The sequence below is a fragment of the Parasteatoda tepidariorum genome, chromosome X2 (genome assembly GCF_043381705.1).
Source record: "Parasteatoda tepidariorum isolate YZ-2023 chromosome X2, CAS_Ptep_4.0, whole genome shotgun sequence".
Lineage (NCBI taxonomy): Eukaryota > Metazoa > Arthropoda > Arachnida > Araneae > Theridiidae > Parasteatoda > Parasteatoda tepidariorum.
In genome coordinates this window covers 15375943-15448031 of record NC_092215.1, presented here as the reverse complement: position 1 = coordinate 15448031, position 72089 = coordinate 15375943, and the positions used below count along the sequence as shown (strand labels likewise).

Here is a 72089-nt window from a genome sequence, read left to right as displayed (position 1 = left end):
AATGTTTATTTCTGTCACCAATACTTTAAAAGGCTGTAAATAGATTTTAATGCTATGTTTTTATATATAATTTTTATTTAGTGTAGGTAATTCATGTATTGTAATGTGGTACTTTGTTTTTATTAAAAACAAATTACTAATGTGTATAACCACAGAAGTCAATTTTAATGTTCAACAAAAAGATATTTAAACTTTACCATCGAAATAGTATAATCAAACAATAAATATAACTTTTTAATCAATTATATGAAATGAAAATCCCACTTTGAATCTCAACTTTTTGAGATATTTCTGCTGGAAGTTTCCATTTTCTCTATAGCATGTGTTCCTCTAATGTTTTTATTTTTAAATGTTAATTATTCGTTAAGTATATGTTTTCTTTTCTAGACCCTAAATTTTGATCCCTGCTTGGATGATACCATTACATTTGCCAAGAGATTGACGGAGTTGAATCGTCCAGTGGAAGTAGATGTGTTAGATGGTCTACCTCATGGATTTTTGAACTTTTTGCCATTTAGTAAAGAGGCCCATGATGGTTCTGATCAATGTGTTCGGCGTTTAAAAGAAGCCTTACTGATATCATAACTATAAAATATTTTATTTAGAAACATCTAAAAACTTCATCTGTTTGTTTTTTTTGAGACTTAGCAAGTCAAAGTTGACTAAGTTTATACTAAGGAATTTTTTTAAAAAATCATGAAAATGTTTCCACTTTTAGTGCAAGGAAAAAATTTCATAGGTTATTTAAATATTTATAATTTATTGAGAGGCTCTGAGTAATAGTGTTGGAGCATGTAAAAGTGACTTTAGCTACATTTTTTTTTAAAATTTAACTAATTTTTTTCAGCTTGGCCATTTTTATAACAGTGCCTCATTTAAAATATGCCTCATTCATCGAATGTAATCACTCAGGGTATATGGTCTAGTCTGTATATATCAAACATGTTGAACTCTATTTTTTAATGTATTTTATATATATTTTTAAATAAAAGTATGAAGTTCCTAACTGATTTATCTATCATTTTAAGAGCTATGTAGTTGTATTTCAAAAATGTTATAACAAGACCTTTAGCAATGGTCCTTATATCCCCCCCCCCTTTATCTTTGTTTCGTACTTGTTTTTTTTAGCATTAGACATTTAAATTCCTGTTTTCAAACAAATTTGTCATTTAATTTCATTTATTGTAAACTTTTTCTCATTTTTGAAGATTTTCACTAAATAGTACTAAGAGTTTTTCTCTTAATTTTTGGATTTTCCCCTAGCAACACTGATAATAACACTAACACTTATAAACAAGCTATAGATGTCTGGCATTACTTATAGCTGTTTTCGTGTAGTTTGTTATGCTGATTTTAAATGTGAAGACTGTTTTGCTCCATCATATCATATTTTTAAGATATCTACAAAAATTAATTTTCTTGAAATACTGTCTAATTTTCATAGATTACTGTTTCAATTTTAGTAATTTCAATGGAATATTATTTAAATTTTAATAATTTAAATGAAACAATGTTTAAATTTTATTAATTTTAATGACATTGTTTAAATTTAACTCATTTTAATGGAATTTGCTTGCATTGTGTTCAACAACTACACATTGTTGCCACAGACAGTTTGATTTTGTAAATTTCTTTGCAATGAGTGACACTTTTTATTAGAATCACAGAAAAAAACTTGAGGGAATAAAAGTTCTTGAAGAAAAAGAGAATTGGAAAAAAGCACTACTTTAACAATTTCATGAACTTAAGGACAGATTTAAGGCAGGCATTTAAAAATGAATTCAATAAATGCATATTATTAATTCGAATGTAAATAGATACTTTTTTGAAAGCTGTTTGATAGGTACACGTTAATTTAAAGCTGATGGATAAAAACTTTTAATGCATATTCTGATTTTTCTTAAATGAGCATAATACAATAATATAATATACTTAATACTATTATTACATATTATACAAACTGTATCAATTAACAATAATTTCTCGAGGTAATAAATTTGTGATAAGCTAAAAATATTAAGAAAATTTATGAAATATTTCATTTTAGTAAAAAATTTTAAACCACCTGTTGATAAAGCCTTATCACTTCACAATTAACGCAATTATTAGAATTCAGAAAAATTATATAGCTGCTTAAAAGTCCTAAAAATTTTATTAAATAGTATAGGAGCATTAAATTCCTTCCATGAATTTTTACTCTTTGTATTCAGTTAATTTTTTTTAAAAAATATCTAATTTCATTAGAATAAATATTTTATTACTTATATCATATTAACTTGCTCAACTGCCCAATCAAATTGGAGGTAAACTCAAATAATTGTTAGAGTGATGTTTCTCTTGGTTTTTTCTTTGTTTTTGTTTGATACTCTTTTTTTCTGTTTATTATTTGCTTCCCTGACATTCAAGATAAGTACAGCATTAATTATACCTTAAATTAAGGATGCATTTTCAATTTGTGTGGATAATATGGGTGAGTATTTTGAATTTGATATTTCTATGCAGTATCTATGCATTGTGATTTAATGTTTTTTTTTAAGTATATTTTCATAAGTACTCATGTAACATTTTATGGTTCTAGTGAAATATAAATGGGTGAAGAAGTTTACCTAAAAAATAGTGGGTGATAGAGGCAAATAATTTGCAGATTTTGAATTGGCACATCTTAATAGTCTTAGAAAATTTATGGAATACTGAGATATCTGGAACTTTTTAAAATTTGTTTATCAGCGTACTTCAGAAATTACCCTGCTTATAAGGAAAGTTATAGTTTTTCCTTCCAAGGAATCTTTTCCCACTTTTAATGATTATACTATAACTTTTGAGATTTCCCCTAGGTACAGAAAAGAGCGCCTGAAGATAAGGATTTCAACTCACTTCATCTGGTTTGTTATATTTAGGCTTTTATGAATGTTGGGATAAAATTGTTAAACATTTCATCAAAGTGGTTCCTATGTCATTGCAGACTAAAACGAGTAATTTTCAACCGATTGCCAAACTCTTAAAAGACATGACATAAAGTTTTTAAAAAAATTTCTTTTTATTAAAAGAGTCTGCTCTCCCTCACATTTTTGAGTGTTTTGCTAAGCACAGATGGCGCTAGCGGTTAAAAGTCGTCGTAAAACTTCTGGGTTTTTTACTTCCGATTAAATTTTACGCCTAAACTTGAAAAAAAAAAAAAACGTGGCATCCAATAATATTATACTAATAGTGTTTACAATACAACGCGTTCTTTCAATTTAAATTTCAGCGAAACAAACAACAACATCTGAAGGCAACTCAGTGTCAGTTGTGACTATTTTACACAAATGTAACCAACTAAGGGATAATACTTAAAACATGGCAAACCTTATCCTTTATTTATGTTTTGATATTATTATCATTATGTATATTATTATCATGAATTTTTTAAAATTTGTTTTAGGTTCACAACCCGATAAAATTTTTTAATTAGAGGAAATTTTTATGAATGGTAAAAGTACGCATAAATTTGATCACAAATTACAATAATAAAACTTGACTATTAAGCCTGTTCACACATCGCTTCGTGAGCATAACATAAGCGGAAGAATTTACTGGAAGTTTTCTAGATTTCTTCCGGTTTTAAGAAGCTTGTTATTGTTTACATTTAATCAACCTCCCATTACGTAGCAAAATCAATGTATGTTTGAGAAAGGAAAAATTTCGCATGTTTCAGAACGGGCTTATGTTTATGTTGCAGCATTAAGAAGAAAATATTTACGTTTTGGCTTGAAGCTGGTTGACACTTAACTTAGCTACGTCACAAAATTAAAATTTGACTAGTTGTCCATTAACGTTAAAAGAATCTTTTAGCGTCATCCAACCCGATTTTCACCAGTGTAAATTGTAATAAAATAAGATTGTAAGGAATCTAGAAACTGAGTTTTATATTACTTACTCATAACCTCAAATCATTCCATCGCTTTATTTTGAAGAAAAATTCTAATTCATACAAGTTCTAAAAATTATTAAAAGCTATTTCTCCTAATCTGATAAAACGACCTCTTTATTTTCTACTTTTTTAAATGTGTTGTGCTGTTTTATAATACAATATCATCAAAAGTTTAAATGCGAAAAAAATATGTATCAAGAAAATACAAATTAAAAATTCAATTTGAAATCTGAAATGGCATGGGTAGAGGCCTCTTTCCTCTCGACTGAATACAACTGAAGATGGAGGAAATAAATTCTTTGTGTGCTTTCAAATCATCTTCATTTTATTTTCATAAATAAACTGATAGTGGATAAATTTTGCATTATTTTTCGAAACATGTAAAACAAAATAGTCGCCTTTTTAGAATTTAAGAGATATATAGCGTGCGGTTTTATAGATTTTTTATTGAATTTTTCTGACAAAATTATAACAATACAATTCTGCAATCAGTATTTTTTGAAAGGTACAGTTTCGTATTATAAATTTTTTTTGTTTTCAAATTTTGGCATTTGTTTCGTTTTTGCACAATTTACATTAGAATAAATTTTTAGAATCATCAAAATTCTTTTTCCATCAGTTTAAGCTAAAATAAAATTAAATCTAAAAACAACTGACAAATGTGAAGTTTTAAATTATATTCTAAAAAATTAAAACCACAAACCATGTAATTTTATTACTTTACTTTTTTGAGAAAAATTACATAAAAGTTCTCATTGTCTATTCAGGTGACAACTTTATTTGCCATTTTGTTAGAAAAGTATAGTATTGTGAGACTGTATCTCCAAACATTTGTTATTACCGAGAAAAAGAAAATCAAAAATTTAACCTATAATACAAGACGACGGGGAAGAATCCTCTAAAGCAGTGCTTCTTAACCTTTTTGATGTAATGGACCCCTTTTAAAATTTTTTAAGAAGTCACGGACCACACCCCTGTGAAAATAAATAATTTCAAAAAACATCAATTATTAGAAAACATTTAATTTTATTATTTTAATAGTATACACAAATTTTAAAATTTTTAATGTGAAGGTTGCTGCTGCTTTTCCTTAATTAATAAATTTAATTGGGGGATGGTTTTCGACAAAGCAACGTGTATATCATGTTCAACATTCAATCGATTTCGATGTTATATTTTTATTGTCGCAAGTGTGGAAAATTCCGCTTCGCAAAGATACTTTGTAGCAAACGGAATTATAGCTGCAATGGTTCGATTTACAAGCAATGGGTGGGCTTCCAAATGTTTTAAAAATTAGGAGTAGTCAGTGGACCCCCAAAATTCAACTCATGGACCCCTTAGGGGTTCATGAACCACAGGTTAAGAAACCCTTCTCTAAAGCAGGGGTGTCCAACTGGCGGCCCGCGGAGCTTTTTTTTTTGTGGCCCGCGAACTAAAATATATTAGTTGTTATTTTTTGCGGACAATTTTCGTAAAAAACCTATATGGGTTTAAAATACTTTTCTCGTTAATTAAAACCTAATTTCTTCGTTTCAGTGGACATACCAACGGTGCAAAAAATTTATTTCTCAGGTTTTGCAACCAAGAAAATATTTATTCAAATACAAAAATAATTGTGTATGTTGCTCTTTTTTATTTCATATTTTTGTATTTTGTGAACATAATATAGCATGTGCGTATCAGAAATTTTCTCGAAGAAATACTCCGATTTAACTTTTTGAAACCACTCATTTAGGACGAAAATATTTACACACACATTTGTAAATTTTAAATGTAAATATCTATTCTCTGGTGGTTGCTGCAGACAAACCTCAATTTTCTCATTGAACATTTTGCGTGCTACTATGTAAGTTTTAATACCAACCTTTTTAAAGTTTTATATCTTAACAATTAGATGTCTGTTGCACATTAATTGTTTAATACATAGGTGCACATTAAAGTTATTGTAGCCCGAATTTTTATTATTTATTTANATTATTATACCTTAAATTAAGGATGCATTTTCAATTTGTGTGGATAATATGTGTGAGTATTTTGAATTTGATATTTCTATGCAGTATCTATGCATTGTGATTTAATGTTTTTTTTTAAGTATATTTTCATAAGTACTCATGTAACATTTTATGGTTCTAGTGAAATATAAATGGGTGAAGAAGTTTACCTAAAAAATAGTGGGTGATAGAGGCAAATAATTTGCAGATTTTGAATTGGCACATCTTAATAGTCTTAGAAAATTTATGGAATACTGAGATATCTGGAACTTTTTAAAATTTGTTTATCAGCGTACTTTAGAAATTACCTTGCTTATTAGGAAAGTTATAGTTTTTCCTTCGCAAGGAATCTTTTCCCACGTTTAATGATTATACTATAACTTTTGAGATTTTCCCTAGGTACAGAAAAGAACACCTGAGGAAATGATTTCAACTCACTTCATCTCGTTTGTTTCATTTAGGCTTTATGAATGATGGGATACAATTGTTAAACATTTCATCAAAGTGGTTCCTATGTATCGCAGACTAAAACGAGTAATTTCCAACCGATTGCCAAACTCTTAAAAGACATGACATAAAGTTTAAATTAGTTTTTTTTTATTATTATTATTAAGAGAGCCTACTCCCCCTCATATTTTTTAGGGTTTTGCTAAGCACAGTCATCTTAAGACTTCTGGGTTTTTTCTTCCGATTTATTTTTACACCTAAACTTGAAGAAAAAGTGTGCCATCCAATATTATTATACTAATAGAATCCACAATACAACGCGTTCTTTCAATTTAAATTTCAATGAAACAAACAACAAAGGAATTCTGAAGGCAATTCAAGCAATATTAAATGGTACTATTTTACACAAATATAGCCAAATAATGGATAATACTCAAAACATGACAAACCTTTTACTTTATTTATGTTTTGAGATTAATTTCCTTAAAATTGTTTTAGATCTACAACCAGATAGAATTTTTAAATTGGAGGAAATTTTTATGAATGGTAAAAGTACGCTTAAATTTGATCAGAAACTACAATAATAAAACTTCCTTGAATATTAAGCCTGTTCACATATCAACTAGTTAGCATAACATAAGCGGAAGAATATACTGGAAGTTTTCTAAATTTGTTCCTGTTTTAGGAAGCTTGTTATTGTTTACTTACATTTAGTCAACCATCCATTATATGTAACAAACTCATCTTAATATATGTTTGAGAAAAGAAAAACCTTGCGTGCTTTAGAACCGGTTTATGTTCAAAGCAATGATGAAGCAACATTAAGAAGAAAATATTTACATTTTGGCTTGAAACTAGTTGACACTCAACTTAGCTACTTCACAAAATGAAAATTTGACTAGTTGTCCATTAACGTTAAAAGAATCTTTTAGCGTTATCCAACTCGGTTTTCACAAGTGTAAATTGTAATAAAATAAGATTGTAAGGAATCTAAAAACTGAAAAACGTGTAATTTGAGATTACTTACTCATAACCTCAAAGCATTCCATCGCTTTATTTGAAGAAAAATTCTAATTCATACAAGTTCTGAAAATTGTTAATAAGAGCTATTTCTCCTAATCTGATAAAACGACCCTTTATTTTCCACTTTTTTAAATGTGTTGTGCTATCTAATAATAATATCATCAAAAGTTTAAATACGAAAAAAATATGTATCAAGAAAATACAAATTAAAAATGTAATTTGAAATCCAAAATGGCGAGGGTAGAGGCCTCTTTCCTCTCGACTGAAGATGGAGGAAAGAAATTCTGTGTGTGCTTTTAAATCATCTTTATTTTATTTTCATAAATAAACTGATGGAGGATAGATTTTGCATTATTTTTCGAAACATGTAAAACAAAATAGTCGCCTTATTAGAATTTAAACGATATATAGCGTGCGGTTTTATAGAATTTTTCTTTCAAAATTATAACAATACAACTCTGCAATCAGTATTTTTTGAAAGGTATAGTTTCGTATGATAAATATTTTTTTTGTTTTCAAATTTTGGCATTTGTTTCGTTTTTGCACAATTTGCATTAAAATAAATATTTAGCATCATCAAAATTCTTTTTCCATCAGTTTAAGCAAAAATAAAATTAAATCTAAAAGCAACTGACAAATGTGCAGTTTAAAATTATATTCTGAAAAGTTAACACCCCAAACCCCGTAATTTTATTACTTTACTTTTTTGATAAAAATTTCATGAAAGTTCTCATTGTCTATTCAGGTGACAACTTTATTTGCCATTTTGTTTGAAAAGTATAGTATTGTGAGACTGTATCTCCAAACATTTGTTAATACCGAAAAAAAGAAAATCAAATATTTAATCTATAATACAAGACAACGGGGAAAGAATCCTCTGAAGTATTGCTCAACAATTAAAACGCGTACTGTTCTAATTATAATTACCCTGAATTTCCAGATTCCGTTCTCTCTTTCTATTCGTTGGTTGCATTTTATTGCACAAATAAGTGCGAAATTCAAATTCAGTCCGACATCGATATCACGAAATAGATAGGAGACTCTAAAAATTTTGGATATCGAGTATTTTAGATATGAAATATATATCAAAAATCGAGTATTTCAATCGAATATTTTTAACAATTTGGTCAGATTCATAACCTTATTGACATTTCATAAGTTGTATAACATGAATTTACTACAAAAAAGCTGCAAATAAAAAATTAGAAAGTGTTTTGTGTGAAACAAATTATAAATAATTTTTAAAAAAAAATACCTGAAATTTAAGCTAGAAAAACGTGTATGTAGGAAATGTGTATCCATAGAATATTATCAACCTTTCAATTAAAAAAAAGTCCATGCGTGATTTTTTTAAATTTCATAAGTGAAATCAAATCCTGATGTTTGATTTTTAAATCCTTTGAATACAAACCCGATGTGAAATTTTTAAATTCCGCACCAATAAATTGCGATGTTTAATTTTTAATCGCACAAATATGAATCGTGATTTTAAATCGCGTGAATACGAATTTCGATGTGTGGTTTTTAATTCCCGTGTATATGAATCCCGATGGAAAATTTTTAAATCAAGTGAATATGCATTGCGATGCGTAATTTTAAATCAAGTGAATGCAGATCACGATGTGTAATTTTAAATCTCGTTTACATAGAGCATAAAAAATTAATCTTTTTTTTTCTTCAGGAATTCAGTAAATTGGAACTTCCTTTGAGAAGGCGGAATTCTTCTTTATGTTAAATTGGAAGAAAAAAATTGGAATTCAGCTAAAAAATGGAGGGGGGGAAAACTCATCCTTGTTCTTCATTTGCATTTAGTTTTGCTGAAATTCTTCTGTTTTGACATCTTCCTTATCTAATATGTCTCCTGATGCTATAACCTCTTTTAATATTTCAGATTCTTAATATCATCATAAATTACAAGTTTATTATAGTAACCAGGGCCGTCTTGATAGCTTGTTTAGCCCCCGGGCACGTGAATGTTTTGGGCCTCTATAACATATCATTGAATCGAACTAAAAACCTTACTCACATGTAATAAAGCTTTAATATATGCAATAATTTTAACAAACTTAAACGCATTTTGATTATCCCCAAAACTAAATGAACTTAAGATGAAGCACTTTTAAAATATGCATAATTTTTTTTAAAAAAATTTATATTCTTGCCAGTTGCAATCCTCAAATAATGAAATAATTTTCAAATCCATGGGAAATAATTAAATTTGTAAAAATGTAACAAATCAAGAAAAATTTTGTCAAACTTAGCAGTTATTAAAACATCTTTCAATGCACATCAGCTATAACCAGTTTAAAAGTTGTTGTACCATAGTGCTGTGTAATTCTAAACTCTTTCAATTATTACTTTATTTAACTAATTTTAAATGCTAAACAGAGTTGGTGGTGGTCAGGCATTTTGAGCGTTAGTATGACTTTACATAAACCTTGCTCACATTAATTTATTTCTCAGGTGCGTATGAACCTTGCAGGCGCCAATTGAACAGTAAACTCATTGGAACGTAGAAAAATATATGTCAGTTGCTTTTTTAAGTTTTCTTGTTATAAACTATTCAAATTATTGATGTTTGCATGATAATCAATCACTATTTGTTGAAAGAGAAACGAAATACAGACTTGATACAATAGTATATATTTATTTTAGAACATTTAAGACAATGTTGTTTATTGTAAGTTTTTATTACAATTCGTAAAAAGTAAGATTCTGAAGGGCACTCTGAGTGCCTGGGGCCTACGGGCACTGGCCGTGTGTGCCCATGCGTTAAGACAGTACTGATTGTAACTAATTAGCGTTAGTATCTATTTCTTTTGGATTCATTAAATGAACAAGCTCTTTTAAATCTTATGGATGGTTATTCTCATTTGTGCACAGATATCTTACAAATCTTTTTTTAGGAATGGGACACAGCTTCTCTTTATTTACTCCAAATTGAAAGATGTTGACATTGTGGAGATACTTTCTATAATTTTTAGTCTTTTGGGATCTATTTCCTTAGGAATGGATGATGAATGGGAAAGCATGTCCTTATTTGCTCCAAATAAGAAAATGTTGACACTGAAGATATTTTTTAGTCTTTTCGGTATCTCTTTCTTTAGGAGTGGATGATGAATGGGAAAGCATCTCCTTATTGGCTCCAAATAAGAAAATGTAGACACTGGAGATAATTTTTAGTCTTTTTGGTATCTATTTCTTTAGAAATGGGTTATGAATAGGACAGCATCTCTGTTTGCTGTCCTATTTATAGATGTTGACAGATACTTTCAGATACAAATAAGTACAGGTATAAATTAAAAGATGTCGACAGATACTTTCCTTTTTGGCATTTCGCCTTTATATTGGACAGAAAAACACAAAGCTGGGCTATGATTCGTCCAGGTAGGGCGTAGGACAAAAAGGGACCGTTTAACTATTACGTAGTCACCTAACGAGCGGATTATCTTATTTTTGCTGACAAAGGAGTGCATGAGCATTGTTTATGTGTGACATGAAATTCTCCTTATTCTCAGCTTTTCATTCAAAAAATGTTTAAAAGAAAGTGTAACATAAAATTAAAATTGTAAAAAAAATTAAAATTGGAAGTAAATTCGGGGAAAGAAAGAAATAGACAAATTTCTTCGGAGAGTTCAGAGGTCAAGAGTTTTGATCTCAGATGGAAGACAAACGATTCCTGAAAAATTTTCTATTTACAATTTTTATAAAATGCTCGAAAACCTAAATTTTGTTTTGTGCAAAGTTACATCTTTTATTTGTATTTAATCCAGAAAATGGATTACTACAAAAAAAATTCAGTGTTGGGAAGGAGGAAACTAGGGCTCATGAAATGCCACCACAAGATCAATAAATTTTGATTGGTGACTATATTTTTAATTACGATCTGACATTTTTTTTATATATATTTTAATATTTATATAAGAAAAGCAGGTCTTAGAATTAAGTTCGAACGATATTTTTAATAATAACCGAAAAAATAATCTTATTTTTTTATCATCTTCGCACTAATGCTTATATCTCAAATTTCTGATTCCGCGTTTTGTAGTAAAAAAGTGTTAAAAAAATCGGAATTTAAAAATCCATATGATGAATGTGATCGAAAACCACATGGATTTACGGGGAAATCGAACTAGCGTTGTCGAAAATCGAGAGGTAATTACTCATTTGCGATTCGAGATTCAATACTAGTAATAATATTAATCAACGCAATATAGTTCCGTTAAAAAAATTACGAGAATTTTTTAAATTATTTAGAAATCCAGTGGTATAATTCTCGAAAAAGTTATCAAAAAACACGTGAGGGTTAACGACGTAAATCGAACACTTTCTCCAAAAAAGTTTTTATTCAAATGCACGATTCGAAATTCATCTATAAATAATATCCGATTAAATGTATTGGGATTTTCAGAAACCTCATTTAAAATTTGTGTTAAAAACCCATATGGTGTTATGGTGAAATTGATGCAAAATCGAACAAACGTGGTCGAAAGTCTATGTGTGATTACTCATAGTTTCTTTTTTAAAATATCGGGATTTGAAAATTAAGTAGAAGTTCTTGAATATGACCGTCGAAAAACAATGTGAATTCACAATGAAGTCAGTGATTTTTTTCAAAAATACAAAATACTCCCTAGTCTCTTTATACATTGATAAATAAAGTTAATTTTTTCTCTTGTAGCGTAAAGAGATAGAATATTAATATTGTTCATCTTTTAGATCAGTGCTTACCAACTGGAGGCCCGCGGAGCCATATTTTGTGACCCATGAACCAAAATATATTAGTTGTCATTTTTTGCGGGCGTAGAAAATGTATATGGATTTTAAATACTTTTAAGTTTTATACCTTAACAATTTGATATCGGTTACACATTAATTGTTTAATACATAGGTGCACATTAAAGTTATTGTTGCCAGAATTTTTTAATATGCAATTAAATATTTTTAAGAATCTACTTCTTATTTTAATTTGTAATTCAATACTTTTGTTTTGTACAACTTGATAAAAATCTGACAGTAATATTTAATGTTCCTTTAAGCATAAAAGAGTTCTATATAAAATTTTGATAAAGTTGCGGTCCGCCATTTGACTGGTGTTTTTAATTGTGGCCCCCGGCCTCATGTAAGTTGGAAACCCCTGTTTTAGATAGACTTAGTTGAAGATTCTTGCAAGAAAATCAAATCCTTAAAAGAAAAGTAATCCAAAATGTTTTTTTCTTCCTAATATACAGACCATACACCAGCCTCCCTATACACGGAAAAATAAATTGAACTTTTTCTTTGTGGCGTGATTGCGAACTCAAGAAAAAGAGCGAGAGAGAGTTAAAAAATTAACCTCATTTTATTCAGAAGCACTTTTCCCAACGATAAGGTATCCGGTTCGCTGTACGCTCTTTTTCTAAATGAAGCCACAGATTTCATTTTCATTCTTAAGTATCAGGAGGCAACAAAAAGGTAACAAAAATAAGAAGGTCAGACGAAGAGAAAAAAGTGACGCGCTTCTTAAATTGTAATCGAACTTGGACGAAATCTGGGTTGATCGTCACCTTTAAGTCCCTCACTGTTTTCACGGTCACTGCCATTGAAATCGGTTTCATTGTTCGCATTGGTTGATGCTTTTTTTCCTGATCACAGTGTGTTAGTGGATTATCAAAACTCACTTGCGATTTTCTTTTCTTTCGGATATTTAGCTTCGTACCTGCACCAAAGTTTTGAATGACGGTAAGTCACAAGTATTTTTGCTTTCACTTTTAGTGACAGGGCCTATTACGCAAAATTAATGGTCTCCATAGGTCACAGGGCGACTAATGATTTGTCTGTTAATCGCCACTTTTTCGCCAAAAATGTACCCATAGACTCTTTTCAATTACTTGTATATCTATTATACGGGAAAGTAGTAAATATCCCCTGCAGGGCCTTATTTATCATAAGGCTAAGAGGCCCGGGCCCGCATATGACGGGCACCCTGAAAATGGAAATGTTTAAATATGTATGTTTTTTCCATAAGAATTGTCTATTAGAACTACGAGTAAACGAAAATTGAAATAAATATACGCTCAAATTTACTATTGTATCATAATTTACTTATGTTGTAAAATGTTTTAAGGCATTTTCTAATGAAAAACATGTAAATTTAAGGACCAATGGGGCTCCAACAGTTTTGTGCCTGTGGTCTCCGGATTTCTAAATTAAACCCTGATCCCCAGAACATGCAGGTAATTTTTACGCTGGCTCAAAATTTTAGGGGGACAGAATAAAGGTTTCATTTATATTACTTATATTAATTTCATATTACTTTTTCTTTTAATTAATGAGTGATAACATTTCAAAGTAAACTAATTAATATAATTTCATTATAATAATTACTATTGTTTCAGACTTGTTTTACAACGAATAAATTTCATGTTTGATAATAAACATAAATTTTATGTTGCATTATCGGTTTAAGAACTCAAACCCTAAATTGTATTAGTTGAATTATTATTTTTTATTATTTTATTTAATTAATATCAAAAATATGCTGACTTGTTAAGTATACAGTTTATTATTTCGCTCTTAACTATGTTATTTTAAACGAGAAAATACAAAATTTAAGCAAAATCTGCTAAAAGCGGAAATTTAAAAAAAGTTGTAATTTTCATTTCTCAAGAACTGATCTACTGATTCTGTTGAAATTCTGAATTATGTGCAATTGGAAATTAGTGTTTTTGAAAAATTGTTTATAACCAAGTCAAAACGTATTAAAATCAACTACAATGCGTAGTTTAAAGAATAACAATACAAACTAATAAATAACTTCCGAATTGTACAGCCATTCAGTAGTAGCAAAATTTTTCTGTAATCTATAAATCTTAAAAATAAAAATTTTAAAAAAAGGTTTGACCAACTTGAAAAATCAACAATACAAACATTTTCATATAACTAATATTTAAACTGTTTTAAGTGTTGAATACGTAGCATAATGTTTTCCGAAATTCTTTTAACGTCAATTCTCATTTTGCTTCTGCTTTGTACAATTTTTTCAAACGACCGTACAAGTTAGTATCGAAGCAAAAAAACAACGTAAGTAGATGCTTTATTTACTTCGCACTAGAGCTGCTCAATGGGCTATTGGTGACGGTTTGGAAAACATCTTTGAGGATAATCTGAAGACATGCCATCACAATTTTGATCCTCTGTTGAGGGGATATGAGTCTCCCGCTTTGGTAACCCGACGACCTGCGCACGAATTCGAGCGATTTAAGGTAGAACAGTTTAACGAGGACCAATACCGCACATCCTCGGTCCCTAAGCAGGCTAATAAAAAAGGTCACCCACCCGGTTACTGACCGCAACCGGTGATGCTTGACTTCTATATTCTAATGGGAACCGTGTCTTTTACGATTAGTCCACTGCGGGACACAAAAAATAAGTAATTAAAATATTCACCATCAATTTGTCACGTTATGAGTGAAAACTTTTGAATTAAAAAGTCCGAAAATTGCACAAAATCACGCAATTTTTAAATCTAGAAAGGAATCACCACTGACTGGTTGAGAAAAAAGGAAAATATTATAATGAACGAGAAAATTTCACTTTCGTTTTAAACAGAAGTTGCTCTAAAAATAAACACTGAATTCAATTATTTAAAAGCAGTCAAGCGAAATGATTGCTTAAAAAACGTTTCTAAAACTACTCAAGCGGATATTTTTTTAAAAAAATTCTCCGTCTATATGAAGATTATTTTGAAAATGTAAACTTGCTTGCATTTTGCAATTATAGGTCAAAACTCATGAAGTTCCTCTTGAAAATGTCACAGAAGCAAAACGTTTAAGCATAATTTTGTAGTTTATATCATGGAAATTACTACCACTAACAGTTTATTTCTATTTTTACTTTCAATCAAAATTATGAACAATTTATCATTTTTTTAGAAACTTAGAAAATTTTTTAATTAATTTAATTTTTCAATAGAATTTTATAAACTAGAAATTGGTGAATTGGGAAAGAAAAATTTTCCAAAGAAATATATATAAACAGAGCCCGCGCTAAGAATTTCATATTATTAGCCAAATATCAAAAGTATTCGCCAATTTTCGAAAGTCTTCGCAAAATGCAAATCTTAAAAAAAAAAAAAAAAAAAATTATGGTTAATTTTTTCTCATAGAAATATATATTGGGGATTGATCTGTATTTTATGGTAGTTTGCTTCAGACTTATATTATTTGGACACAATTCTAATTGGTTAAGCGGCGCATCTACCGAAAATTACTGTAATCGAATAAAAAATACTGATTTGTATAGAAAAAAATATTTTAACGTAATTTTGACGATCGAGTTAAATATCGCATTTGGTAAGGTAGCGAATGCTTAGCGCGGGCCCTGTATATATAATTACAACATTAACTATATGTACCGGTAAAATAATGCAAAACAAGATTTTGAACTTCGCCAACTTTATAGTATAAATACCGAAAGTTGTTAGGTAGTGGAAAATACTAGATTCTCTCCTGAAAATCATAGGAGTATGATATAGAGATGTAGGGAGAAAAAGAACTTTTTATATATTTCTCCCACATGGAATGTTGTACACCATCAAGTCAAGGGTAATTGTCTCTTAAAATGGAAATAAACTAATATCATACTTGGCATGCTATGAAGACTTTGGCTTTCATTTTGTTACATATTTTGTTCCTATGGCATATAACAAAATTTCTGAATTTGAAATTTCTTCAATACTCTTTTAGATAAATGCTGTTAACTACAATTTTTTTTTTTTAAAAAATACAAAAATTTTAGGACATTTATTGAAATTTTTAATAATTAAAGACATTTTAATTTTATTAAGGAATTTAAGGACAACGTTTAGCCCTGTCAGAAAGATATTTGACTTCGTTATATAAATTGGTAGGAAAAATAGACGGTGCGTCGTTTTCAGAGCAAACTAAACTCATGTTTGTGAAAATTGCAACACCATGAAGGAATCGTCATAATTAAATGAAATTTAATACACAGTTGAGTGGTAGTAGTATAAATAAATGATTAAACTTTCAAAGGAAACAAACAATAACAAGAGATCGAAATCAGTATTTTGTGTAGCCACCATGAGCCGCAATAAGTGCTGCCACACGACGTGGCATGGAGTCAAGCAAATTTTGAGGAAGAGCATTCCATATTGTTTGTATGCGTACCCAAAGTTCGTCTGTAGAAGCAACAGGACGAGGATCCCGAGCGAGACGCCGACCAACGAAATCCCACACATATTCAATCGGCGACATATCCGGGGAATACGCAGGCCAAGGAAGAAGCTGTACTTGCTGCGATGCAAAGAAGGATTGAACAGTCCTTGCAATATGAGGGTGGGCATTGCCCTGTTGAAATGCAAGGCAAGGCTTGAAGAAAGGGAACAGCTAGGGGCTGTAGAACTTCCCTGATGTACCGGTTTCTGTTCAGATTACCCACAATTCGTAGCAATTGAGATCGTTCATGATATGCTATGGCACCCCAGACCATAACTCCGGATGTTCGTTCACTGTGGTGTTCGATAATGCACTCCGGAAGGTGGCGTTCACCAGCATAGCGTCTGACACGAATGTGGCCAGCATGGTACCACAAATTAAAGCGGGATTCATCAGAAAACACGAAACGCTGCCAATCAGCATGCCAGTACCTATGCTGATTGGCCCATTGTAGCCGCAGGCGGCGATAGTTTAGCGTGAGGGGGATCTGTATAAAGAAGTCCTTGCTCGCAGTTCACGCTGCAGCAGACGTCTACGAATTGATGAAGCACACAATGAAACACCTGTAGCCAGGGGCGGATCTACTTAAGGGCTTTTTGGGCTGCAGCCCAGGGCCCCGTGAATACAAAGGGCCTCAGTCCTTACTGGAAACCATGGGTGATACTTTGAATTAAAAAAATATCTAATATTATAAAAAAATATATTATAAGGTTGGCAACCCTGAGATCAATCAACCCATGCATGTGCGCTTCTATCGAACGAAACGGGGAATTACCCGACGTAATTTTTTTTCGTACTTCTGTTCTGGGTCGTCAAAGTGACAAACTTGTTTAGTTTACTAATAACTGTCTTGACTACCAGAAACCCTCTGATCCCACTGAAAACTATATTGGTGTTCAGAGGAGGTAAGAGGAGGTTCAAGAGGACGGTAATACCGAGGCGGAAAGAAATTTAGAGAATTTTAAGTTTGAGAAATATGTTGACATGGTCTTGTGGCCAGAATTGCTAAATAATGAATTTATTAATGACATACTCTCACATAAAATGGCTGACTTTCAAAATAAAGATCCAAAAAATATATATTCAGCTTCAATAAAGAAATACAAAGAACAAAACAGAACATTTTCAAATAGGTATTTCATTAGGAAAATGAAAAATGGTCAATCACTGGAAAGATCTTGGTTATTTTATTCAACCAGGGTTGGTGCTATTTTTTGCTTGACTTGCAAACTTTTTTCTAAAATTCCTTCTCAATACACAACCGGATTTTCTGATTGGAAACACATAGGAACTTGTTTAGAAAATCATGAAAATTCTAATGAACATAAGAAATCAATGTTAGTGTGGTTGACACGTGAAGGCAACAAGTTATTTGTGAAGGCAACAAATTAATTGTATCATTAAAAGACCTCGTGAAAAACATAAGGCACCAATCAGATCAGAAGCTAAAGGAATACGGAGAGAAAGCTAAAGAATTAAGTACTAGTGTGGGAATAGACTACAATGACATAAACAAGAGACGCATTACTCCAAAATTTTCAGATAAGTCTACAGATAAATTCTCAGTATACGGAGCAGAAAAATTTAAAAGAGACACTTTAAACGTTGCGTTGGATAAGCTGATTATGGATTTAAATAAAAGGAGTCAAGTCTATGAGATGTATAACAAGAAATTCAAATTTTTAATGGATTTGCAAGACAAAAATATGGAAATCTGGAAAGTGTACGTAATAATGTTGATTATTATCCAGATGACGTAGACGAGCATTTAGTGAATGAGTGCATTCAGTTAAAATCTTATTTACTTCAGTCTAAGCCAGAGTCTTACACCTCTTGCAGTGAAATTTTTATGCTAATTTATGAAAAGAAACTTGTTGATGTTTTCCCAAATTGCTATACTATCCTAAAGATTTTTTTAACTTTGCCAATCACTAGCTGTGAAGCGGAGCGCTCTTTCTCCAGGATGTCATATATAGAAAACAAGTATAGGACAGCAATGTCAAACCATCGACTAAATCACTTATCAGTCCTTTCCATAAATTGTGATTTAACGAAGGACTTACAATGTGATGAGCAAATGAAGGAATTTGCAACACCAAAATGCAGAAAGGTTGCTTTATAATTTATATAACATAACTACACATAACCTGTCAATTTCTTTTGCAATAATGTTGTATAGTTGCTGTTCGTAGACAAATAAAAATAAATAAATGAAAAAATAAATTAAATTATTTTATTGTACTATTTTTTTCTATATACTTATGTACATCAATATAGAAAACAGTTTTTTGACAAAATGGCTATTAGGGCCCCAAAGTAGTTTCAGCCCAGGGCCCCACAAATTCACGATCCGCACATGCCTGTAGCTATTGATCACTGTGTTGCCAGTTGTCTAGAGGGAGCCGTACGGTCCGTCCCCGCCATGCGGCCTAGGCGTCTATCATCGTCAGCTGACGTGACATTTCGGGGTCCACTCCCGGATTTCCGAGTTGTCCGACACTCGTCCGTCCACTGCTTCCAAGCACGTATCACTGTGCTTATATTAAGCTGCACACGAGCGGTTACTGCACGATAAGACAATCCAGCTTCACGAAGGCCGATGATTCTCCCCTGTTCAAACTCCGTAAGTTGTTGAAATTTTGCTCTCTTTCGTCGAAGAGGCATAAGTAACGACTGAGCTAACATTTACCTCTAGCAGATAACCACCAATAACCATACACGCCTAGCTACAGTCGTCTATTTATTCCGATCCATCCGCCGTTCAGACGGCGCTGCTCAGCATGCGCATGTGCTACGAGTGTGAAATTCTAATCATTTGCATATCATGCTCTACTTTGTATTTCCTGAAAATTTCAGCTCACTCGCGTTAGTCCTTCATGGTGTTGTAATTTTCACAAACATGAGTTTACAAAAGACGAGAATGTACTTATGAGTGTAAATACTGCAATGTGAATTTATACGTCGACTCTTGTTTTGAAATTTAACATACTGAATTAATAAAACATTTTTGAATTATCCTAAATGGTATTTCTACCTATACTTTTTATAAACATCGTTGAACAGCCAACCACCTTATGAATTTTCGACTACCAATATTCATCTCCGTAGTTAATTTTGAACCTAATTCAGAAGACAAGAGAACTCCTGGAACAAGTATCGGGAGAAGCTTGCCTTCGTGGAGGACTTTTTAATGGAATTAACCCGCATTTGCGTTTCACGGAGAGGAAAACCTCCTACAGTTAGCCTGACGGCAAGGGGACTCTAACCCATGATCCGTCTACCACTGAGGATATTTTACGTCAGCATTGTAGTTGGAGCGAGCTGGATGCGGAATTCGTATTGACCAGCCATCGCTGGGATTCGAACCCGGGTCACCTTATTGGGAGGTGAGTTCTCTATCCCCTAATCCACCACAGCTTTACTTATAATATTTGACTCCAATTACATAAAGATGTATCACTTAAATAAAAACATAACATCAGCTTACTACATGTAATGTCCACACTTCGCGCTGCGCACCGTCCAGTGGCGTCACTTCAGCTGAACGAATTGTCGTAACGAAAGGGTTAACATTTCTGAACAGAGAAAACAAAGTTGCTTCCAAATTCAATCGAATTGCTAGTACGATTGTTTTATGAAACTGAACTGTTTCTAATTTGGGTCATTTTTCAGTTTCCTCCAGCAATCAAAGACCGCTTTCTTTTCTCAGAAGTGATTTCATTAGATTTCAATAACTTTTTGTTTTTCTTGATTAAATATAAATTAGGGATCTCTAATATGTAACCCTTTTATGGCACGATAATTCACTGTGGATCTTGACTTGCTGAACAAGTTGTAAATTTCGATTGCTTTTCTTTTCCTTCCTCGCTTATATAAATTTGATATCCCTTTTTACTTCACCCCCACATCAGAGGGGGCCCTCCAAATCGAATTAAAAGTTTATTTTTGGTTTCCTTCTTTAATGAACTTTTTTAGACAAAATATCAGTAAAGTGTAAAATCCGTCTGTTTTATAATAGCTTCTTCCTTAATCTATCGTATGAACACAAAAAGTCTATATTTCGAAAATCCGTGACTTTTCAGTGCGGAATTCAGCTGAGTTTTTGCAATTACGATGGACAAATTTGGCCAATCAAAAGCCTGTATTTTTACATATCGCAAAAAGCGATATTTTACAAAAATACAGGCTTCTGATTGGCTTAAGTGAGCCATCGTAATTGCGAAAATTTAGCTGAATTCCGCCCTAATGTCAGCAAGGATACGAAATTTTCGCAGCTAGATGACAAAGTTAACAATCAGAAAACTGCATTCGGCATGATGGACATAGAATTGTCAGAAAATCAATAAAATGGACAGAATGATACCATTAGAGGGGGGGGGGACTTTATAGCTATTTTAAGGTTCTAGTCAATTTACTTGTTATATATATATATATATGCTACGGTGAAACACCGAAATTTGGAGAATGTCGACATTCACCGGTGAATGCTAACATTCACGTAGTCGCTTGGTGTATGTCCGAAATATTTGCTAAATACCCTTATTTCTGACTCTCACCGGTGAATGTCAACAATCACATAGTCGCTTTGGTGAATGTCCGAAATATTTGTTATATCGAATTTTATATTATTTTTTCCTTAATATTATTATATTTATTTGATATATTTATATTTATTCTATATTTTAATACTTGCTGACGATAGATTAGAAGAAACATCAGTGTTTGGAGTATCGGGCAAATATATACCGGGCAATGGCATTTGACCTTAAATAAACATCAGTGTAGGGTATACCGGGCAGTGGCACTTAACCTTAAAAAACATCAGTGTAGGTTATACCGAGCAGTGGCACTTAACCTTAAAAAAAACATCAGTGTAGGATTAAAATATCGAATAAATGAAATTATATCCACGAATAAATTCATATCAAATCGAATGTAATAAATATTTCGGACATTCACCAAAGCATATCTGTGATTGTCGACATACACCGGTGAGGGTCCGAATGTACAAGAATGTAATGAAATATTCGATCTTTAATCGACGTATTTGGTGTTTGTCGACATTCACCGGTGAAAGTCAACAACCACCGATTTCGGTCTTTCGCCATGATATATATATTATGAGGTGAAAAATTTAAATACCTCCATATAGTTCAGAGGGGGCCCCCAAAAGCAGTTTTTGTCACTGGCCCCAGTTAGGCTAAGTCGGGCCCAGCTTTCTATAAGCATTGACCTCCAAAACAATGTTGTTTCAAACCAAGTTCTTAGATTCGGACAACTATACTAAAAATACATATCAAAGGCGATTATTACGAAACCGCTTCAATATATTCTTTACCAAACAACCCCATTGCACCAAAACATTAACAAATTACAATAACAATGATAACTGAAATTGTCAAAATAATGGCTTTCAGTAATTAATGAAGACAGTAGCCACAGGCAAGACTTTTCCAGTGGATGAGAAGAAATCAATACTCTCTACTTTATAAATCAAATAAATGCACGGATAAATAGTATGCAACAAAGTTGGTAGCTTTTACCCAGCAATCAGATAAAATAAATAAAATTTAAAAACAAATAATTTACTTATCACGTTACTGAGTGCATCACTGAGTTAAAATGTTTTAACGCAAATATTATGCACTAGGTCCTTTAGATATTATAACCGTCGTTGAACAGCCTACTAAATTTTTTGGGTTTACGACTACGAATGTTCAACTCTGTAACCTTGTAATTTTGAACCCAATCCAGAAAACAAGGGAACGCCCGGATCAAGTATTGGGAGAAATTGCCCTTGTTGGAGAGGACTTTTAGATGGAACTAACCCGCATTTGCGTTACATGGAGAGGAAAACCTCTTATGGTTAGCCTGACAGCAAGGATACTCTAACTCAGGATCAGTAAAATATGGCTCTTTGCAAAGAGCCGTCGTCATTTTACTAAACAGCAGGCTAATCGGGAATTTTCTGATCAGCCTGAAAGTTCTTTGGCTTATCGAAATAAACCCACGTACTTTTGGTTAATTAGAAAGTATTTCATCTGTTGCTTAATTAGCCTGATTTATTTCAGACAGTTTGTAACTTGAGTATTGATTTCTTAAAAGCCGTATTAAATTTTTATTGCAATAGGCCTAAGCAAATATAGTCAAAATAATTATTCGCACTTTTCCTATTTACGCATATAAGCTGATCGTATACAGCCAGACAATGTCATATTAGAAAAATTTCATGATTTTTCCAATTGAATTTGTTTACTGCCAGAATTTACAATTAACTTATGAAATGCATACTTTATTAAATGAAATTTGCATTTATTTCCTCAGGAAAAATGAAAGGGCTATGCTCATTCCTGGCATTCTTCTTTATTCTGCAAGTTTTGAGAGTTAAATGCTTTCAAAAAGTCATAACAGAACAAGAAGCAAGTACACTTAGACCAGGAAGGCTTTTTGTGCAAGTTCTCACTGAACCAGAAAATCTTATTAGGCTGTTCGAAGGTTTAAATCTTTCTTTTCAAATGCTGCGTCATATAGGTAGAACTGGTCCTGCACTTATGCGTTTATCTTTTGACAGAGAATTCCTACTTGCACCAAATGATCAAATTGGATTAGATCATTGGAAAAGACCCTATTATGCTCGTATGCCTACTATGTTTTCTCAAGAAGCACCACGATACATTAGAGTTCCTGCAAATAATAACTGGTTGACGGAATCCAATATTTTAGTGCCAACATATAATTAAACGATAAAAAGGAACCACATTACCAGTTTTCTCTATTGTGGATGTTGAAAAAACTAAAACAAGTGTATTTAATAGTTTATGTTTAAACATGAACTATTAAATACATGAACTCACTCCTCTTGTGTTCATTTTAGGATTTGTTATTACCATCCACTGAAGCGATACTTTTAACGTTTAAAATTGGAGAAATTGAAGCATTAGTATGTTATATAAAGGATGTCGATACATTTTTGGATTTTTATCATTTATTTTTTTAAAATGCCTCGATCTATGGCGGCTTTTGATTTTATCAATGTCTTTCCAAGAGGCAAATTAAATTATTTCTTCAACTTAATCGAATAATAAACATAAGAGCAAGGCAGAGTCGATTTTAAAACTGTCACTAGTCGAATCATATTTAAACAGAAGACAGTTCTGGAAACTCAAGCAGCAAATCATTCGCCAGCTCTAAGCAATTTCACTTCTCTATCCAACCTTCAGCATCTTAGCTACAACAGACTATTTACATAATCAGGAATCAAGCAAAAACATGTTTGGTAATTTCCCGTCTGGGATGAGAAAAGCAAAATAACTGGTCTAAGAGACCATAAGATATATCTAACTAAAGAATAATTTACGCAACATTAATGCTAACAAAAAAATCACATTAAACTGCAGATGATTTATATTTATAAAGTGCTAAAGAATTGGTGGTGTAGTCATCTATGGCAATGCAGACTGACATTACCCTACATGACTGTGCTACCTGGTGACATGCAGCAGGATGCAAAAGAAAACCCAATGTACAAAAACAAATTAAGAACATTGCAAATGACAAGAAGTGCTTTGAAGCTAATAATGTTTGTTTATAGAGTGACTAACCTTTATGTTGCTTAAAATTATGTTAGTGTATTGTTGCATAGCTGTTTTACTTTCTGTAATAATTTTTTTTATAGAATCCTACAAAAAAGATTACTATGATTTAATTGAGTAACTCTCTAATATATCTGTAAACCATTTACATGAAAATAGTTGTTGCAAATCAAAAGTTAATAAGGGTGAACATAACAGCTGTACTTAGCTGCAACTGAAGAACAGGGTACATCAAAGGAATTTCAAGATGCTCCACTGAGTTAACATCAAAAGAAATAGTGATTTAAATAATTTATTTGAAACTTTTTCTAAAACTAATTGTTTATGGAAGTATTTTGTTTTGAATGTGTAAAACTGTTTGACTACACAGAGTGTGGACTAAATGTATATACAGCAGCCTTTTGTTATTATGGCATACTTTAATACTGTCATGCAATATAAAAATCAAATTTGTATTTTCATATATATTTGGCTTTTTTGTATAAGCTACTTATTGCAAAAAAAAAGTTTCCAAAGATAAATTTTGTTTTATCAGATTTTTGAAATTCTATTTTAGCGTTCATAACATTAGCAATTGAAAGAAAATAAATATTAAACCACTTTTTTCAAAACTTATATTGAAGCACTTACACTGTTTTTTCAATTGCACAACAGTTTCAGATTTTGTTACTGGCTATTTAAAAACTAATCTCATACCAAACAGTTAGGTTTTTAATCACGCAAAAAGCATATATGCTAGAGAAGGCTGAATTAAACATTTTACAGAATTTCACTAAAATTATTGATTGAACTCATTTCTCTTACACTGATAAATTTACAATACTTTCTAAGATCTAGGGGTCAAAAGATATCACTCTAACAGAACCAAATAGGTATGTGTAATTTTAGGTAAAAAGTTTTTTATTTCAATGCATTCCCCATAACAAAATGAGAAACAAAAATGAAATTTGAATCTCTTCCAATAATGCAAAAAGTTTTAAATAATTCTTATAGTAAGTTCCTAAATATATAAGATAATCACTGAGTTTGAAAATAGGTCACTTTTAATGCAACTCCAATATTGAGGACCAATTTTCAAACTAGGCAATTCAAGTAGAATAACTTGAGAATAATTTTTTATACTTGTGGCTTTGAACTTAATTACATAGCTGTAAAACTACATGCTTAAACATTTACTAAATTGCAAAAAAATTTGCAATTTAGTAAATTTAGACACATTTTTATATCAATATAAAAAGCTGTATAAGTTGAATTTTAACTTAGATTATATGCATTAATAAAACTAAGAGCCATGTAAGTTAATGTCCACAATTTTTATAGATTTAAAATTAAATTATCGAAGGGATGAAGTCAATTTTAGAGAATTACTAGATTCTAACTGCATAAAGTATTCAAGTACCCTAATGCATACACAATATAATTTTAAAGTGATTGTATAAAACACTCCCACAGTGGGAAAGTAGTGTAAGATTCATCAAATCAAACAACACTTCATGTGCATTATTGATTGGAAATACACTGGATAAAAAATTCAAATCATATATGTGAAGTTTTACTCAAAGCATACTGAAAGACAACAAATAATTTAAACTTGACAAATAAATGAGAATCATAACGTAAAATATACTAATATTTTATTCCAATACAAAGTTAACTGGTTTCAAAATTGTGACTTGGCACAAAAATAAAGCAATTATAAATAGACAAAAATATTTATAATTTTATTAAATAAGCAAACTACAAAAAAACATCAAGCATCACATTTGTTTAACATGGTTTTATTACACATCAGCACTTATTGACAAATTTCTTTTCGATAAATTAATAATTACAAATGAAAGCTAATAATTGAACAGAAAAGGAGAAAGAACTTCTAGGAAAAGCAAATCGTAATAAGCGGTTTGGGATTTGATAAGTTTCGAAAATTAATACAAGGTGTGTACAAAAATCAAAGTAAACTTACATTAAGAAAACATTAAAAATCGTTAAATATTAAAAATATAGGTTTTAAAGAGTTACTTGGACTTGACACAAAATTTTTAAATATTCCTTACCTACGCAAAAGAAAAACAGAAAATTCTAACTAGAAATTATTACTTTCATTTTATATATATATACATTGTAATGAATTGTTATATAAAATATATCCTCTCTTGATTTAAAGCCATTTATCGATTGTACAACTGCTCAGAAATTTATAACATATTTCATTTATGATATAATTTCTCTAGTTTTGGCCAGGAAGCAGTTGCTATATAAATAACATCAAACACACTTCTGAAATTTATTGGAACTAAGCTTAAAAATAAAGATTTTACTTTGAACCAATAAATTTGATAAAAAAATAAAAAACCAAATTTGTAATCAAAATTTACTAATTTATGTAGTGGCATGTACACACACACAAGAAAAAAAAAATCTTTTAATAATTTTACAATCAACTCAGTCTCTGATAAAATTCAAATTTAATAGATAATTACAAACTATAATAGCTATTATAGTAATAATAGCTATTAAAACAGCACATCCTTTCAGAATGATTAAAACAATTACGAGCTCATAACATAATTTTATTAAATCAATGACAAATAATTATTAATTTAATTGTTATAAAATAATTGCTAAATCAGTTGATTCATTTGAAAGAATTTAAACTTAATGAAGTGACCCATAAAAAATAATTTCCTGTTACTACAAAATCAATAATATTTTTGAAATAGTTATAAAAATGTTATTATATTATATATTAACTACAAAAACATATTCCATTTTTGTAGTTTTCTTGAAACTATAAAACTACAAAAACAAACTTTCCTTTTAAAAAGCATCAAATTCTGACAAAGGTATCACAGTAAATAAATAAACACTCACTGATGAACAATATTAAAGCTCACATACATGCCTTCTACAAACAACAAAAATATACAAAAAAATTTTGAGGTAAGATACTTAACAATACTTAAAAGTTAGAGGACCAATAAAAAGAGTTTTAACACATTAAAGAAGTTTTATCAACTTAACCCATTAACTGATTGGTTCTTAGTTATGTTCCTACAGTAAAAACTAGATTATCTATAGCATATTGCAAAAAAAATAATTTCTTTTCATATGCATAGCTGCCGAGAAAACAAACAATTTAGTAAAATTTACGAAACATAAAATTTGTACTATAATAGTGATTATTCCATTTACCAGAGATTTGTGGAATTTTTTTTGAAGTAAATATAAAAAAATCATTTCCAAAAGTTGTAACCCATTTATGAATAACCTGTAAGTAATAAAATTCTATGAAAATATAAAATACCTCTGGAATTTTAAAAAAGCAATTTGACTCTTTTTATAAATTAGAGTAAATTTAGTTTCAAACAAATAATAGGTTAGGTTAAAAATCAGAATATGGATTGATCAGAAAATTCTTTTTATTTTAAAGAATTTTTTATACGTATAAAATCCTGGAGAACTTAACTAGTAGAGTAAAAGAAAACAACAAACTCAGTAACATTGGCATCTATGCATACAATATTCGATAGAGATAGGAACATAAATCAAACTAGAAAGTTAATGGGTTAATTCTGACAAGTTGATGGACAATTAACACCAAAGTAGACATAGAGTATAAATAATGAGTATTTAAGGCAATAGAGTATTAAATAATGAGTATTTAAGGCAAAGAGGCATTGAGTAATCAGAGTTCTTGATTTAGCCTCTCTAAATGAGTATTTAGGATTGCTTAAATTTATTTATTGCAGCAACATTACAGGTTTGAGAAAATAATGGCTAAGCAGTTGCCTTTAATAAATATTGAGTATTTAAAGATGCAATTGAATATTGACAGCTGTAGCCATTGAATGACCTTTAGTTTTTTAAACCTTTAACAAAAGCTCAGTTGTCATGCCATCACATAATCTCAAACAATGGAACTAGCAAGCAACTTTGTCCATCAATGTGTCATTGGATTAACATATAATAGCCAGTATTAAGACTGCAAAGTATCACTGTCAATAATAAGAAAATCACTGAAGATAATTGGTATAAATTAAAAGTATCGGCTCAACAATCAGCATAACAAAGAGCATAAAATACTTTTAATGGTAGAATTATTATAAATTTATCAGAACAAATACTTTAATGTTAAAAAGAGTTTAACTTTAATTCAAACAGCAAATTCTACTGAGCATTTTAGCTGTTTTTGATTTTTTAAGAATATACTTTGGCAAAGAAAATTTTTATAAAAAAATTATATGCCTAGATGGCAAACTTTAGTTAAAGTTAATAAAGTAATCACAATTTCAAACAATCTGAATTTTCATAATGGCTAAATTTATAATCCTTAACTGCAACCTCTTCTCTAAGAAAACTCAACTGCAACGATACGCATATAAACATGGTAAAGTTACTTTTACATAGAAATGAAGAGCAACACAAATTCTAAAATTTAAAGTAACTACCATAATAATACAAGAAACGTATCAATTTAAAAAAAAATGAAAGATATAAGAATAACTAAGTACAATATATATAAAAAAAGCAATTTAAGAGAAAATCTTTTTAACACAAATTAATGTTAAGTTTCTGGAATAAGTATAAGAAACATTTTGAATAGAAACTTACAGGCATAGAAGTAAAATTTCATGTAACTAAGGTATGGAAGAAAATATACTAGCAAAATCATAGTAACTAAGAGATAAGTTTGAAAATTTAAGTAGTTTTAACTGAGTCGAGTCTCTAAATGTGTTTGAAGTATCAGAAATTGGTAATTAAACGAATTTCAATACAGGTCTGTATAGAGATAATACTGTAAAAACGCTACAGATAAAAAAAACTTTTTTTTTAAAAAAATAAATCCTTCAGCAATTTTTCTTTTTAAACTAATTGATTTTACTAATCCAATTTATTGATTTTCTTTAAAAGTACAAATAAATGCACTAAATTTTAAAACTTGCTACCAAGAAAAAAGTAATTTTTTCTTCTTCTCTTACTTACTTCCATTTCTAAAATAAAAATAATATTACCATGCATATCAATATGAAATGTGATGCACAAGATGGTACCACAGAAATATGTAGTATTTATACACATAACTGCATATTAAAAAGAAAAATATATAAACAAATACTGAGTATTTCAAGATAAATAACTTCATAGAGTATATATTATGAACTAATTTTATATAACATATTCTGTATAAGCACAGAATACAATTCACACTCTAATAAGTTTTGCTGAATGTATTAATTCAAAAAACTTTATTTTAAAAGCTGTATTTTTTCTGTGTTACACAACAGAATAAAACATTGAATTAATACCAAGTGCAAAACTAAAAAATCAGTACAGTTGAACATTGTATTTTATAATCCCAAACATTCACTTACACCTACTAAATGAGTATATATTTATATTAGAGAAAACAAAGGCAACAATTTAACACTTTATATGGTTTGTCCTAATCATGAAAGTAAATAAACCAAAAAATGAAACATGCATCTGGGTAAATGAGAGAAGATTTTGGAAAACAAAATTATTAAAAACAAAGCCAAAAATATTAAACTATACTAAGAGCTGCAACAAGAACACAGTAAAGCAGTGAGAAACCAGTCGTCAAATTTTAAGATTGCATTTTTAATAATTTTGTTAAAATTGAACCTTGCAACAGATAACTTTGAAAGTGAATATAATTACTTTAATCCACATAGCATTTGGAAGTGAATAACCCTTATTAAAAACATAATTTTCTTTATACTTAACTCACAAATACATTACACGTGTTTCACTAACCAATATAAAATCTCAAGATGTATAACTTTATATAATAAAAAATGCTGAACAATTTCAAAGCATTGTTAAAAGAAGCAATTATCAATTGTCACTCATTTTTCTTTACTGAAAAAATATACAAGTTTAAGTAGCAGCTCTTAAAATTGTAGAGAATTAAAAAAAAAAAAAAATTATTGTTTTTCCCTTTGCATTGTATGCTAATGCTACAAGAAATTTTTATTGTTAAATTCGTTGCACATAATATATCACATAAATCTAAGTGAAAATAACGATAATGTATTAAGTATGTTTATATAGAATACACAAAATAACAATTAAAAAAACATTATTAAAGATTACACAATGAAAATTATAAAAATAGACCTAAAAATATTGAAATCAAGCAAATACATTTAAATAAAAAATACTGCTTCACTGACATACTATAATTTGAGTCAAAATAATCTGTCATAATTGATTTATCAAGCAGCCAGCAATAAATTAACAGCTTAAATTTTATTAATTTCTTAATAATGACATAATTTTTTTGATCAAATAATTGATTGAGAATATAATTTTATAGTTTCAGCCACATGTATTTATCTATACCTTATACAGGTATAAATTTTTCAATTATAAATGATGTATAAATTTAAGAGGAATTTCAAGTACTACCAAAAAAATTTTCAAATAAACATTTTATTATGAAGCAGCATTCAACAAGTATTATCAATATTATTTCATATATAAATTCAAAATCATAAACTGCTACTGATTCTAAACACTAAATACTGCGAAAATTTAACAAAGGTTTGCTATAAAGTAGTTAGCTTTTTAAAATGATTAAAAGTTGTCACAATATTAATAATATTTTATAAACTGGATAGCATTTATACTAGAGAATATTAGGCATGTAGAACAGATGAGACAAAACCATGCTATTATGAGATGTTTTTAAATCTGAAAATATGTTTCCATTTACTAACACAATGCCTGGATATGTGACAAACAAATACAAAGAATTGATGCTCATTCACAAATGCGTTCTTGTTTAGAGGAATTATGTTTTTGAAACATACTCAACTAACTTTGAAAGTTATACTTTCGACACAGTTAACTACCCCACCAATCATTTGATGAAGCACCACCATAGTTATTTCTAAATTGATTGGGGTATTGATTTCCTCCATATCCAAAGTTCTGGGAGGGATAACTGTTAGTATTAGAGTTTCTGGGTCCACTCGTTCTCTCACGGCTGTTACCAAACTGACGATAATCTCGTGAGCCAAATCCACCAGAGCCATACCTGGAAAACAAATTATTTCTTATAAATTTTTACCCTTCTTTAAATAAACCTGTTTTATAAAAAACATTTTTCTACTCAACACACGAAAGGCTAAAATTTATTGGTAGCAACAATGATCTTTAAGATTTCATTAAAATATTTTATATAAATCTATCAATTGTTGCAACTACACAACATATGCCTGCCTAGTTAGGGGACATCTACAGATGGAACAGAGATATATTCAGTGAGAGAGATGAAAGGAGACCTATTTGCTAACTTTTACTATTATTTATGTTACTTTTTTAATGTTATTTTGTTTTTGTAACGTTACTTTTGTTTAGGACTGTTATCGCTCTATTGCTGCATTTTAGACAAAACATTTCAAATGATTTTGTGCCTACTAAGAGAACAAATTTATTAATTATCTTTAAACATTTTTTTTTGTTGAAAACAATGTCCTTCTACCTGATAAAATAATGTGTCATATTTGAATATAAAAAGAAAACTATGTTAAACTTGGTTAATAACAGTATTGTAGGAGATGTTAATTAGCACTTTATTAACTGGCAATTTTATACAGAAATTACGCCATATCACTGACTATTTTTATGTAATTGAATATGGAAGTAAACTAAAATATTCTAAATAAGGAACAAAGCTTTTACTATATTCTATATCGCAATTGGAAATGAATAATGCAAACACAATGATTTAACTTGTTAAATTGTCACCGATAAATAACAAGTTAATGCAATCCATTGATGGCTCATTATTTGTTGATGAAGAACAAAAGTAGTTCATTCTTCATGGTGTTTTAAGATTTTCAAAAATTATATCAATATTGCAAATAATAACATAAGATAGTGTCCACATAAATTCTAAGTTTTGCAATGTTAACTAAAAGATAAAATTCATGTTAATATGGGTTGATGATTTATTAAATATCCTTAACTAATAACATCCCGAGTACTTGATTTGTTCTAAATTCATCATATTGCCATTAAAAAATGCTATTCTCCTCTCCTGCAACACGCAAAGCCAGAGCGCTGATCACCGATGTCATCAGCTTCCTCGCGGTCTGGAAGAAAGGAAAGAACAGCAGGGGGAAAGAGGGCAGGAAGAAAAGAAATGACAACGGATGAGGTGAAATGGTGGGAAGAGAGGAAAGGACAGCAGATGAGGAGAGATGGAAAGAAGGGCGTGAGCAAAGATTTCACAGAAACTTTGCGGTTATCTTAGATACGTCTTTTTTTTTTTTTTACAGCGGGAAGGATTAATTCGATTTACAAAACATTGATCATAAAAATTGTGAAGGGTCCTTTTTTAAGTTAAGATATTTTGGGAAGGGTTCCTTTCTATGAAGGGTTTATAAACAGAACCAACTTTCTCCTAAACAGACCCCTGAAACCTCATGATTAAAAGGAACTCTCCATTTATTATTTTCTCTCCTTAAACCAAATATTCTTTGAACAATTTTTCTTTCAAATATTAAAAGTCTATCTTCAGCTGTTTTTGTTAATGTTATGTTTACAAGTATAACAAGTATTCACTACCATACAACTGATAACTTGTAATTAAAAAAATTTAGATCTTAATAAATTTTTAAAACATAGTAGCAACTAAACGAGTAGAATACAAAAAATAAAAACAAAACGTATTTACAATCCCAAATTTATAAACTTCTAAGATCAACATTGTTTGCCAATAGATATAAAAATTTAGTAAATCTGTTCCACTGGTCTATTTTAAATGCTTTTCAATAAATAGAAAAAAGTACAACATACTTTTTGCTACTTGAAAATTTTCTTGAACCAGTGTTACATCGCTGTTCAACTTGCACTTCCTTAGCCAAAATTGACAGCCACTCAGGTAATTCTTGACGAGTTTCAGTAATTAATTCCACAAGGTCGCTGGCCATATTGCGATTCTTTTCATTAAAAAATGAAGTAGCCAATCCTGAAAAGAAGTACTTTTAACTAATGTAAAGTTTAAAAGGATTTTTTTTACTTATTTAACATCTTTCATCTGAAAGAAATGGAATTTAAAAAAAATATGAAGTTCTAATTAAATATAGAAACTTTATGAATCTGGTAATAGAACAAAAGCCTGATTACTTTCATTCCTTTATCACTATAGCAATCTATTACTTTTATTAGTTCTGCTTAATTTTTTCCAATCACATATATATAAAAAAAAAGGATGATGAAATTTAATCTTATACAATACGAAACTTATATTTCAAAACTTTAATACCATCATGATTCATATTAGTTTCTTAAAATGATTTTACACTAGTTTGTTATTTTCTTAACAATTATCTTTGTTTAATAATACATGTTGAGTTTCAAACTGTCATTTTCCTGGCATGTCACAAATAATATTTACAATAAAACTCCGGAATATTTTCTCTAATTTTTTACATCTAAATTGATAAAAGCATTTCTAGACTATACGCACAAGAAATGATTACACAAAATATTTTACAAAAATAAAGTATTAAGGCAATTTAATATTTTACTTTTAACAGATAAGGTAATTTTATTTACATGCAATCAAGTAATTCACTTTATATTGTATAAATAAGTTTCTTCAGTCAATTTGTTTAGCCACACAAATATGTCATTTTCCTGGCCATTAATTTTTTTATAACCTACGAAGATGATGCTAGCGTTAAATCATTCTGGTTTAAAAATATAATTGGTAAGCCATCTTGTCAAAACCTATCGTTCAGCTAGAACTGATAAAAGTTTTAGAGAAAAATTCATTCTAAGAGATTTAAAAAAAGCAAATTGGCTTTTATGTTGTCACTTTCCAGTCTTCTTTAAATCATTAATAACAATACTAAATTAGTCAGCCTGAGCTCTAATAAAAAAGCATGCTGTTAACAATATAAAAGTTTTAAAGAAGAAATGTTTTTTTAAATATTTACAAATGTCATTATCCTGCCACTTGAATGCCAAGAAAATGCAAAAAAAGGTAAAAACAATTTTGTTTCAGGTTTTTAAAATTTCCACTAAAGTTTAGTATATATATTAAAAAAAAAGATAGTAATTGGTGGTTTAAACTAACAGTTTTGAATTTGACGTTGGAGCATTTGAATACTATAACTTGGGTGCTATTATCTACATTCTAATCAACAATTTAAGAAGCATTATTTAGACAATTTTAATTCCCTACCTTTTATTTTAATAAAACTAGGGCAACAGGTACCAGTTAATTATGAGGGAAAAGTATATCTTACAATCATGAGTTAATAAAAAAGTCGTACAGAACATGTACATTTCAAATGCCCATGGATGAAGTAGGAATTCCATTCAAGTAGTTTAATAGTATCATTTAGTACTTTGAAACAATGCAAGTTTCAATTAAATGTACAGCTTAATGGCACAAGCAAGAGCAGGTAATCAAGCATATGATGTACTTAATATAACAAAATCAAACAGTATTATAAATTAAGCCTGATATAAAAATACCTCAAAGTTGTGGGTTCCCTACTTACTCTATTTTTAAATGTAGTAAAGTGCATTTGGGCTAAATGACAGGCTTGCATTTATAAATCACAATTCTGTTGATGCTGAATATATATAGATTTATATATTGTAATTAAATACTAAGTTTAGAGTTATTATGGAAAAAAACAACATAACATTGCTGCCAGTTTGACAGAATGAAACAGAATTAACGGAATAAGAAATTCTATGCCCACTATTTCAAGTACAATCCATGCTCATCAGTGTGACCTCTTGTTTCAATGACGCTTTAATTATAAGGATGATACATTCACTCCTGATTGCTATGCCACTGACACAATGATATCCTAATGCCCCTTTATGAATCAGTAATTCCAACATAGTGACTGTAATCCTTTCATTTGATTCAACAGAAGTTTCGAAGATCCTTTAAACTATTATTTAAAGAAATATCTGAGAAAATAATAAATTTAGTAAAAACTAACTTTTCAGAAACTTCCTTTAAAAAAAGAAAAGTATTTTGATGAATTCAGGAGAAGCTAGCAAAATTCAGTAGAACTGGCAACAATGTATAAATCATACAAGTCAGATCTTTGTTGATAAGATATTGCTTAATAATGATAATCAAAAAAAGACAAATTCATGTTTTTTGATATGATAGATATAAGTTGCTTAATTTAGTACACTCTCCCAACATATCTTACCAACAGTTCCTACACGCCCTGTTCTTCCTATACGATGTACATACTCTTCAACATCACTAGGTAAATCAAAATTGATTACATGCTTCACATTCGGAATATCCAGACCTCGAGCAGCAACCTAAAAGTTAACCAAAATTATTAAATAAAAAATAACGATTAGCAAGATAATAGTTCCTATAATTTTGAAACTAAAATGGAAAAGTTTGATTTTCAGATAATAATACTAAAAATATAAAAAAAAAGTCTTGTATATAATTTTAAATTTGTAAGGATTCGTGGCTTAACTGCATTAATTTCCTTTCCCCCCCCCCATGGGAAATTATTCTGCAAAAATTCAAGACCTAAAACATTAAACACTTTAATATCAAATTCAAAAGAGTTATACATAAGACAAAAATACATTAAATCAATTAAAAAATTAAATTAGTCGGTTGGTACTTTAAGCCAATTTGACAGATTTTTAAATGCTTGGATAATACTTCTATATTTTGGATAATTTAGTTTTATATCAAATTATTTATTCTTTTCCACCTACTTCTGAAGAAACTAACTATATTATCCAAAATTATTCATAATTTTTTTTGGCAACTATTAACGGATTTTAAGCTTTTTTCGAATCTCATCTCTACTTTTAAGAGTTGTTCAGAAGTGTTTAAGAAATTAGTTTTTTTTTTTTTTTACTTATCTGCCTAGATTAAATCAAGATACCCTTGAATGACTAAAAAGATACCCTCAATGAAGGTAACTTATTTTCGTAATTACAGTAACTGTCACCATTTCTGTCTGGTGTCTTGAGTTCTTATGATAGCAAGACAGCAGCTGATTTTTTATTATCTATATACCATACAAGCTCCTAGAAATTTTTTTTTCTTTTCATATAAGATACATTAAAAACATACCGCTGTTGCAACCAAAACTGTAGTTGCCCCAGTTCGGAAATTCCAAAGAGCTTCTTCTCGTTCTCTCTGGGTTCGATCCCCATGGATACTTGTCACAGGGTAGCCTTCACTCATAAGAAAATGTTCCAATGCATCAGCTCCTTTTTTTGTTTCAACAAATGTTAAAGTTAGAGAATCTCGAGCTAAAAGGAAATCACAAATTATATATTTTAATATAAACTGAAATAAAAAAAATTTTAAAGGTAAAATAACATATTTTATAATTCAACAAAATGAGACTGGATTTTACAGTTTAGATTTTATGAAATATTTTGTACCAGTAATGAAGATTTTTTTTACTTTATAGAAAAAAGATTAAAGAAAGAAGATTTTTTTTACTTGGACAAAAGTGAACGTTTATTAAGCCTAATAATAATGCTTGAAGTTTTTTTTAAAAACTTTCTTATCCAAATATCTAAATCAAACACGTATAATGCTGCTTATTGTATTTTCCATTTTTTTTAGTATCTTAAAAAAAAAAAAAAATCAAAATAATGTTCTAATAATTTTACTATAAATAAGACATAATTTTTCTTTTTGTAACACACCACTAATATTTCATTGCAGAACATTAAGATCAACCATTGAAACTTTACAACAATGACGACAGAAGAACAAGCTGAAAACTGTAGACCACTTTGCAGTTGTACAAATGTTGCCCAGGGATGGATCATGATTGAGACCTGTGCCACCAAAGAGTCTATTTAGTGAATGGAGACTACCTCCATAATTGTTAATCAGTTCTTGCAGTTGTTAAAATGGCACTCTACTCACATGATAAAGAACTTTTAAGGCAATGTCTTTTGCCATCTTCCCAATTATTTTCATTGTTATTTGTTTATACTTTTGTATTTTGAACTCTATTAGAAATTAAAAAGGATTATAATCTATGGAGTGGGCTAAGTAAATCTAGCCAAAGAAAAAACAGGAATACAAACTTATTTGTGTAGACAATTTACATTACATAAAATATTAAAAAAAGAAAAAGAGCAAGAATTTGCTTGCTTCTTGGTACTGTGGCCAGATTCAACTACCTGTTCGCACTTCAGAAAATTAGTTGTACGTTGATTTTTCTATTCGATGGTTGGTTAAGTGTAGAGTTTAACACTAGAAAGACTGAATATTACTGCTTTCCTAGAAAGTTAGAAAGGGGCAATGTGGCACTTCTTATATTTTTTGAGTATAGATCTAAAAATAGGGTAATATGAATCTAAAAATAGGGTAAATTTTTTTTTTTAGATATAGTAGAGGCTATAATAATAAGAATTCTATGGTATTTTTTTTCTTTAATTTCGATAATGGAAATATCTATTAAATGAAATTTTATGACTATTTTAATTAGTCTTACATTTTCAAGACATTTTTTTCAATATCATGGAAAAGCATTCAACAACATTAAACAGTATTAAGCCTTATAAGTATCATTAAAATCATTTAAATAAACAACATGATTATATAAAAAAAAATAACAATTACCTGCATTGCCATTTTTTAAACCAGCAGCATTCAGTAGATCTAAAAGAAATGATCTTTTGTCATGCTCTTCAACCCACACCACCTTTTGCGTTATATTTTCTGATGTACTTCCTACACGTCCTACAGCCAAGAAGATATAATTATCCAAGAATTTCCTCGCCAACTCCTGTGTCAAAAAAAAAATTTTTCAGAAACATCACTGTGCAAAAGTTTAAGCAGACATACAAAGATGCAAAAAAGATAAAATATTAACAATACTTATTATAATTTACAACACTGTATCGATAATGATCTGTGGTGGACGTAAGGAAAAAAGCAACCTTATATAAAACTTCATAAATGAAAATTGATGAATGACCTTTCTACATATAATCTACAGAATTTCAGTTCATCTACTGCAGAATTTCAAATTCCCGGGAGAAAAACGTTTTTCCACTGGGAATAAAAGTAAAGAATTCTTTTGCTTCTGTTTTACCACTGAAATAAAAAGATTCAACAAAAAACTAAAATGTTAAAAGGTATGTATATTATGAATAGCTGTTTTAAAATTTCATTATTCATTGAATTCTGAAATAGCTATTCTTTCTGAAAGCCAAACTGATGATTTCTTAAACAAACTTTATGGTTTTAATTAGAGTATTTCAATCAGGGTTGGGGTTTTGGATGTCCTTAACTGGTTTTGGACAGGACACATAGGTTTTACTGTCATAAACTGACTTAAATTGTCCTAAAATGTCTTAAAGTGTTCAAAACCTTGAACTTTGTTAAAAGGTTACCATATATACATTACATAATAATTTCATATATTAATAAATATTTGATACTTTTTATATACTGTTTGCTTCAACTTATTAAAGGAAAATATTTATAATTTTTGAAGCTCCACAATTCATTGAACAACAAAAGTGAATACCTTTGAATATCCTAACCTTTAAACATGCTTTTAATATTGATAAATTATGCTTTTACATAAGGAAAAATAATGCAATATTAAAGATAATAATAAACTTTTTTAATAAAACAAAAACTTGTCTTCATTTCATTTCTTGATTAAAAGTTAAAATTTTATTTTTCACAATATATATATATTTCTTTTTTAAATGTGACATAATTTGAGTAAATAGGTTTTGGACAGTTTAAGATAGCTTTGAACAGGACAGTTTAAACCCTGGTTTAAACTGTGGATTAATCCATTCTGTCCTAAATCTTGCAAACTCTGATTTCAATAATTCAGGAGTGGAGTTTTTTCCTTTAAATTTGAGAGTATTTTAGAGACATTCTCCAAAAATCTTAGAGGTAATGTATTAAATATCCACTGATATGTAAAACTTAGAATACATATTTTGTATGGCATATAAATAAATTAGTCATATTAAATGCAAATATAAGAACCTTATTTATACATATTACAACAAATAGTTTACACAGTTTTATAAATTGGGGTAGACTAATTTGTTAATTAATCTCTTCTAATCTTTTATTTTTACCTCAACATTTTAATTAAAAACCATTGTTTTAAATTAAATTTCAAACAATAAATTTTTTAAAGTTATAGTAAAAAGTAAGAAGGTCTTTTAATTATCAGTTGCTTCTTCAAAATTTCCTCTGCTCAAGTTTCAAAGTCAATCTTTTCTGATTAAAAATTTTGTAGCTGGACTTTCCAGATTTCATCTATTTTAATAGCACAAGCATCCAATTAGAGCTTAATACCTTCAGTATTGGAGTTTAGTCCTAACTCTGTAATCCATGCCTCAACATTTTTTATAGCAACTATATCTTTTAGATACTAAATTATATGCAAATCATTTCCACAATATTTTGAGTAACTGCTTTTCTCTATTTTTCTGTTCCCCATATTATTACACTCTTGAAAACAATGCAAAAATTGTATACTTGATAATTAAAATTTGTGTGACAATTATTAAATAAAGTAATAAATATTAACTGCAAAAATTTTTCAATTTGCTTAATAGGTTCTCGCTACGGTGAAATACACTAAAAGCAAAATTAACATTAAGGGTCTGAACTGTGGACTGCTCTCTCTGATTGAACTATTGGGATCATATTTTGGAGGCCAAAAAGCAGATTCTGTCTAAAGAAAAGTGTGTTAACTCAGAAAAAATATATTTTGCATCCGATTCCCTAACTTAAAATATGGTCTGCCCTAATTAATTAGCAAATTTGAGGCCACCTCTTCAAATCTTTAAGATTCAGCCCTAAAAGATATGATAATTAGATCAAAAGTTAAACAGGGTGATCAGCTTATTTTTTGGTGCATTGCACAAAATATGGTTAATACAAAAACCGGAAAATCGCATGTGAGACCTAAAAGTCAAGATCAAATTGCGATTGTAGTTTGTAAATCAGGTCAGTAAGAATTGTGAACAAAAAAGAAAAAAATATGGAATGTGATGAGTCATAAATCACGCAAATACTTATCGTAAATTGTGTTTATACAAAAAGTGATATAATATTCATAGTTTAAGAATATAAGCGAATCTGAATTTAGCTTATTAGCAATATAATCACAAAGAAAATTAAACAGAGATAAAGAATATTAATCATCTATATTCATATAATTAAGATAATGTACAATTAAGTATTAAGGATAACAAATTTAGAACAGAAGAATTTCAAATAAGCGTAACGTATCGAGAAAAAAAAGTCTTTGAACAAAAAGGAAGATTATTAGAAGGAAATTCTGCCAGAGAAGGTCATTAGCGCAATGAAGAAACCTTCAAAAATCCTTAGTATTTCACCTCTCCTAAAGAGAAAATATCATTTTCTTTGTATTTATAATTTAGAACACTTAGCAGTACATATATATACACTTACCAATCAAAGCCTTGATAATGTGCATTATTTAAACACAATATTTTGACTGAAACACTTAATATTTCCAATTAAAATGGTTAAAATTGTTCAGTTATAACAAATTGCTGAATAAACAAAACCAAAGTTGTTTTTATTCCAGCTCAACATCAACATAAATTATAATTTAAATATATTAAGCTAAATAGCAAATTATTTTACATACAGCTAACAAAAAAATCATAATTGAAAAATTTCCCTTCACTTTTACCCATATTTATCCTTTTCATTTTAATCAATTGAACATGTTACCTCTTATAAATTTTATTACCATATTATTAATTCTCAAGGCAAAACCATTATTAATGAAATCAAATTTTAAAAAAGTCAATAATTGCTACATTAAGAATACACTCATAAATTATACTGAATCAAAAACCTTTTTCTTAACATCAATGACTTTTCCTAACACCAACCCCTAAATAAAAGAACATAAAATAAGTATAGACTTTAGAGCTTTTGAAGAAAACATAAATACCTGGACTTTTTTAGGAAAAGTTGCAGAAAACATCAATGTCTGACGTTCTCCAATTCCAGGCATTTTATCCTCAAGAACAATGCGTCTAATTTGAGGTTCAAAACCCATATCAAGCATTCTGTCAGCTTCATCAAGAACTAAGTACCTGGAAGGAGAGAAAAGACTAAGATTTAAAAAAAAACAATTAAATACAAATTTAGTACTCTTATTATGTTTTAAATAAGTTAATAGTTTTTCAAGTAAAATACACATCCTCTAAAGATTTTTTGACATTCATTAAACTGTGTGCATTCAAAGTGCAGAATTCTCAAAATGTAAAAATTTTCTAACAAAAAGCATGCTAATACAAATTTTTAAAATAATTCAATAGAATAAACATTCATAGATTATGTAAACCATTTCAGGAATTTTTATCAATTTTTATAAGAAATTGTTGAAACTAAACTTGCTGTGAATTTGAATATTTTTCCAAAAGTTCAAATATCCTAATCATTTTCTAATTTCTTTTGCCCATTTTCAAATGTTTTTTATTTTTAAATTGCAATATTTTTAATAGAATATTGTTGCAATACATAAATTATTCTGATTTGAGTAACGCCTACTTTTTAAGGACCTATTTGAAATTATTTTCTTAAGGGCCCGATTCTACTGTAATTTCCACATTATTTAACAACCATTCTTTATTTTTTGGAAAATTCCACAACAAATATTTAATATGATGTTATTTTGACATGAGTACATTCAAATTATGTTACTTTCATAATATTATGGCAAGCAAAGTTCCCATTTTAGTAATCACTATTTGACATGCTAAATTTGACAGAGAGGGATGACTGAATAACCAGTTAGCCAAATACATGCAATAGTCTACATTTAATGCAAAAACTTTTTTTAACCACCCCCACCTAGCAACGCTAAAGTTTTATTTTCTGCTTAACAGATATTAGAACAATTTTGATATATAAAAGGCTTTTTGGAGCAGTGTGGTTCAAAAGATTTGTTTTGGACGAGTTTCAAATTGTGCAGTTTAACCCTAACAACAATTGGTGGGAGTTAAAGTGCATTAAATACCTGGTGCTGTGAGAATAGTCCCTAAGTATCAAAAAGTAATGCATAAATTATTATTTAAGTTTTAAAATAAATTGTATTTTTTAACAAAATATTTTAAGCATTGAGTTATAATATTTTAACTTAAATATTGACATTATGTAGAAACAGGATTTTTCCTCAAGTATACAGTTGATCTAATGCCAACTTGAAAGCTGAAGAGATTAAGAGCACACTTAAATTTATACAAAAACTAATATTTGTCCTCTTCATATTAAATATTCTAAATTGAAAAAGATTCAGATTTTGTGAATGAATATTAATTTTATTTTTTCAACATATCATCATTACGTTATTCTAGAAAAATTAAAACTATATCAACAGAATTTATGAGCAATATTAAGATTGAGCATTTTTCTAGCACTAATAGCTGGTTTTTTAAGTCCTTTTTTGGTAATAATAACTTGCTTAGATTTGAGTTAAATTAAAGAACAATTTTTCAAATCTATATGAATGCTCAGCCTCAAAACAGTAGATTTTTTAATGATCAAATAGTTCTGAAAAAAAAAAAAAAAAAAAAAAAAAAAAAAAAAACGTATGTCTCTTTCAAATAAAATTTTAGCTATATAACATTAGTTCTTATCAAAAATTAGTTTCTCTTTAAAATTTTTTTTTAAATATTCATATCTTTTCAAGATAAATAGCTTAGTATCTTTTAAAAATCAATAGCTGGAAAGATCAAAATTATTTTTCTTTTTAAAACATACCTGACCATTTCCAAACTTATTTTCCCTCGTTCGATCATATCCACTAATCGTCCCGGAGTTGCTACAAGCAAATGGCATCCACGATCCAAATCCTTCATCTGTTGTGCTGGGTCAGCACCACCATAGACTACACATGGACGACACTTTGATCTATATGAAAACTTTATTGCTTCATCATGGATTTGGCTTGCCAATTCTCGAGTCGGTGAAAGAATAAGAGAAAGAGGATATTGCTTCATTCGGGAACTATGTCTTGGAGGCTGAAACATGAGTAAAATAAAGTTTATATACATTAATAGTAGTTTTAAGTTTAAAATCCTATATTTTCACTTTGCATAAATTTTAATCTAATACAATAAGATTTTTTTAAATTTTTATATTCCTCTAAAATTCGGTAAACTTTCTTACTTTGACTAAAGAAAAAAATTTTTCTTTGCAGCAAATAAAACTTTCGAGTAAAACAAAAATATTTGGCAGACTCATAAGTTTAAATTTCTCACAAATTGTGGCCATAATTATAACAATCATGAGAAGAAATTAGCTGAAGAATTTAAATTTATTCTTAAACTTAATGTAGGAGATAATGGCAAAAGAACCTAAAAAAAGGATGACAGCAAAAAAAAAAAAAAGTTTTAAATAAGATGGTCAAAATATATATTAAAAAGGTGCCTTAATAAAAATACTTAAAACTGATAAAATAGTGCACAATGAAACAAATGCATCCAGAAACAGATAAAATCTGTCAATGCGATAAAATAGTTATACACAGGTAGTAATGCTGAGAAAACATAGAAAAGCAAAAAAGTTGTGTTCTTTCAAACAAATCTCACCTACATTAAATAAAACTACTGAAAAAAAGTAAGATAATGTTAGTAAAAACATGGGCACATGAATTACAAGTATTGCATTTGGGAGGAGCTTTCTTGAATGGAAAAATATGAATCAATCAGTAAGTACTTTCTTTTCATAGGTGGTGAGCCTGACATTTGCTTTGCTCGTACACCAATTTTAATTCTTCAAATATAGAGTATTACAGTTTAATATTTATAGATAAAAACGCAAGACTTCCATTCAACACATTTCCTTCTGTAAATGACAACATTATGTGAACAGCAACATTATAGATTTTACCTCCATATTCTTAGAAATAAAAAAAAAATTAAAAAAGTTTTTGATCAACAAGCGAAACATAATTTCTATAAAATGATATAACTTTTTTAAACAAGCCATAAGCTTATTAAAAACATGATAAATAATCTACAGAAATAGTTTTAATTAAGGTTACTTAATGGCTTTCTTTTCTAAGCTCTCTTCTGATTTACTTACCATTGGAATATTTTTTGCTGGGCCATTTTCAAAAATTTGATTCAAAATCGGTATTAAAAATGCAGCAGTTTTGCCGGAACCTAAACAAAAATTACAAATAAATTATAATTTTAAATTCAAATAAAAATGTTCACTTAATTAAAAAATTTACAACAAATAGTAGTAAAATAAGTTTAGGCATTTATTTAGAATTCTTGAATTCCAATTTATTATATTTGGATACAAATCAGTGAAGCAAATTTATTTTTAAAATGTAAAACTGTGGTTGATAACTTAGACAAATTCATAAAATATCTTAAGCAGATAAAGCAATTTTAATGGTTTGGAATTATACAAATCTATCTAAAACAATAGAAAAGAATAAACTTCTCACAACATGCCAATGCAGATAAAGGGGGCATAGAGTGGGGATTTCTCAATTTAATTAAAAATGGGAAGATAGTGTCAATGCGTCAGCATCGCACACCTGCTACCTTTACTTCACGTGCAAGCTGGTACCTAACAATCTGAAGCTTAGTGGGCTTCAAATTGCGACTGGTTCCATCACAATGAATAGCACTGAGCCTCTGCAGAAACTGCAGATTTTGCTCTGCAGAAACAGAAAGTGGCTCACTTCAATTTATAACAGCAAAATTTTAGATGTTTATGGAATGACATATATTGTAGCAACATATTTTAATATTTTGCAGCAAGCAATAAAATAGAACAACTGAATTTTAATAACCAATTTAAGGCATTTAGAAAAATACATAATATTTTTATATGTATTATAGTGATTACAAAACAGCTGTTATTCTACTTCCTAACATTTGCCAAAAACCAATAAACAGGAGTATGATAAAATGCTTGATATGGCAAAAATATTTTTGTTTAGGATCTGAGATAACGATTCCAAATGATGATTTATTTATTTCTACATCAAGATTTATCTATCTTGGTGATTCTACAAAAAATTAAGATTTTAATTAAAAATGAACTTGACTAAAATTAACTATATATGCTTTAAAAGCAGTCAAATTGTTAATGTTCTTTTATAGCTAGTTTGAAGATTCACAAACATTCTCTCACATATTGCTCTGTGATATAATTCTTGTTCCAGAAAGAAAACCATCTATTTAGAAATAGTAGCCTTTCAAAAGTGTTCTGGATCTTTTGTGACCTAAACCAGTGTTTTTCTTATGAGTGTTTTGAAAAACAGCTTGTCTTGCCTGCCATTTGATTCCTATAAGTGTGCCCTCTTTGCAAAAATAAACCACCATCCCTTAAAAACACTGCCTTTTTATTCATACTCCATTTTCTCCAAAAATAATTCACTGTCAAAATACTAATTATTCCCTGAAAATATTATCTGTGTTTATAGGTTTAATTCTCATTACTATTAAAAATACTTTCTATTTTCAACTTTTACTTTGTATTCTCACCAAGTTTCTTTCTTTTTTTTTTTGGAGAAGGGTATATTAAACAATTTTTAAATGTTTTTAAATTTCATAATTAATTTTCAAATAAGAAATTTAAAAAAAAATTTTCATTTTCTCATTAATTTCAGAAAAAAGATTTTAAGTTGTTCATCAATCATTTCTTTTTTCTTAGTTCACATTTTTGGAAAACATCTTTTGCTTAGAGATTAACTTTTAGCATGCCTTTATTTTTTATAAACTACAAATTTTTCTCTTATTTTGATAATGAATGAGAATCCAACCACTTTTGAAAATAATATAGTAGGGTAATTTAAAAATTGTTTAGGATCAAATTCAGTTATTACATAATATAAGACATTTTGATTTTTATGGTGTAAAGTAAGTGCCCCTTCAAAACTAGGTGCCCTTTTCGTGGGGAAGCACCTGGCCCTTTTTTATTCCTAGGGAAAACACAGTCTAAACAATGTAGAAATTAAACTTCGTAAAAACACTATGAAATGTAAACACCCCTACATGCATATTTGCAAACTTTTACTCTTTTCAAAATTTTTTTTATTAGCAGTAAGGAAATATCGCTTCAATTCAGATAAGGTGGCATTTCATTAAAATAAAGCAAACATTTTAGTGAAAGAGCTACAACACAAGAGTCTACAATATATATGTTTCAAATATTTGAATGTAATGGTAGTCAAAATTATTTTAAATCACATTCACTGAAAAAAAAAATGTGTGAATGTATAAATTTTGCTACCACTTTAAATGTAAAATCTTCCAGAAAATTCAGGAGTTGTCAAGTATTCATATATCTTTCACAGTAGTCATATTTCAACTATTTGCTATGCTTTACCGACAGCAAGCATTACTTTTTATATTTTATATCTATAAAAAACAGGCAAAATAATTTTTAGATGGTAAATACAATTTTTAGATGGTAAGTACCATTTTTAGATAAGTTTAATGTTATGGCAAAAAAAAGCAATAAATATCTATAAACATTAGGTTAGAAAAATCAAGATTGAAAGGAAATAATTACCTGTTTGCGCACAAGCCATTAGGTCTCTCTTTGAGAGTATAATTGGCATTGCATACTTCTGAACAGGTGTGGGAGAGGTATACCGAGTTAAGTCTATATTCATGCGAATTATTTCTGTCAAAGGCAACTCTGAAAACTGAAATTAAATAATAAATTAAAAGAAAAATATTAAAAATGTTTTCATAAAAATAGACAAACCTACAAACAATTTTCACTTTTTCATGTATAGCGTAGGATAAAAAAAAAAGGACAATCCAAAATAATTTTTGATCTAATGACCAGATCTTCAAGTTATTAGACTTAACTTGAATGTTTCTGAGGGATAACTTTAAAAATGCTTATTATAAGTGCAGACGATACTAAATTACAAAATCAAACAAGAAAACACTCAAACTCTTCATAATCGCCCCATTTCAATATTCCTACATTGTTGCCAGATTATTTTTTTAAAAATATTTTAATTTTTCTTGATTTCTACAAAATAAAAACAGTTGAAACTTAAGATTTTATGATAGAAAAATACGTAGACTTATATAAAAATATTTATGGCTCATAATTCAAAATTTTTTCATCCACAATTAAATTAAACAAATAATTATTAAAAAATATTGTTTGCATAAAATTATCAGAGTAAATGTGTTTCATGAGTGGGTGAAATTTTTTTGAAATTGCTGAATTAGTTTTAAAGATATGACTAAAAAGGCAAAAAGTGAAATTAACATTAAGGGGATCTGCTCTCCTGTATAAACTATTAGGGAGACAATTTCGGCTTCCCCATAATAATTTGAAGGTCAAATATATACATATATACAGGGTGTCCCAAAAGGTCGTTTACAAACTTAACATGCTGGTCTGTCATATCATGAGGAACAAGATTTACATAGGAACTTGTGTCCGAAAATTAAAACTGAGACCGCTAGAGGGCGATAAGTGCAGGTTTGGATGAAGAGAAAAAAAATGATATCGATAGCGGTGTTAATATGATTTTTATTATAAAACATAATTACATCACAGCAAATGCTCAAAATTTCTTTCCATTCGCCACAATGCACGTTTCACAGCGTCGGTGCATGGATTCACGAACCCGTTCAAATTGGCCAGGAGTGTCACGGACACGTGCTGTCGCTTCCACGATCCTGGCAATAAGATCCATGTCCGATGTTACAGGTGTCTTGTACACTATGGACTTCATGTGTCCTCACAGATAGAAAGCCAGGGGAGTCAGGTCGGGGGATCGCAGCGGCCATGGGATTGGTCCGCCTCTACCGATCCAGCGATCAGGATAAATCCTATCGAGGTATTCTCGAACAGCGTAGCTAAAGTGGGCAGGCGCTCCATCATGCTGAAACCAGATGTTTCGGCGTGTAGCGGCTGGAACGTCACCCATCAGATCCGGCAAAACTCTTTCTAAAAAAATGCGATAGGTATTTCCGTCGAGGCGTTCAGGTAGAAGGTAAGGGCCAATCAACATGTCACCGATAATACCAGCCCAAACGTTTACGCTGAAACGTTGTTGATGTGCATGGGCACGTGTACATCTTGGGTTTTCATGCGCCCATACGTGCATGTTGTGCAGGTTCACGACACCATCCCGTGTAAAGCAGGATTCATCAGAAAACAAAATCCATGATGGAAAATCTGGCTGTGCGACCCGCTGTTGCAAATACCAGCGTGAGAATGCAATGCGTTTGGGATAATCGTCAGCGCACAATGCCTGTACTTTTTGGAAGTGGTAAGGGTGTTGCATGTCATCGTGCAGTATGCGCATTATGGTGGAACGAGCTACATCCAAGACACGTTCGCCTTCTCGGAGGCTTCTTTGCGGGTTGATGGCATACTCCTGTAGCACGGTTTCCTCTACGACAGGTGTGCGTGTAGCACGTTCTCGACCGATGTGGCTACGTGCTACGAAAGCACCTGATTCACATAATCTGGAGTGCAATCGTCCAAACAAAACATGACTTGGCTGACGTCTGTTTGGGATGCGCTCAAGGTACGTCCGTGACGCGGCTCGTCCATTTCTATCAGCGGCGCCGTATACGTAATGCATGTCGGTCATTTCTGCGTTACTAAACTCATTCATCCCTCTCCTTCAACGTCCACGCCTGAAATGATTGTTTTTCCCACTCTCCCGTTTTCGTGCAATTATCGCCCTCTAGCGGCCGCAGTTTTAATTTTCGGACACAAGTTCCTATGTAAATCTTGTTCATCATGATATATATGACAGACCAACATGTTAAGTTTGTAAACGACCTTTTGGGACACCCTGTATAAGTTTATTGAGAGAAAGTACATTTTGTGTCTAATTTCATAACTTAATAATTAGCATATTTATAGTCACCACCAGAAACCATTAAGATTGACACTTATTCAGATTGATAACTTTTTCTTTTTGTGCACTGTACATCAATGTAGAAAGGGTAGAGAGAATTTTCATTAAAATGTCAAACATTACCATTCAATGTTTTCATATTTCAACGAGAGTTTTTTTAAAATTTCAAAGTTGTAATATAATTAAATGTATTTGGCACCCCAAATATTGTTACATAAATCTCTTTAAAGTCAGGTTGTGAAACTAAATTTTGTCACGTATGATTATTTTTATTGTTGAATTATGTAATTTATTTCTAATATGAATTTTATTAAAAAATATAATTTAATCACAGCAAAAAAAGAAGAAAAAAAAACAACCTTTGCAAAAATAAAAATTTGTTCATAAATAAAAAGGATCAATATGAGTCACAGACTCATTAAGTTAAAGAAAAAAGAGTTAAGTTAGAGGTCTACCAACGAAAAAGTTAGTCTACCTCAAACATTGCAAAAATTATTAGAACAAATTTAATCACTACTTTTTTAACAATTAAATTCACAAGCTGTGTAGGAATTTCAACATTTTAGTACCTTCAGCATTTAGTATTTAATACCTTTTGAGACAGGGAAAATTAGGATCTTTATATTGAAGTAAACATAAGTGCTAAAAATAGTTCTCTGGCAAAATCTTTTAGTATTAGAAAATTTAAAGTTAAATCAGAACGGCCCAATTTTAGGCTACTAATGTTCAACTTTGTAGCCTAGTCATTTTGAACTCAATCCAGAAGGCAAGGGAACTCCTGGATCAAGTATTGGGAGAAATTTGCCTTCATGGAGGACTTTTTGATGGAAGGGTTGCCACTCAAATCTGGAAAAAAAATTCCCTGTGTTTTCCCTGTACTATTATACACAATATATTAAACGGAAACAACAATTACTGTGCTCTTTTGTGAGCTATATAGGGCTAACTATATTTATTAGTTTTAATTGGTGGGAAAACAGCTGAACATATTTAAATAATGTTATAGTAAGTGAAATAGTTTAGTATAGCTGAAATATCATGGCTAAATATCCCATTGATTACGCTTTGAGTGGGTACCATTTTTTAAAAGACAAAAATAAGAAACAAAATTCCCTGTTTTTTCCCAGTTTGCAAGGAAAAAATCAAAATTCCCTGCATTTTCCCTGTTATTTTAGGTGATTTTTAAATTCCCTGTATTTTCCAGGTTTTCCCTGTTCTCCATGTAGAGTGGCAAGCCTGGGAACTCACCCACATTTGCGTTACATGGAGAAGAAAATGGCCAAAGAATAACAGTCAAAATCTTATTACAAGATAAAATATATAATTAATTATTGAATAGGAGACTTACATATCATTAGTTTATATATCTATTAGACAAAGCAATCATGAAAATAAAAACGATTTTACTTACTGAGTTAATGTGTGGTGGACAGTCTTCACCACTAGCTTCCACTGGGATGTCTTCATATTTTTCAAAATTAATTCCTGTATGACCCAATGAAAATAGTTGCCTAAAAAATTATGAAATTGAAAATTATTTTATAAGGGTAAAAAAACTAAGACAGTGAAAAGTTATAAAGCTCTTTTGATTTTTAGATTAGATTCTCTTTTGATTTTGATTGTGGAGCTGGTTACCCATCAATCTGAAGCTAATAAGCATAAAAATGAGGAGATTACTTCTTGAGAAATAAATACAATTCAAAAATTCAATGTTCTATTAAGTAAAAAATTATCCACACAAAAATATCAATAGCTTGCAACAAACATAAGAACTAAATTACAAAAGTAAAAATTGGCAACATGTGGCTTCATGAAAAAATACCTGAAATTTTAGCAAGGAAAAAAAAAAAGAAAAAATGTTTATGTAGGAGACTTACATGTTTGACATTGATCATAGCCAATTCTGCTCTTAGGAAATATTAAATGTAAAACAGTAAAACCTCGGTTAAGTGGACAATCTTGGAACCGAAAAAATTATCAGTTTACGGGAAGGGTACCCTCATAACGAAATTTAGCACCAGAAATTGGTTTTCCAATTCTGCTCTTAGAAAATAGCCAATTCTGCTCTTAGGAAATATTAAATGTAAAACAGTAAAACCTCGGTTAAGTGGACAATCTTGGAACCGAAAAAATTATCAGTTTACGGGAAGGGTACCCTCATAACGCAATTTAGCACCAGAAATTGGTTTTAGAATATTTTTAAAGATATAGAAATAATTAAATAAACTACAATAACTACAAGGATAATTATTTAAATTGTAAAAAATATTTTTTCGATAAAAATATATGAAAAAGTTTGATAGAAATACATAATTCTAGATGCAGCTACAGATAAATGAATATAATTTTCCTATTAGCACAGATATTCAAGTTAGATACTGAATAGAAGCTGTTAGTCCTCAGTCTATTTCAATTATTAGGTTTACATCTCCTAGCACCTATTTATCACTTAGTAGGAAACCTGGTTAATACCTCTTTGAAAGTAAACCTCCCATGATTCACAGAAGAAAAAGAAAAAAACAATGCATACCTGTAAATCATGAGAACCTATGGAGTTGATTATTCACAATTGATCATCTATCAAGTGTCTGAATAAATGTTTCATTTATATGAACACCTCAAAGATTATACTTCTGTTCTTTTTTTTAAGCCCCAGCTGTGTTAAATACAGTCTTCAAATTAATAAGAAAATTAAAGAAATTTTCACTGGGGAAGAAGCATTGAGAACATTTAAAACGTCCTTTCAACTTGAGGGGTCTCATAATCTGTGAACATCATAATCATGATGAAAAGTTCAAAAGATGCTGCTGTCCTTGTAAAGGGACGGGAGAAAGATTGATTCTTTAGTAGTGAAATAACATAACAATATCCAATATTTTTAGTTATGAATAAGGCAAAAATTTACATGCTTTAAAATTGGTGAAAAGTTGCATTTTTTTTCTTGCAATTTAAAGCAGAAATAGTTTTTCTGCTTTAAAATTTATAAAAAGTAGTGTCCAGTTTGAAGATAGAAAATAACGCTTCAGGACAAAAATTACTGTCCGCTTTCGGTTATGGGAGTGTCCGTTTTGAGGAGAGTGTACATAATGGGTTATTCATAAAAGATTCCTGGGGAATAAAAAATATGTCCGTATTCAGAGGCGCCCGTTTTGCAGGAGTATCCATTGCAGGAGGTTTCACTGGATTTATGAATGAGAATTTGATATATTATTCCTAAACCTTAAGTAATCAAATTTTAATATTTACATTTGATTTTTTTTAATTTCATGCATATGCTAAATTCTTTAACACCATAATCGTCTTGTTATCACATATTATGTTATTTTAGACATTATATGTGCCAGTTTTATGAAATTCTAAGTAACTTTTTGAGTTATGGTCATCGTTGTAATTTTCCCTAAATTTATGATAACCAATGTATATGAAAAACAGCGGGAGAAATGTGAAAAAGCTGTTTGGCAGAACTAGCATAAAAAATGGAGAATTGCTAAGTATGGATATAACAAAATTTAATTTTTAAAAAAAAATGCTTTTAAGTCTTTTTTCTTCTGTTTCATCTGCAATGGCTAAGAAAATAACAAAATGTTACATAACACGATTTACAAAAAAGAATAAAGCTAAGGAAAAAAAGTCAATGTACATTTGACAAGAGTAATTTACAAATACACACAATTTAAGTTTTTACTAAAATTGTTAAAAAATAATATATTACTTTCAATATTGAAGCAAGAAATGATTTATTGTGATTTTAGTAAACAATTAATGAAATCAGAAAATTACTTTGTCAGTACATTTATCACTAGCTTAATATATAGTTTTTACAAACTCAGTCTAGCAAGATTATGCAAGCAATTTTCCGAAATTTAAAAATAAAAAAAAATTATAAACTAAATTAGTCAGTTATTTTGGTAATTAGCATTTGAACATACCTCTCTACTCGCTCATCACGAGGTAGAGGTCTACTCCAATCCTCCTCGTCCCTATCGAAGCGTTTGCCACCAGTACTTCTTCGGTCAAATGAATTGTTACGATAGCCACCTCTTTCTTCCCTGGCTGGTTTCTCTTCCCATGATTCCTTAACAAAGCTAGGATCTCTCCAGTTACCAACTCTCTCACTAATCATAAAAATTCCAAAAATCAAAATATATTCAGAGAAATAACACTTTTACTATTCCAATTACATTAAGTTTATTATAATCAGCAAAAATAATAATAAAAAAAATAATGTAATTCATAATATGATTGGAAAACATATCTCGCTGATTTTTAAATGCAACAGAACATGCAAATCTACTAGAAGTTGGTTAAGCTTATTATGAGATTTATTCATCATTACCTGTTGAGCTTAAGCTAACAGAAAATTAAATACTCCTTAAATATACAAACTCATATATTTAAGAAGTAATTCATTTGTCTTAATAGAATTTCAATAGTTTTGTATGAAACTTAGGAATATGGAAAGTTAATGAGCCAAAAGATTGGATTGCATGTGGCCATAATAACATTAAAGCCCAGTGCGGCTATACTGTTCTTGAACCAAAAATTTTGGACAGATGGTAATGTAGCTAAAAAGTGCTGTAGCAACTATAACTAATACAGAAATTAAAAAAAAATAACAAGAAAAAGATAAATGTTCATTAAGTCACTTTTGAATGGCAATTCCTACATTTGCCTCAAAATGGCAAGCCACCCGAGTACATTAAAATGAAATGAAAAAAAAAGCTTATAGTGAGGTTGCACAGTTTCTATAACACAAGATTTAATGCAAAGCAAAAATTAAGATAAAAAACTACTGGCATGATAAAATGAAAGTTATAGTTAGTTGAGATTGGTTAGAATCAACTTAGCAATTTCATAATAACAAAAAAACTTATTGGGTAAATGTTTATTTTCAAAAAAATTACTATTATAACTTATTAAAAGTGGTATATTTTCTTGGAAGAACATAACTTTAATGGATTATACAATCACTCAGCTTATAGTGGAATACTTGGATTACAATATTATACTGAAAAAAAGAAGCCAACTAGTCAATTAAACTCTAGTCTCTCCTATGAATTCTAACAAATTTTGATTTTTGCAGATTTTAAACATATTTAGAATCTTAGCTTTGTTTATAATTTATTATAAATAATTTTATGAAAATGCTTATAAAATCTCATTTAAAATAAATTTTCCGCTTAAAAATAAAATTAATTTGCTATTTATTTTTCATTAAAACATTTGGAAGCTTCAAATTTTGTAAAATAATAATTTCATAAACATTCAATATCACTGTGGCATATTTTAAACATGATCTACATTGGAATCAGTAAACTTTCTAAGTCATTTGCATATTTCAATTGCATTTAGTATTGTAGCATCTTAGGACTTGAGCATTTCTTGAATGATTTAAATTTTTGGAAATTAGTACTATTGGAAATCCTTTTTCTCTCCAGAAAAGTTGATTTCATGGCTTTTTTTCTTACCTAAAACATTTCCTATGCAAACCATAATTTAAAAAAAAATCTATTTTAACCAGAAAAGTTCCTTTTTCAATTTTAACTTATTAACTAAAATTTTCATCAATTTTGAAAATATATAATAAGAATTTATTCTGATATAAAAACTTTTAAAATAATTAAACAAATTTACAATACAACTTGGTTTTTACTTTTGCAAAAAAATTAAGGTTTTATAACATGCAATAGGAAATTATGTTTTTAATCAAAAATAAAATCTCCTAAAAATTCTTTTTTCTCATAATCTAGAATTTTTTTTTTCAAATTATTTTTTCCTTAAGAGACAAGAATGAACCTTTTCTATAAATTTAAACATGATAATTTAAAGTATAAGAATTCTCTTCTACCGTAACATCTCATATTTTTCCATACAAAAATTTTTTGTAACTTATTGGGACAGTAAGTTCATAGAGTTTTTCTTATTTACCTTTTGGTAGAGATAAACTCATTTTTCTGTGACTAATTCATATTAAAAAGTGCTAACAAAAAATGAAGATTAAAAAAAACTTCATTTAATTCCTATAACACATTTTCAGGTGACTTTTTCAACCAAATTGTGGATAATAAACATTATTATCTATGACTAAATTGCTAGAACATTTCTACAATAACCAGGAAGTTAGTAGTGAAAAATAAAATAAGGATAATAAATTTGCCTTCAGAACCTAAGTCAAACCATTTAAATGAAGAAAAATTAATTTTAACATTTAATCTTCAATTAAGAAACATATAATCATAAAATGAGATATTGCAATTCAACATACCAATCTCCTTTACGAAATGGAACACTTGAAAAGTCTCCACCACCACCACCACCACTACTGCCACCACTCACTTTTCTACCTCCTCCACTTCCTCCTCTATTAAAGTTAGAAAATTCTCGACCTATAATAAAAAATTTAGAAAAAGTATAAAATACTATTTCAAATAACACATATTATATTTAATGTAATAATGTTAACAAAAATTATAATTGCACAATAAAATGATAAAGGACTTTAAAAAATTACCTTTGTTGTTCTCTCTTTCTCTTTCAAAATCTCCTCTTCCATTCAACTTATTATTTTCTGTCTCCCGTCTAACTTCATGCTTTTCATTATCGGAATAGTTTGATCTGTTATCTGGACTATATTTTTTAACAGAGTTCTCACTGTTTTGGAAATTGTTCGGGCGGTTACGAAGATGAGGAGGAACGTATCTTTCTACATTTGAGACAGAAATATTATGATTTTAAGTCAATAACTTTCTTAAATAAATCATGGAACAGAAAAAATAAATATTTAAACCATTGTGTAATTAGAATAATTGTTATAAAAAAGTTAAAGGAGAAGTCATTTAAAAGGATATAGATTTAAAAAAAGCTTTACTTTTTCTTAAGTCATTAATAATCCATTATGACTTATTGGTTAATAAGCCATAATGACTTATCAATACTGATTCTATTTCAAGTCTAACTCAATACTATGAATGCAAAGGAAATTATTTTTATATTTTTGTTTTTTTCCAATGTAAATCTTAACCTGTTGTAAGTTATCTGTTGTAAGTTAACTATGAAATCCAGATAATTCTGCGTGCACGTCTATGGTGTCATTAAGTATTCGCGGGCGGCCACTACATTGTTCACAATGGGAGGTTATGCCTGAAATTAGGTTTTCTCAGCACAATCTTGACACTATAAATCTAGGAATGAATTCCCTCACAAGTTTCAAAATGGAATGTCTCATGCATCTAACTCCAACTACCATTCCATGTCCCAAGACTGTTAATTTTGTCTAGTATGTAATAATTAAATCAGAAACATTCTCAGATGAATAACTTGACACAATTAAAGTCCTGCCAGTGCACTACCCATATATACTTCTGTATGCCATACCACGGCTATCTGTATAATTCCATATTGCCCAGTGGCAGAATCGTGGCAACACTGTCGCAGAACGTTACAGAGTTCCTGTAGAAAGATTTTTCTTTTGGGAAGTAAAAAAAAAAAATTTTTTTTCTTCTGCAGAAATTTTTAAAAAGATTTTATTTTTTTTCTTCTCAGAATTACATTCAAAAGATGCCTTTCTCGTGCATTGGAGTAGAAAAAAATGCTTGAGATTTTCTTTCTCTCATTTGAGAATAATGAAAAATAAAGAATAATGAAGCAAAAAATTTTGCTTTTCTTTTCTGTAGAAATTTTCGCTTTAATTTTTTAATACAGTAATTACTATTAATTTCTACATAGTTTTTAAAATCCGATATTTTTAATACAATATTATTTAATACAACTGAATCTCGAATTAAAAACAAGTATTTAGTAACCTATTTTTAAAGAGTCCGATTTGCGTGATTTCGTCAACCCTTTTTTTTTCGGTAGTTACTGATACGGATATCATGATTTCTCTAGTTTTTTTTTTTAATGTGATGATTTACAAAAAGTGAAAAAGGAAACAATTAGTGTGTTTTCTCCCAACAAAATGCGAGAATATCGCCCATAATAGAATATAAAAATAATATAAATTACATATTTAATTGAAAAACTATTTTACTTCATCAAAAAAGTTTTTTTTCTTCTTAAGTTAATGTTTTTGTCACTTTAATTCAGTAACTCGTATATTTGTTATTTTTAAAAATATCTTGCAATAATATTTGAATTAGATAGGTATTTGTATTAGATAGGTATGTCGAAAAAATTCGGCCACAGGGGCATATTGTTATATCATAACATTTGCCCTCTCAGTATAGATCAATCTTAGCAATACATATGAGGTGACACCTTTCAATCATCACGAATTAAAATTTAAACAAAGAAATCAATGAGTGTGGAATCCAACCAAAAATGCTTGAAATTCAATTGTGTTTCTAACAGAAAATTCATGATGAAAAATTATTGAAATTCAATTATTATTGATGTAAGATTGCATATATTCATTTATTGTATTTTTAATAATTATTTTAAAAGATTTTTAATCATATTTTCTTAATAATTTGTTATTTGTAACAGAGGCATTAACTCTGAGATCAATCATGCAGTAAAATTTTGTGTGGCATAACCTCTCTGAATAAAAACCTTTCCTTTTTATCGAACTTTGAGTTTTAGAATGAATATTAGTCAAACAACTTATGATATAACAGCTTTTACGATCTTGCTTTAGTCATTACAACCTTTTTAAAAATAAAAAAAACATAATATAATAACAAAAAAATAATAAAATAACAAACACATTTATAGAAAATTGAAATTTGTGAAAATTTGAAATATTTAGCAGATTACCAATTGATATAAAACATCACCGATAATTTAATACATGCAATTAAACTACAGATGATTTACTTTATTTTACAACAACTTTATTTATCAGTTCAAAGGATAACATAAAATTAGACATTGAACTTGTGATACTTAGTATAAATGTTTAGACATAACTGGAGTCTATGCATCCAAATTAAATCCTTCAATCTGCTAACTACATAGGTTAAAATAAAAAACTTTTCAAAAATAACTAATGGTTCACAAAAATATTTTCTTGTAAATATTTTTCCGAACGAAGTCTTTTTTTTACGATTTAAAACTATTTTACGATTTTTACATAATTAAAAAGCAAGTTGACTTACCAGAACCAGAACTTTTAGGGCCACTAGCTCGAGTGGAAGAAAAGTCTAGACCAGCAAACTAAAAATAAAAAAAGGAGAAATCTTGATCTTCTATCATACAGTTAAATGCTATAAGGAAATAAAACAAAAGTAACAATTTTTTAATCATTAACAAGACTTTATGTCAAAGAAGTTGCTTTGAATCAATTTTATCCTTAAAAAATTTTTTTTCATCCTTTTGGTGTAGAGAGTCACTGAAAAAAAAGTATTCTTTAGGGGCATAAAATAATTTTTTTTTTTTTTTTTTTTTTTTTTTTTTTTTTTTTTTTTTTTTTGCCATATCAAACATAGCCTGTGGAAATTATTACTATTTGATGAGGCCAATGAGTAGCTTGTATCTCATTTTGCATTTTAATAGTTAAAATTTTCTACTAGTACAACCTCAGATTTTTTATTTGCTATTTCTTTAAAGACTTAGTTTAGTTGTCTTTTGATGTAAGTGTGCTTTAAAAATGTGCAGATTTTCCCTTTACGAAGATGAACACATTCCTTAATTGAGCCGTTATATATATTTTTTTTTTCTTAGATTTTTTATTTTCTGTGATTCATTGCTTCCATTTTAAGCATATTAAATTTTTTCACGAACATCTAAATATTTTGCATCAAAATGATTTTCACAAACTTGGCAATTTCTGAATACAGTTTTTATTATTTTGATATTAAAATAAAAAATATATACTATTTTGGAAGAAATATTTTTCTTAATCAGACTATAAGTAAATCCTTACATTACACTTTACTGATGGTGTTTATTCCATTTTACTGCTTATTTCTCCCTGCTGAGTGCTTCCTCACAGAAAAGGGCACTCACTTAACTTCGTAAAAATTTATCAAAATGTCTAATATCATGCAATAACCGAATTTGATCCTCAACAATTAAGTTACCATCTTATACTATTGTATGTATATATTTCAAATTCAAAATTCAGTATTTTTCACTATGGATGGTGTTTTCAATACAGGAATGTAAACAATAACAATCTCGAGCTCGGCACCTACTCTAGTTCCGGTTAAAAAGTTTGCAGCTGCTTGCTACATGTTATTCTGATAGGCGATGTTTTCAAACGGATAATTTTGTATTCAATCAAAGAAATAAATATTAGATAATTTCTGAGCTCAAATCTGCCGTATTTGATAAGGTATTAATGCTATTATGTAATTCTGGGGAGTTAGGAGTGAAAATTTGTTTTAGTTATTTTGTTATTTATTATTAAAAAAGGTGACATGGTTGCTAGATTTTGAATATCTCGCTTTTTTGGCAGTCTTGATTTGGCCTCTTTCCATTTGTTTATTACTGTTTGTTCATGTTGCAAGCTGTGCACCATCTTACGTTGGTGTTAACACTTTTAGTATTGTAAACACGAGTATTGTTAGCATTGTAAACATAGGTAATAAGTAATCAAATACATTGCTTGCAAGAATCTCAAAACACAATGATGCCAAATGCCTTTAAAATACAACTGAAACAGTAACCTGGAAATTTAGGCAGCCCCGAGCTTGCAGCGTTCCCTAGTGTAGAAAACATCATCCATTATGTAATATGAGAAAATTTATAGTTTATGAATAATAATTTACGGCATGCTGAGCAAAAATTTTAAATAAAGTAGACCAAAAAATTAATTTTTGAGAAACAGCGGAAAATATTTTTTCTATAATACATACTAAAAATTATTAGAAAATAAATATTTATAGATGCATTTTTTTTAAAAGGTATTTATTTAAAAAATAATTTTAAAATTACTTGAAAAATTTATTAATATACCCTCTTGAAAAAAGAAAAACTTATAAAAATTTAACCAGTTGAGAATAATCCTAATCCTAACAAGGTAAATATCTGTAATAGTAATCAGAATTAAACCTATAAACACAGATGATTTTTGAGTGTAATTATTTTTTTAACAGTTAATTTTTCATAAAAATTGAATATAAATAATAAGGCAGCGTTCTTAAGGGAAGACAGCTTATTTTTCAAAAGGGCTAAGAGTACGCATTTATATGGATCAAAGACCGTCCTTCTAAAAGTTCTTAGGGAAAACACTGCTTATTTAGAGATAACATAATTTATCTTCTTTGACTGCCAAATTTAATTCTGCTTTTTGACAAAAGGCATGATTGCCCCTATTCTTTCCAAAAGCACAACTTTGCATATAAGAATATTAAGAAATTAGAATGTTGCAGACTTGCAATAATGAACTGTTATTAGAAATTATATTTACAGATTGAAGATACATCATAGTTTATAACTGGCTAAGTTGTGTGTGAGCAACCTGTCTGCCCTCTTAACATTCTCACATATAACACACACATATATATATATATATATATCAGGGGTGCTACTCGCAAAATATCAAATTGTCTCACCAGAAATTGCATTTCGTCTCAGTTAAAATCTCTTTTTGGCTCAGTTTATCTCAGCTAAAATTATTTTTTGGCACAGTTTATCTCAGCTAAAATGACTATTAATCAGTTTGATAACAATATAAAGATAATTTTCAGGATCCATAAAACCAATAATAGCATACTAGGAGTACTATAATTATACTTACATTCACTATTTTTAGGATTTTAAAAAACCTGCATATGATTGATTATAAGAGTGCACAAAATTGTTTTGTGGACTCTGTTGTTTTCATATATATTGCATTTATCATTTATGCCATTGAATAGTATCTGTTCCAGAATTTTACAAAGTAAATATTAACTTTCTTATTTTTTAAAATATAATGGTGTAACCTTTCTAAAAAATATATCTATTTAGTTTTGGTAATTCAAAAGGGAAAATACCCATTTTATTTTGAGCTCAAATTTCATCTCAAAACATATAACTATTCAGTTACAATGGAAGGTCTACAGATTTCAATAATTAAAAGAGAAATGCAGTAATTAAATAATGAGAGTTTAAGAAAATGTAAATAGCACAAAAAAAAAAACACTCTTTGATAGAATTCAGGAGGTGCAGTGAAATTTTGAAATATTTTAGGTCGGAATTTTTCAAGAAAATTTTAGGGAGCACTTAATAGCCAAAAATTAGCATATATACATTTTTATATCAAAACAGAAATATATAAAAACTATTATAAACAATTTAAAAAGACACATATAAATATACTTTTCTTTCTAAAATGACTTGCATCCTTTATTAAGTATAAAAGTGAACTTTTTAGTTAATTGGCATTGACTAGTAGATTGTACTTTCTTGCATTCACAAGATCAGTTAGTTGACTATTTTCTTTTAATTTATATAGCTAAATATACAATCATAAAATGTAATTATGAATGCACTTAGTAATTTAAATGCAACAACTGTAGAAAAATATATCACATCTTTACAGTAACTAATTCAAGAAAAAACATAATTCTACTTCTTTCTAGAATCGTGATACTGGATTTTAAAATAGCGTGAATATGAATTGCGATATTGGGTTTTAAAATTGCGTGAATATGAATCGAGATATTGGATTTCAAAATCGTGTGAATATGAATCACGATATTGGATTTTAAAATCGGTTGAATGTGAATCGCGATTTTGGATTTTAAAATAGCGTGAATATGAATCACGATATAGGATTTCAAAGTCGTGTGAATATGAATCACGATATTGGATTTTAAAATAGCGTGAATATGAATCGCGATTTTGGATTTTAAAATCGCATGAATATGAATCGCGATATTGGATTTCAAAATCGCGTGAATATGAATCACGATATTGGATTTTAAAATCGAGTGAACATGAATCGCGATTTTTGATTTTAAAATCAAGTGAATATGAAACGATATCAGATTTTAAAATCACGTGAATATGAATCGCGATTTTGGATTATAAAATCATATGAATATGAATCGCGCTGTTGGATTTTAAAAACACGAAAATACAAATCACGATATTGGATTTTAAAATCGCGTGAATATGAATCACGATTTTGGATTATAAAATCACAAATCACGATATTGGATTTTAAAATCGCGTGAATATGAATCGTGCGGTTGGATTTTAAAATCAAGTGAATATGAATCGCGATTTTTGAATTTAAAATCAAGTGAATATGAATCACGATATCAGATTTTAAAGTCACGTGAATATGAATCGTGCGGTTGGATTTTAAAATAGCGTGAATATTTAACGCGATTTTGGATTATAAAATCATGTGAATATGAATCGCGCTGTTGGAACGCGAAAATACAAATAGCGCGAAAATACAAATAGCGATATTGAATTTTTAAATAGCGTAAATAAGAATCACGATGCATAATTTTTAGATCACGTGAATACGAATCGCAATGAGTAATTTTTAAATAGTGTACAAATACGAAAAACGAGATCTGATATTACAACTGCGTGATAACGAATCGCAATATTGTATTTAAAAATGCGTAAATACGAATCACGAAATGCGTAAATACGTTGGATTTTAAACTCGCGAGAATACAGATCGCGATATTGAATTTTTAAATTGAGTGAATAGGAATTGCTAGTACGATTTTTAAATAGCGTAAAAAAAAATCGCAACACGTAAGTTTTTAATCAGTTAAATACGAAAATCGATATTAAAATCCTCTGATTAAAAATCGCGATTTTAGCATATTCCAGCGCATTCTTAATATTTAAAATTCCGAAAATCAGCCAAACAAAAAAAAATCAAATCCGGCGGCTTGGGTTTCTCTAATTGGACTCCCTAAAAATTTTAGTTTTTGGAACATGGTAGGAAATTTTAAAATTTGGGAGAAAAAAGCGGATTTCCGCTCATTCCGCTATAATTATGTACACTGTACAGTTTCCTAAGAAGAAAAAAAGCAAGATAATAACCAATAGTATAAGGGAAGAATACTCTCTTTTTTTTTACAAGATCACGTGCATACGATACTGATTGCTACTCACTGCTGTACAATAGCTGATTTGCCAAACGGAATTTCTGACATTTAAATGACGTATTTAGGAGGCAGGGCAAAATGCTCTCCAATGACTCACGGCGATGTGGATTAATATTTGAAACTGAATTCAGATTTGTCAAATTTTGGACGTTTTGTCTCAGAATGGCGCAGCTTTGGCAGAAACTGAGCTGAATGTCGCAGTTATGCCGTTTTGTCTCAGTTTGTCGCAAATGGCGCAAGCGTAGCACCCCTGATATATTATATATAAATATATACATTTAAATACACTATTTTCCCAGCTTTATTTTTATTTGTTATGATTAACGAGCAAAAAAAGTAATCATTATCAGACATTAAACAATTATAAATTAAATTCCTCCATAAATGATTTTAATACTTAATGAGCATATGATTCATATCATTTTGGTTTATTTTTAGATTTTTTAATGTACAAAATATCAAAATTATTGTTTTTAAAATCAAATTAGCATTTTATTCAATTCAATGATTTTCATTCCTATGTTAATTTTTTTTACAAAAAATATATTTCTCTTGAAAACCATTAACAGGGTTCCCACTCTTTTCTCAAAGCAAAAATTAAGCACTTTTATCAAAAAAGTGAAGGACCTTAAAAATGGCACAATGATTACTTATCATCAAATAAAACATCATAGATTAATAATAATAGATAAAATTAAATTGCATTTAATTACCTCACGTAAGCTTTTAAGAATATAAAGAAAAAAAAAACTCAAAAGAATGCAGATTAAACATTAAGATTTTCTATTTTAAAAATAGAAAAAAACTGGGTAAACAGATAGAAATAAATAAATTAAGATGGTAAATTCATTAAATTAATAAAAATATTATTTTGAGTGCTCTAATACCAAACCAAGACAAAAAGAAACTAACAAATATAAGCTTATTGAAGTTAAGACAATTATTTTAAACTAAGTAAAACCTAATTATAATAAGCTAAAGATTTATTAAAATCACAAAATTAATATAAAAAATTTAATGCTTAAAATCGGAATATATTTAGTACTAGGGGAAAAGAAATAAATAAACTACAAGGAAAACTTATTAATTAAAATTAAGAACTGAGAAACAGAAATGATAGTTAAAATAAGTGCTAACATAAATATTGAAACACAGGACAAGGCAGGATGTAATGATCAAATGAAATAAAAATGAAAAAATTGCATATCTAGAAATTGAAATGAAATAATTCATTAAGTACAAAATTTATTTAAGGGAAAAAACAACAAAACGTAGTGGAATCAGAAACATCATTTATAAAAATCTTTATAAAATAATCTGCTTTCAGTTATAAAAAATGCTTAACACTGTGTGTGATAAGCAATATACTGCACCTCTGAGGAATTAGAATTTTTTCAATTAAAAAGTATTGTGTCCTGTATAGATATTAAAGGAACTGAATAATAGATAATAAAATATTTTTGTTCGTAATAATTTAAGCATTGTCTGAAATTATAAAAGAATAATTTGTCAAATAAATCAAAGGTAAGGAAAATTGTATGCAAATATGGATTTTATATATATATATATATATATTATAATACTATTTCATAAAATAGGAAATAATGAATAGTGATTTGGCCGAATAGTCAAATATCCGGCCAAATAAATAGACCGCCTACCCAGTGATCAAACATTTAAAAAAAAACATCAAGAAGTATTATAGTTATGTAAAAATAGGCCTGGGCGTTGTAAGAAATTTCATATCGTGATCGATCGTCAGTTAGACATCGTGATTTAACATATGTTTTAAATTTATCAATCAGAAATCTTTAAATCAATCAAAATAAATAAAAGAAATATATCTAAAACAAAAGAAGATTTTAATTCCCCCCAAAAAATTGCTTCTATAACATCAATAGCATTGCTTAATTTTTTGAATTAAAATAAAGATGAATTGATTTAAGACTGTCTTAAAGTAAAAACAAACACAAGCTTTATTTTAATTTTTCTTTAAAACTAAAAATGTGCTTTTGAAACATCGTTAGGCTTTTGTTAATTACTTATTCAAAATAATAAAGTTGTATTGACTAATGGTCAAATGGTTTATATGTAAAAATAAATGTAAGTTTATTTATTTATTTATTACTATTTTCCTTTTTGAAAATAAAATAGACTAAAGATTTAAATGTTTAAAAATAATACTTAACTAACAAATTATTAAATGAACACGTATTTAAGGAATTTTTAAAAAATTTTAAAAATATTCTATATTTAAGAGCATTATTGTTAAACTATTGAAAAGCGTTAAAACCTATCTTAACTTTTCATTTAATTTAAAAAAATTTAGTAATTTTAACTAACAGCCAAATTAAAAAAAAAAGAATGCAAACTCTGTTACAATTTCCTCAAAAATAAAAGCAAATTAATTAAATGTAGGTTTTGTTTCAATTTTTTTAAAACTAAAAGCTACTGAAGATTTATTGGTTTAAAAACTAATCAAATTCTATCAAATTATTATATTTATGTGAATAAAATAAATTTTTAAAAAAAAACTAACTTTTTATGACAAAGTATAAATTAGTTAAATACAAAATATATAAAATATTCAATTGTATCACTTTTTTAAAAAAATCAATAAAGAATCTTTTTTTAAATTCATGATTTCTTTTCATTAATATATTAAATTCAGAACGAAAATTTTCGATAACAGCGATTGCGCAGCGATCGCCAAGGAACAGTAGGTCTGCTGAAAATAATTTACAATGTTAAATCCAGACAAAAAAAAAATTGACAAAATAATGCGCAATGATCGCAAAGTAGCAAAAGTCTCACTTGAAATAATTTACTTGAAACGTAATATCCCGTCGAAATGAAACGCACAGCTATCACAAAATAAGTCCCACTGAAAATAATATTCAAGAAATGTAAAATCCCAAGGTAAAAAATGGCGCATAAAAAAACTATGCATTGCGTTCTATATTTCAACGATGTTCCTCGCTCTTCGTTATTCAACATCATGAACATCATCTTCGTAGCTAAAATTGTAATCACAAATTTTCTTCGCAGCTAGACGAAATCAAAATAGTCTTTTTCAGCACAGCGTTAGCATAGGCAAGAATCCTCGCATGTTAAACAGCGAGCGTTGTCTTAAATCATATTCCTAATGCATCGCCTGAAATGAAAGTAATTATATCGGCCTGCCGATATGTGTGTTAAGTCGATAATCCGCGATAGATCGATCTAAAAATGTCTAAGAGTAGTGCTCGTTAAAATTGCCGCATCATAACAAAAACAAAAGTTCTTGCTTTGTTTTTTTTTAAAAAAAATAGGAGAGCCAAACAAAAAAAATAATTGTTCTCAATTTTTATAACAAAAATTTAACGTTAAAAATTTAGAAAATCGCCGGATTTTTAGAAAAAAATGATTAAAAAGAAGGCTTTTTAAAATATGCTATCAAAATTAAAAAAAAACACATTTAATCAAAAAAGCAAGAGAGAAACAGAAAATTTTCATTAATTCTTAAAACAAAACTTGCAATGCAGAAAATCAATTTTCGATTTTACCGGTTATCTAACTAGTATAACTCTAAAAGAAAAAGTAGAGATAAAATATATATTAGAAACGCTGTTGAAATGCAGCGCTATATATATATATAAAACAAAACAGCGAAAGTTAAAAAAGAAAACAAAAATTTCACTCTTTTTGAAACAAAAAGTGTCGATGATAAAACGACGAAAATGACTTTCCTGATTAAAATTATACCTCGCTGAATATTCATAATATCCCTAATATTAAGAAATGGAGTCATTTATAAAATTAAATTTCAGAAGAAAATATAATAAAATGAAAAAATTCACTTTGCCTTGTGACGATCACTAGATGCTGTTAGTCATTCCTTATATTTTTCATCAAGTGTCCATAAATTATTAAAAACACACTTTCCTGGGCATTTCTAACAATTTCACATTTGAATGAAGTATCAAAGCTTCCACAAGTGCTATCAGAAGAATTGAATTTCTCTAATCCTATGGATGTAGAAGGTCAATGCTGATAAAGTACTTTAGTACTGTCTAAAAATAAGTCAAGAACGCTTCCCTCTCCCCACACTAAATTTTTTTCTTTCAGAATGATCCAGAAAGAAAGAATACTTTAATGAAAAAAAAAATAATAATAAACAATAAGGGTGTGTTTTCTTCCACTTGCTTGAAACCCCTACCCTCACACGCATTCAAAATGCTCTACCCTTGATGCAGGGTCTCATTCCAGGCGAAAGACGTACTTTTTAATTGTGGATATTTTTCTAAGATAAAAATTTTTTTCCAACCAACTAGTGATACTAGAAATTAAGGGCTTAAAAGCCTTGAATCAAAATTAAGTACTTTTAAGGGCCCTTAATTTTCAAAATAAAAACTAAGCAGTTTTTAAGGACCGTGGGAGCCCTGATTAAGAGTTTTTTGAAAAAGAAAATCTTCAGAAAATTTAAAAATTATAGTAGTTTATATAACAGTAACAAAAACAATTGGTAAGTTTCCACCATTATTTTTAACATTAACATCTGCTATGTGTGTTAGTAAGAAGTGTGTTAAATTTTAATGTTTAAGTTTTCACACTAATGAATGATTAACAAATAAAACTAAATGAAGCACCAAATTATTTTACGTAAACTGTTTGAAAATTTAATGGTTTCTATTGCCTGTTAGCCACTTAAATGACACTTCATGATTAATCATGATTCATAAAATATTATATGGCTAAAAAATGAATGTTTTGATCTATCTTGAACTTTTAAAACGAATATTTTATTACAAATACCTTTGTTAAGAATATAAAGTTTTGTGGAAGTCAGTAAATTGTAAAAAAAAAAAAAAAATATTGCTTCATAAAAAAAAAACAGTATTACTTAAAGATCATATAGCAGTTAAACTATTATATAAGAAATATAAAGCTAAATTCTGTTTTTATCCTGTAACTTTTAATACTTATATTTAGAATTACTGCATCATAAAAAAGCAGTATTACTTAGAGATCATAGATATATATATATATATATATTTTTTTTTTTTTGCTATAGGGTGACATAATGGTATAACATAGGGTGGTATAATGATCACCTAAGTTTTATTTAAAAAAATTAAATTTTTTTTTAAATTTGAGACATGGATAAGAATGCTTGTACACTTTACTAAAGCATAACTACATTTACTTAATAACAGTTTTTTGTTTAATCTCACAAAAAAAGTATCTTTTAAAATGCTTTCTGTATTTTCCATTTCAAAGATGGGTCTCAAAATGTGCACATTTCTGCAAAGATATCCTTCTGTTAATAATAAATATTTTGAGTTACTTTCTTTTTCTTTGATATAAAAATAGTGTAGGCTTTTGCTTAATTATTTCACATCTACTGTAAACATTATAATTGATTATAGGAAACTATATCAAATGTTGCCTCCCACAGATGGGGTAATTATTGATCACTGGGGTAATTCCTGATCATTGTCATTTCTTCTTATAAATAGTATAAAAAATAGCTAATAAATAGTCAATTGTCTTTTCTTAAATAACAGTTCATAATTAAGTGGAACAACTATAAAATATATTTTAACTATAATCACAAAATTTGTTTTTAACTGTATACAAGAAAAATGTGTTCTGATATGCACTATTTCTAGATAGTCTTACCTAGCTTCTATCTTAATTTAATGTGTGTACATTGTTAGAATCATTTTTAAGTTGATAATTTAACCTAATATAAATATGGTGAGAAATTATAAGCTTAAAAAGAATACTAAGCTTCTAGAAAGCAAAAATAGTGAATTTCTTTTAATGATTGAAAATGAAAATTTCTGTGTGAGAGCTGCTGCCAGAGCTGAAATGTTAATCTTTATTCCTGATTTTAAATAAAAAAGCTTTATTCGCTGCTTAAACATATCTTTTTGGTTTATTTGTTTGATCTTAATGTCTAATTTGTTAATTACCATTGTATAATTATTTTTAAACAGCCCATTTACTATAAAAACAGGTGATCAGTAATTACCCTAGAAATGATCAGGATTTACCCCAGAATTGATCAAGAGAAGGGGTAATTCCTGATTACTAAAAATTTAAAATCTAATTAGATTTTCAAACAAAAGAAGGTAGCATAGGACTCATCTCATATAGCCTCAAACTTCCAGTAAATATTAAAATTCTCACTTGAATAGTTTTTTCACAAAATAGATGTTTGCATTTTTTGATCAGGAATTACCCCAGGTCACCCTACATCTGGCATTAACTGACAAGGAGTTACGAAACCTAATTAACAGGTAATAGTATTAGCAGTTAAACTGTTTATTATATGAGAAATATAAAGATAAATTCCATTATTATCCTACAACTTTTAATACTTATATTTAGAAATCTATTTATATTTAGAATTACTGGTTCATAGAAAAGTAGTATTACTTAAAGATTATATATTTTTTTGCTATACATGTGGCAATAACTGACAAGGAGTGACGAAACCTAGTTAACAGGTAATAGTATTAGCAGTTAAACTGCTTATTAATTGAGAAATATAAAGATAAATTCTGTTATTATCTTACAACTTTTAATATTTCATAATTAGAATTACTGCTTCATAAAAAAGCAGTATTACTTTGAGATCATATATATATATATATATTGCTATACATGTGGCATTAACTGACAAGGAGTTACAAAGCCTAATTAATAGGCAATAGTATTNTATATATATATATATATATATATATATATAGCTACACATGTGGCATTAACTGACAAGGAGTTACAAAGCCTAATTAACAGGCAATAGTATTAACAGTTAAACTGCTTATTAATTGAGAAATATAAAGATAAATTCTGTTATTATCCTACAACTTTTAATACTTATATTTAGAAAACTATATTTAAAATTACTGGTTCATAGAAAAGTAGTATTACTTAAAGATTATATATTTTTTTGCTATACATGTGGCAATAACTGACAAGGAGTGATGAAACCTAGTTAACAGGTAATAGTATTAGCAGTTAAACTATTATATAAGAAATATAAAGCTAAATTCTGATATTATCCTACAACTTTTAATACTTTATAATAAGAATTACTGCTTCATAAAAAAGCAGTATTACTTTGAGATCATATATATATATATATATTGCTATACATGTGGCATTAACTGACAAGGAGTTACAAAGCCTAATTAATAGGCAATAGTATTAGCAGTTAAACTGTTTATTATATGAGAAATATAAAGATAAATTCTGTTATTATCCTACAACTTTTAATACTTATATTTAGAAAACTATTTATATTTAGAATTACTGCTTTATAGAAAAGTAGTATTACTGAGAGATTATATATTTTATTGCTATACATGTGGCAATAACTGACAAAAAGTGACAAAACCTAATTAACAGGTGATAGTATTAGCAGTTAAACTATTATGTAAGAAATATAAAGCTAAATTCTGTTATTATCCTACAACTTCTGATACTTATATTCAGAAACCAAAAAAATATGATTGTGACATAAGAAATTAATTCATTAAAAAAAATAGACAAAAATTTCATGCATTGATACTTTATGTACAAGTACTTTATATTATTTACTGAATTATACTGCTTGACAAATACTTATGCTATGAGCAACACAAGTGCAACACATGACAAAGGATGAGACTGCAAATTAAGGGCAGCAAACTCAATAAAGAATCTGTTATAAGCCCTTTGAATTTTTTTCACGATGAAAATAAGAATTGATCGCAATTAAATAATTGAACTTTTCTTTCTTCTACTATACACTCAAAACCAATAACGTCAGTGACTTGTTTAAGTGGAACTCTAATTCACTTTCACAGTAATTACTCAATTAAAAACAATATATAAAACTTTAATTAAGTAAGGTTTTAAACCTAATAAGAGATAAATATAATCCATATTCTGATAGTAGATTTTGCCACAACTGGACAAAACAAAGATTAACACGGCAATATAAATACACATCATCGAGAATGCTACAAATCACGTATAAATGCATGCAATGTGGCAAAATTAGATGTATTACACATAATCAATATGACATAAAACTTTTGTAATCGTTGTCAAATAATTCAAAAATCAGTAAAGAAAAAAATTTCGTTATAAGAGATAATCGTAGGCACATATCCAATTGATTATAATACCTGCTGCTCTAGAACTTCGCCATTATTGGAATCATTAATCATATTACACTAAAGGAAAGAATTGAGAAATCAATTTACGACGAGCACAAACACAATTATAAACAAATAAATTAACGTGCTAAACAACAGTATATAAAAAGTCTAAAGAATATATTGTAGTATGTATAAAAGCTGTGACGTCATGAAAGGCAAATCACTTATCTTCACTTTATTTCAACTTTTCTGAACAGGAAACATGCTTGGCCCCACTGTGGCCAAGGATTAGTGTTCTTCCGCTAAATACTCAGTACTGAATAGCTAAAAGGTTCGATCATACTTTGTCCATGATGTCTTGATCTTTATTTATTTTGATATTAGTTCCTCAATTTAATAATGATTTAATCAAAACGGTGATTACATGGCAAGCACAAAGTCGTCTTAGTCTTAATCAATACGAGCATTTAAGGAAAATGCAAGGACGTGCATAATGGTTTTTAACTAACACTTCTACTACGCAATGGCAACAAGAAGATGATCACATCCGGGCTACGAGTTTCTGACGTTGCGATTGGCTGTTGAAAGTAACTCTTGATTGCAAAAATTTGGCAAAATTTGGCGTATTTATTGGCAATTAGTTAAGATATGAAGAAAAAAAAAATAATCCCGTCACTGTTGCATTTATTGCGTTATCTCAGTTGATTCATTGGTACATAGTGTTTATATTTACTTAATAAACAGCTACCAGGAATGAGAAAATTTGTGCTTAAAAGTAAAAAAAGTAATGTGTTAAAAATTTTCCCAATACTTAGGCGTTTACAAATGAATAAAAAAAAACTTATGTTCTCTTTGCTAATGGGTTTTG

At 28.9% G+C, this 72089-nt stretch overlaps 2 protein-coding genes and 1 long non-coding RNA gene across 3 annotated transcripts in view; 2 read left to right on the top strand and 1 right to left on the bottom strand.

The window, feature by feature from the left end:
• LOC107442104 (hormone-sensitive lipase) overlaps positions 1-1006 on the top strand; it is a 25829-nt gene extending 24823 nt beyond the window's left edge. The window contains exon 8 of the mRNA XM_016055574.4: positions 388-1006. Coding sequence (XP_015911060.1) covers positions 388-585 — 198 coding nt within the window. The 3' untranslated portion in view covers positions 586-1006. The remainder of the gene's footprint in view (positions 1-387) is intronic.
• An 11634-nt stretch (positions 1007-12640) lies between these two features.
• LOC122272674 (uncharacterized) lies at positions 12641-24717 on the top strand. Its single transcript, XR_006227205.2, has 2 exons — positions 12641-13092; positions 22914-24717. It is a non-coding gene; the product is annotated as an uncharacterized lncRNA (long non-coding RNA).
• A 4318-nt stretch (positions 24718-29035) lies between these two features.
• On the bottom strand, positions 29036-71453 carry LOC107457339 (ATP-dependent RNA helicase bel). The gene is made up of 15 exons (XM_043056587.2): positions 71249-71453; positions 58179-58236; positions 55595-55786; positions 55349-55469; positions 53013-53198; positions 50495-50594; positions 46752-46887; positions 44301-44380; positions 42975-43234; positions 41161-41305; positions 37812-37977; positions 36297-36478; positions 35398-35515; positions 33008-33179; positions 29036-31241 (listed from the first exon to the last, which is right to left on the bottom strand). Exons 1-15 carry the CDS (start codon positions 71288-71290, stop codon positions 31049-31051), a joined length of 2151 nt encoding a protein of 716 aa, XP_042912521.1. The 5' UTR covers positions 71291-71453; the 3' UTR covers positions 29036-31048.
• Positions 71454-72089: the final 636 nt, after the last annotated feature.

Bases quoted from the DNA above. Each gene is read 5' to 3' on its own strand.
- LOC107457339 (XM_043056587.2), bottom strand. From the start codon at position 71,290: ATGATTAATGATTCCAATAATGGCGAAGTTCTAGAGCAGCAG. The intron at 55,787-58,178 runs GTAAGTCAACTT...TCTCAAATGTAG, and splicing joins CCCTAAAAGTTCTGGTTCTG to AAAGATACGTTCCTCCTCAT. The intron at 36,479-37,811 runs GTAATTGTTATT...ATTTCCTTTTAG, and splicing joins TTTAAAAAATGGCAATGCAG to CTCGAGATTCTCTAACTTTA.